This window comes from Rhipicephalus microplus, chromosome 5, assembly GCF_043290135.1.
Source record: "Rhipicephalus microplus isolate Deutch F79 chromosome 5, USDA_Rmic, whole genome shotgun sequence".
NCBI lineage: Eukaryota > Metazoa > Arthropoda > Arachnida > Ixodida > Ixodidae > Rhipicephalus > Rhipicephalus microplus.
In genome coordinates this window covers 23,101,221-23,159,539 of record NC_134704.1, presented here as the reverse complement: position 1 = coordinate 23,159,539, position 58,319 = coordinate 23,101,221, and the positions used below count along the sequence as shown (strand labels likewise).

The following is a 58,319-nucleotide window of genomic DNA, read 5'->3' as shown; positions in this document are numbered from 1 at the left end:
CAGCCACCATTCGCTCTCCGTCAATGCCACCCACCCCCGCCGACTTTACAAAGCTGTCACGCCACGCCAGGCGCCGGAGATAGTCGAGCGCTTTCGGTTAACCCGCTCTCACAATGGATAAGGGCTGCGTTCGAAGCCGTGAACTTGCCCCAGTTCGAAGCGCGACTATACGTTCGCTTTCGTTCGCTGCTCGCCCTTACAACTTCTCACCGGGACGTATAGTGAAAGGAAAAGTGATCCTAGGTTGCCCGCGCAACCACATTATTTACAGAGACGCGCGTGTATAGATAAGAGAGCGGGGTGGCTCTGCAGGTCTGGGACAATCGCCGGCATCGTTGTGCTCTTGCGAGTGCATCGTTTATATGCATGCCCTCGGCGACCCATCACTCATGAACTCGGAAAGGCACACCGGCCGTGCTATATACATTTTTCCCCGAGGGTGGCGGGGGGATGGGTGGGGGTTCAATGCGTTGTTCAATCATACTATGCGTGTGTTTATATGTAGATATGCGAAATTGAAAATTTTTCGTAGAAATCATACCCCCCCCCAACACGCCTCCCCTCCAACCTTGGCTACGCCAGTGTTCCTGTTTTCTTTCCCACCCTCTTGTTTACTATACGATGCTATGCTATGCTTTACTCTGCATCCCTACCCCTTTCATCACCCTCTGTTCCCTCTACAAATATTCTGATATTCTACAGAAGGTTATGCCATACTTTCTTTTCTCTTTTCGCTTCTTTCTATTTCTTTTCTTGTCTATTTCTCTATTTCTCTCCTTGTCTATTTATTTATTTATTTCATTGCCTCCGCGCGTTTCATTCTTTTGTTATGCTTCTTCGTCTTCTCCTTCGTCTTCTTCTTCTTCGTCTTCTTCGTATTCTTCTTTTTCGTCTTCTTCTTCTTCGTCTCCTTCTTCTCCTGCTTCTTTCTCCTCCTGCTCTTTCTTTATTCTTCTCCCTTTTTCTTTTACTACCTTCCTTTCTCCAACACGTCGCTAGGCGACGCGAGATGCTATTCAAGGTGGGCCGTAAAGGCTACTGATGATGATAGTATTCTGTCCACGACACACTTTCGTCTTCCGGCTTAAACAGCTCTGCTGTTTATGGAAAAAAGAAAATCAAGCACCTCCACGAAGTGAATGATGACGAGTGGGCGGCGAAGCTAAGTTCTAAGATCCATAATGTCTACGCCGACAAGTAAAAAGAAAGGACAGACGCACGCATGTACGGACGGACAGAAGGACGTCCCTTCGTCTTCTATTTCTCTCTTATTTACGATTCCCCTTTGCCCTAGTGCAACGGAAGAACTTGCACAACCATTGTTGTCCTCCGTGTCGTTTCCTTGCATGCCTACTTACCTGAAGTAACTCGCGCTCGAGGTTGCCATGCTTCGCAGTTATGACCGTATCAACATTCTTCATCTTCCAAATTGTTTTCATTCTCGTTTTTAGTATTTTATTTTCAAGCTAACTTATTATTGTCCTACAACAAAATCAACTATGTGTAAGTACATTAGATTGAAGCTCATCAGTTAGACCCCAATCGTCCCTAACTATAAACTAGTATAGTTCTTTTCTCACTGTCCCATGAAGTCCATATTCCCCACTGGATTCGAACGTACACCCGTTTTCGCAGTACACGCTTAGCGGCTGCAATTAAGCTACATTTGATACGCTCTTGCGTTCTGTGGGCTGGGATCTTGTATCCTCTCTCCATAAACGAAATAATATTTTTGCCGCACGCCACTGGTGAAGGCTCGCGCACTCGTAATAAACGGGGTAAGCACACTCCAGTCTCAGCCAATGGCGTGCGACTTAAACGGCTCTTCGTTTTGGTGGAACGGGTACAAGATCCCGGCACTAATCGTTTCGGGAAACTTATTTTACTAAAACGAATCGAGTCGGCCTCGGTTACGGAAAAGATGACGGACTAGAGAATTACACGGTAAGCTAGGGGAACAGGGGAGAAAGAATCAAACAAAGAAACAAAGAAAAAAAGAAAAGAAAGAAAACAAACCCGGCTAGCAAGTTTCGTCACCAAGTGGGAGACTGACACATGGAAGCGCATAGGAGAGAGATGAGGGGGAAGGGAGAGGGGGGTACGAATTGCTCGCATTTCTTTCTTTCTCCGTAATTCTCCTACGTATAGCGCATGCTGTCTTACTCGACAAGAAACAAATTGAGCGTTACGGTTTATAAACGTGCACGTATACATTCAGGGTGCGATTTACAAGAATACGCGCGTTGACAAATATAGGATTCTCTTCCCCGTAGTGCGGCGTGCGTGTATTCGCCGATGCGTTGTAATCTGCATGATGAGGAAGGCATTAAAGGCAGTCTATAAACACGCCACTGTCGTCGCACATGAGCCACGGGATTTCAGGTCGAATTAAGGGCGCGTGCTTGTTCCGTTGCCCCCTCATACACGAGAAAGGCTGTATAGCCTTTGTTTCAGCGTTTAGGCTATGCACGGATACTCTTATCTCTCAGAAATAAAAGAAAAGAAGATTCTTACTCTATTTTTTTTCTTTAGAGTTCTGGCTTGTCACGTTTTTTACGTCGTTATACTCTTTTTTAGGGAGTCGTGAGTGGCGTGACACTCCGAAAGAGAGTTTATGTGTAACTTTTATGGGAGTTATACGCAACGTAATAAGTATTAACAACAGGCAATCAGGCCCAGGAAAGTATAGGGGACGCTACTTGAAGCAATTATGATGTAAACGTGAATAAATTGAAGTGGACAGAAAGACAGCTTGTCGCCGGCGGGTACCGAAACTGCAACCTTCGAATAACGTTCCGTCCTGTGCTCTGCTACATTTCTATACCAACAGAGCTACGGCGGCGGTTGTTTTCCCGTCCACTTTATCAGGTATGAAGAGTTGCATTTAAACCCGGGAGTGTTGGCCTGCGCCGCCCGCCCGATGCCACGACGGCGTGCTGGTGTGACGTAGCACGTGGTATATTCGCGAACTGGCAGACGAACGACGAGTCCTATACCTGAATGGAGCAAGCCTGACGGAACGAGACTCACTACGAATGATCATGAAAGGGAAACCAAAGAGCGAAACAATTTTTCGTGGACAAGTATAAGCTACAGTTTCACAATCCCGAAAACGCCACTCTTACCGCGACACGACACTTCCTGAGCGAGAAAACGTGCGAGAAGAAAATGCGGGCGGAGAGGCCACCTTAAGATTCCCGCGCCAACAACACGACAGCATAGTGGGTTCTAGGTAGCTTCTAATCAATAAATATGAAGTACATTGTCATCTTTGGGTGTCATAGATGTAGCATACGAATTTTTGGAAAGTTTCATATAGTCAATATCACAAAGACACCAAACATTTTGAAATTTATGACGTCACGCCCGGAGATCTTGGTGCGAAATTTAAAAATGATACCTCAACCTTCATTTTATACACTAACAATCCAGTTGAATGAACTTATGGTAGAAAAAACACACACATGGAGTTTCGATTCTCAGAGTGCAGTTTGTCAATCTAAAGCTAATCATTGTTTCTCTTCTTTTAATGAACGAAAAAAAGAAAAAAGAGGGGGTTATATAAAGGCTCGTTTTACAAGTCCTTAAATTTCCCTTTTTTCATTCATTATTAAAAATTATAGATGTGACAAGTGACGACTCCTCAGCAAGTGTAATATGTACTATTTATTTCCTAGAGTGTATGGAAGCAAGCACGATAATTCCGTGCAAGAAATTTCTACAACCCTCGCCGTTAAAGTGCGCACATGTTTATTATATTTATGCATGCATACATGCATGCATCACACAACGGTGCAGAAATATTATCAAAAGTTGAAAATTCTTGCTGTCTACGTAAGGTTTCATAAACACACGCATTGACAGATTAATATAACACAAATATTTAAAAATGTGTGTGCTTGTCACGATATATTTTACTGGATTATTCTATGCCACCACGCTCAAGTTACAGAGCCCTATTATTGAGAAGTACTATACCATCCATATTAAATATTTTAGCACGAAATGGTTTTGATATTACGTTAACGTTGCCGGTCTTGCCTTTGTGCTGTGTTCTCGATCCTGTGGTTCATACCTGAAGCCTCAATTGTGAGAGGAAGAGAGAGAGAGAGAGAGAGAGAGAGAGAGAGAGAGAAACACGTTCTACAAATAATACACGTCGTTACGAACGGGGGTTTTTCTCGCAGTATCCTATACCGCAATGGCAACGTGGTCGTCGTTGGTCGAAATGGGACTTTTCGTCCCGGAGCAGAACAAGAGGCAAACGTTTTGTAAAACAAAACAAGTAGCAGCGTTTATAGCAGGTTGTAGCGACAGAGCCAGCCAGCACGGCCAAGTCCGGGCTGGGGCGAGTCTTCTGACAATGGACCAGCATGGTCTTAAATCAGGCATGCCGGTGAGTTGCCGTATGCAAATACGTTCAGGTGGGTAGGTGGTGTGCGCAGCCAAGAGCAGGAGAAGATTCGTTTAAAAAGGTCGTCCAGGGGACTTCCCCGGTGAGTGAAAGTATGGGAAAGAGTGCAACCGAGGAAGAGGTAGCACTTGAGAATTTCAATTGGAAGAAGGCCGGAGGAAAAATTCCTAAGCGAACTACTCCGGACTTAGGTGGGGTTCCCATCCGCCTCATTAACGAACTAGGACATAGCACTAAAGAAGCACTGCTTAAATCTATAGAAAAGTGCTTACAGAAGAAGGAAATACCAGACACTTGGCAGAAAAGTAGAATGAACTTAATCTATAAAGACAAGGGGAAAAAAAGGTTGACATTCGCTCGTATAGACCGCTAAACATTACATCTGTGCTATACAGGCTGGGGATGCAGGCAGTAAAATTAAAAATAGAAACGTGGGCAGAGCAAAATAATATTCTGGGAGAACTTCAGGGTGAATTCCCGATCGACAGGCGGTTCATAATCGACAGGAGTGAGAACCTGTTTGTTCTTACTCGGTGTATAGGAATATCTAAAATCGAAACCGACCCTTTTACGTAGCTTAACGGGACATCACTGGGGCGTATGACAACGTTAATCAAGAACTTTTGTGAGATATATTGAAGAAAGTGGGCATAGGTGACGACTGTATACAGCTTTTGAGGGAAATATACCGAGAAAACACAGTTTGCACAGAATGGGAAGGAATAAGTATATATCAATGATAGCGTTCAAACTAGCAAAGGGGCTGAAGCGGGGATGTCCTTTGTCCCCGCTGTTATTCATGCTGTACAGTGTCAGTTTTTATGAAAGAGAACATGGCAACGCTTGGCCGGTGTGCTCCGGCGGCTGCTGGCAGCGCGTTCAAGTGGATGCGAGAGCAACCACAGCCTCTTTTCGCGTCATCTCACGGCGAGCAAAATAACCATTCATTGCTGATTTGGAACCAGCGGCAAGATACCCCACTCGCTATCAAGGGGAATAACGCAAGAGTCCGGTAATCACCTTGAAGGGGGATGGAGTGCTCCCCGCTAGGCAGACAGGTCTATAGTCCGTTTGCAGGTGTTTAACCCGGAGGGTAGGGGAGCCCTGGCACAAGAACGTATGCTATTCCGAATGCGCATGATGGAAAATCAAACGATATCCGTAAAGAGGGCGAAAAACCTGGATTTACACGTTTTCTTTACGGTGAAATCGCACAAGAAAGGCATGCTTTTACGGGCTATAGTCTCGGAAAAGGTAGCTGGCAGTTAGATGTATCGCGTTTTCTGCAAAAGAACCTTGCACACCTGAACATTTTTTACCCCTTCCCCATACCGAATTCCGATTCTGTGCGCGAGTAGCTAAAAAATAAAAATAGCTCGATGAGCTTAAGTAGCGCCTTCAGCGTAGATGAAGAAAATTTATACTATAGCCTTCCGCATCGCCAGGTTATAAAATGCGTAAAAGACTGCATAGTGTTTGACAACGATGAATAGACTTTCATCGATGGTTGCGGTATTTCTTCAGAATCATTTCTTGAACTTCTGTCGCTTTACCTGGGGAGTACCTTTGTGTCATGGCAGGGAGGTCTTTATGTACAAAAGCCCGGCGTCTGCATAGGGTCGTGCGTGGCGCCTATCATAAGTGTGATTGTTTTAGGCTACTTTGAGAGGCAGCTGGAGGGTCAGCTTAATAAGTGTTGCAGTGCCATTTTTAGTTATGTCGACGATTTTGTGATTTTTCCCACAATGACATTCATCATAAGGACATTGATGACATTCTCAAGTTGTTCAGTCAGCATGGTATAGGTCTCGCCTTTACCTACGAAGTCTCTCGGAATTGCGAGCTACAGTTTCTGGACCTAAAGCTAACTTTTGGTAAAAATAATGTGTGTTGGAAATACGACCCAAGATCAGTGAAGCCGATCTGGAACTACAAGTCTGGCCACTCTAAGATTGTGAAGAGAGCGATCGCAAAGACAATCTTAAATGCATCGCTCAAGAAATCCTGAGTGCACGTGTCGAATTCTGCCTTCCATGACCAGGTCAAACGCTTAGTAGATACTGGGTATCCTGACAAAGTGACTTCTGTGTGTGAGTCGATGGTTCGGAGTGTTAAGCTCGTGAAACACGGAAGAGTTCAAACCAAATGTGACGAAAAAAAAGCAGTTTTTCCTTATGCACACAAATTGGCGCATGGGCTAAAAAACGTAGGTTCAAGGTATGGCGTTGACATTCTGTTTTCTGCCAAATATAGGTCTCATTTTACCGATGGTTGATAGTGCGCTAAAGGACAAACGAGCTAAAGGAAAATGCACTGTCAATCACAAGAACAAGTACATCGCATGCGTGAAAAAAAGCTATGTATTTTACTCCATTATCATGTGGTAGAGAATACGTAAGACAAACGAAACGATGTGTGAATGTTCGTTTAAGAGAGCATGAGTTCTCTCTTAAAGAGGTCTCGCGACTTCATCTACCGAAATATTGCAGGTCATGTGGTTGCCATCCCACTTACGAGAAAACCACCGTCATCTTCAAGCATCCTAACCAACTAACGAGAGAAATCGCCGAGGCCTATCATTTAAATATCAGGGGTAGCATGTGCAGAAGTGAACCATCCGTCACATTGCATGAAAAAGAATGTAGTTATTTAGGCCACTATTGATTATCGTTGTGAGCCAGCGCCGTCTTTTCGTTTTCTCTTTTGCTCCTTCCATGTCCGGTGTTTCAAATGTTGCGCTGTTAACAAGTTCACGATGGATTCCAACCAACTGGTCCAGCTTGCCGTCTCACTGCGATATCCTCAGGGCCACAGATACACAACGTAAGTCTCACTACAAATACACAACGAACTGACAGTCACTACATTTATACGCTGACAGTCAACGTAAATGTATAATGACCGGTTGCGATGGTGCGTCTGAATAACTCCTCTCTCTCTTTATTTTTACTCTCTTGCCCGCTAACATCCCCTTCCCTTGTACACCAGTAGATGTGATATGCGGGATTTTTTTTTTGTTCTGGTTAGCCTCTTCCCTTATCTTTTTCTTTCTTTCCGGCTACAATAAAGCGAAGCCACGCCACTGTGCTGCACCGGATCAGCCTGGGTCTTGCCCTCACTCGACACTACGCGCACGTAATCGACTGCGGACAGCTCTAACTTTGAAGGCGGTCTGTGCAACATTGGCCCACCTACATTGCAAACTGCCCACCCGACGCGTCTCAACGGAAGGCACTCGTTTCAGCGCTGGCAGCACTATGTGAAAGTTGTATTTTGCCCGCAATGTGAGATCAGACTGTCTGTCTACAAGTGCTGCGTGGAAAATATTATATTTTCTCATGAACCCTAGAATGAGCACCAGACAAGAGTGACACCGATACGTTAAGTGGTTATTGTATTTACGCACCCCTTCTACCTGTTCCCATCATCACAATCCATCACTCTTCTACTCCTTTCCCTTATCCACTTTGCAGAGTAGCAGGTCACGGTGCACTAATATAGTAACCATTGGGGTTTGACGCCCCAAAACCCCAATATAATTATGAGAGACACCGCAGCGGAAGGGTCCGGAGATTCTAATAACACGAGATTCTAGTACTTTGCCTCCACGGAAACGCGGCCGCCACGACCGGGATTCGATCCCGTGACCTGCGGGTCAGCCGTAAAGCATCGCCGGAGCAGTGGCAGGTAGAGCATACAATAGCTTAGGCGGACCTCTTCGCCTTCAAGCAATTCCTCTCTGCGCGCGTACGCTCGAAGTCGCCAACTCTGTGCGAATAATTTCCACTCGATTTACATTTAGTGGCAACACGTTTCAATATAGTGAAACGTGGCGCCACCTAATGTAAATCGAGTGAAAGTGTAAATAAAAAAAAAATGTAAATCACAAGCCAATGCGCGCCTTCCTCTCGTCACTCGAAGACGCGCTTCCGTCGACCCGCTCGTCCACAGCGCACGGACGCCTCCGCGGGACACCTACGCGGGAAACATCCTGGAACACCCGCGCTTCCACGCGAGATAACCCGCGCACGCCTCTGCTATAGTACTTCTAGTTCACTATACCTCTGCGGCAGCGGCGTGCGGTGAGCGTACGAAACGGCGGCGTGTAAACAATCCCCAGAGCGCGTGCGTAACTACGGAGCACACCACACGACAAACGGTCGTGCTCTCCGCTCGCACAAACACCGCGAAGAATAGAACGACGCTTACTGTCCTCTCCATCGCGTTTGAGGCTGCGAGAAACGTAACAACAACAACAACGAAGAAACTGCCAGAAATGAATTAAAAAGATAGTGAGAGAGAGCCGAGAAGAACGTACAAAAAAGACACGAAATAGAAAGTTGGAGCAGTAGTGTAGGTACAGTCTCAACACGCAGGCTTTCCCACTAGCTAACAAAACAAAATAGAGAAAAAAGAAAAGCGAGAACGTGCGTACGAGTGAAAAGAGAGATCCGCGGCGAAGGGACACCGTGGAAGACAGGCTTCGCGGAGGGCGAGCGAAGTTAGTACAGGTGAGGCGTGAGAGAGCTGCCGGCGCGGCGTCGTGCAATTTCCCAAAGTAGCATCTTCCTGAAGGCCCATTTCCCGGCCGAACCCGCGGAAACAGCAGCACCGTACGGAATCATGCGGTCGGGACGAGGCGGCCGCGTGCTAGCACGCTTTCTCGTCTCGCGTTGTACTACGCCACACGCCAGCGCCTCCTCTATTATTTTTTTTTTCTTTTGGCCACACGCTCGAATAGCCAGCACGGAGGTTTGTTTTTGCCCGCAAGGGGTCTCGCTGGCGGAGGCGCGGAAGGTTAATCTGCTGCACCGTTCTGCGCCGCCCCGGCTCGAATCGGAAGCTTGTTGCTTCCTGCAACGAAACGGGAGGGGGGGGGGGGGGGTCTGCACGTAAACCTTCGATGCGAGCTATAATGTATCCTATATATATGTGCAACACATAGGCTCGACACGGGGACGCCCCGTGTATCCGCCTGTTACGAGATGTGGCGTCACGCTTTCGCTCGACAGCACTATGGTGAGGTCAATGCAGTCAGGTGAAGTGATGGTGCAGTGTCGTGTTGGTTGAGCGAAGAATTGTAAAGCTAAGAAAGAAAGAAAGAAAGAAAGAAAGAAGGAAAGAAAGAAAGAAGGAAAGAAAGAAGAAAAGAAGAAATGAGCGACATTTTGAAACGAAAAAAAAAGAAAATGAAGTACGAGAGTGTTTCCGAAAAATCAGAAATGACTAAGGATGAAACATACAAAACCGAAAGAAACCAAGGTAACATAAACCTAAAACTCGACACACCTAGCTAGTTAAAACAGAACAAAGCATGACCATGGGACGTGCAATACAACACACAAATCGTGTACCACAAAGAATAAGCAAGAAGGAGTCGAGGTTTCAAACTTTGTCTTCCTAAAACCTTCCTTAGCTTTGTGGCCTGCCTTGGCTAATATAAATTCGCTGTCATAAATTTTAGATGGATAACTTTATTCCGAGTGTGAATGCGAGTTTTGTAAAGCTGCTACAATGAACTGATATAGCGTGGCTTTCATGCCACAAGTAGTAGGAGACTCGCCCAGTGCTTTGGAGATAATTATGAGCACACTCGGTCAACTTTACTTCTTCCCATGAACTGTAACTTGGTGAGGCGAGAGATTGTGGTTATAAAAGGGAAAAGAAAAGTGAGCCCCGTAACTGTCTGCATACAAGGGATCTGTCTGTCTGCATACAAGTAGCTCACAAAGAATGTGGGTAAGGAGGGATTAAAAGGATATTATTAAAGGTAGAGAGAAGAAAGAGAGAGAAAGAGAGAGATGCGCAAGGACAGCGAGCGACGACAGAAGAGAGGAAAGATGAAACACGGTCACAGGAGTCCGAGGACGGGGCACCACTCGGCGAGAGCCCTTGTCAGTGTCAGGAGATGGCGTAGGGCTAGCAATCAGTCGGCCAGAGCTGCGCTGTCGTCGTCGCAGGGGGCCGGCGGCAGGAGATTTATTTTATTTTATTTATTTATTTTATTTTCCTCAAGGGTCCCTAACAGAAGGGACATTAAATGAGGGGTGGGCATACAAGAAGAGGGGGGGGGGGCGGTAACAGGTACATTTGTTTGAGGACTCTGCATGAAAACAAAAAGGTACCACTTAAAAGGTTTCGAAACATTGCCAAGTACACAAAATATACATACATGCCATACTAGGAAGATGACACTAGAAACCATTATGCAAGAAATAGCATGGCAGGTTACAGTTCAGTTAGCTATTGCAGTTCAGTGATGGTTGTCAGGGAATTTTTAAAGGCTTCTGTATCCTGAATGCCAACAATGGTATCCGGTAGGGCGTTCCATTCCTTAGCTGTCCGAATGAAGAAAGATTCTGCAAATGTGGTAGTTTTGGGACGAGGGTAATGTACTTGCATAGTGTTGCAACAACGATCAGGTAGCGTAGGATCAGATAGCGTAGGACCAACCCAGTCGGCCAGAGCTGCGCTGTCGTCGGAGATCGCGAGGGCACAACCGGTCGGCACGGACTCCAGCGAGCGAGCTAGTGGGGCATCGCTCTTATAGGTTGTGCACACAGGAGCACAGTTCCTTCTGTCAAAGCCAGTGAACTCAGTTCGCTATGATTCGGAAAGTTCCACCTTCGCAATGTAAAGCTGTCGCACGTCTGTGGAGTGCACAAGCAAAAAAGGTTCGACTCTGTTACACTCTTTGTAACACAACTTGAAAGCGAAAGCATGCTTCACGATTAATAAAACGCATTAAGTTAGTCAACCAAAAACCAGGTTTGCTGCAATAAATAACGGGCCGCAGAGTGGGAGACACTCATTAAATGACCCCAAATTCAATAATCCGGGTTTAAATTTTCTAATATTTTCACGTTCTCAGTAGATTTGCAATGTCATGTGATGGTATCATCATATGATATCGTTACATGATGACGTCACAGCTGGGTGAACTCACATCATTACGTAAATAAAGAAGGAAGTCACGTGTGTTTTCGTATCCCTTCATTCGCCTGTCGTGTTTATTATAATACAATGGGCCGAGAAGCGTCGAAGGCTTTCGCCCTAAAGGTAAACAACCAGTCACGTGATCGTGATGGCAGACGACGGCGAGAACGTCTTCGTGAGGGTGGTCATGTTAGCAGTGCACGGGCATACGTCACAAAGTAAACAAAGGAAAACTTCATATAAAATAAGAAATAAAGAATGAGAAGTTGATAAATTCTATAGGACGCACGCTTAATCCGTGCCTCATCGAGGCTAATCCCCGCTGCTCGAAAGGCACGTACGACCTTAAGCGCACGCTCGAAGACGAACGGAGGAGGACCTGTGGGGTTCGATACATCACGTGCTGCAAGGTCGTTCCAGTCATTTTCAGTTTCTTAACAGCCGCCACCACTGGGCTTTTCCGACGCCTTGTCATCCACACGGCAGGCGGCTTCGGCATCCTCTCATATCTCTATAGGCTGTGGGGTTTTACCGTTTCACACGTGGCGCAACGTTGCACACGCTAATGAAAGCGCGCGAATGCATACCTGTCAGCGAGTCCTGAGAGACAGTTACGGCGCGGCACTTTTCTTTTACTCTTAATAACCACTTCGTCCTGCGCGTCCCCGCAGATTCACGGCGAACGGGCTCCGTTGAAGCCCTAATCTAGGCATGACGTTCTGGTACAGCGCGGGCGTGCAGTCAAGGTGATCTGCCAACTCACTGACCGGATGTGCGAACCGTACGCGTTTGGGTGCAATTACGGCGCTTTGTTCGTTCGAAGAGGGTGCACATGAACGGCGCCCGCGCGGGGAGGCACAAGTTTAGCGCTGCGCACTCAGGGTTTATGCCATCGCATGGGTGGTCGTTATATACACACGATGAGCGTTGGTGGTAGTCTCTTATTCACCGACCCGTTAGGAATGCGCATTTACATTTGGCGAATGGCTCCACGCCAGATTATCGAAAGCCTCATCGTTAACAGTCGAATCAATCCTGTTTTTCTTCCTGTCTACCTTGGTCTTTCAAGCGCAACATTGCATAGTTCTTTCCTGATCGACAAGCGACTGGCGATAACACGAAGTTCAAATGAGACATTTGCTTTGTTTAGTTAAGATTCGACAGAATTGTATGGTATCCAGCAACCCACCACGCCCTCCCCGCGTCTTTTTATTGGAAGAGTTCGTTAGGATTGACGATTGATATGTGGGGTTTAACGTCCCAAAACCACCATATGATTATGAGAGACGCCGTAGCGGAGGGCTCCGGAAATTTCGACCACCTGGGGTTCTTTAACGTGCACCCAAATCTGAGTACACGGGCCTACAACATTTCCGCCTCCATCGGAAATGCAGCCGCCGCAGCCGGGATTTGAACCCGCGACCTGCGGGTCAGCAGCCGAGTACCTTAGCCACTAGACCACCGCGGCGGGGCGGAGTTCGCTAGGAAACAAGCATCGTAATGGATGAAAAGCCTTGCGCACTCACCCAAAAACGCTGAAGGCGAAAGTCAGCTTTTTAGGGGCGAAGCTCCTTGGGGTGCAGGCTAGTCCGGCGTCGTAGTAGCTGCAGTGGCCACCGCTAGTACTCAGAGCGCTCACTAGAAGGCGATGGCGCTGTGGCGCTCGCACCGCTAGTAATCGGGTTGCTCACGAGATGGCGCTGCGTCGTTCGCTCCACTCCGATGCGTGCTCTAGTATGATAGGAGCGGACAGACAGACAGACGGACGGAAGCTTCACCCTACTCATCATCATTCACTCCGTGGATATGCTATGAAATTTTTTCCGTCTTATTCGATGCTTTGATCGACCCCCACACCACTGGTATACTACTGCACCTAAATAAAAATTGACATTTCTGCACCTAAAGGTGAGCCTCCGCAATGGCTCACCGTTGGCCAAGCGACGGCATACCATGCGATGACATCATAATGCGGCGGCACATTAACGTCATGACAACATCACAAATTTGTGTGATCTCTGACGTCACGACGATGTTGTAAGTTACGTCATCACGCGACGATTTTTCGCATTACTCGTGTTAACGTCGAGAGTAAAGATACGAGCTCGATGATGCACCTGAGGCTTGTGCTTTAACAACACTGAAGCGATGCAATGCTGCTGACAATGGCCTGCCTTTAATTCCTCCTAGCTTCCTTGGGCTAAAGGTGGGAGTGAACAGTTCTTGCAAAGTAAAAAAAAAAAAAAGCAGGAGCCCTAGGTAGCTATTATCGCTAAAGAAATCCATGGCCATAACAATGACCATCAAACGATGACGAGATAGGCCTGACTGAAGAAAGATATTACAAACACTCGGCAATCATGACGTCGAACATATCAAATATCGAAATTTACTGTTTAGAGTCTCTTCGAGATCCTTCGCACCCAAAAAATTGATGATTTACGATGAATAGTAAAACAGTAACCGATGAGAAAAGAATTTCCATTCTATAGCTGCGCGACTTCGTTTTCCAGGAATCTGGGCAGGTATTCCATGAAGGCTTCGTGCTACTTCCGGATGGGGGTTCAACTTTTACTTCAAGTAATACACTTGCAACTCGATTAATTTCAGCAGAAATCGACGCAGTTGATTGATGTACGTTCATCGGTTGTGTGTGCGCCCATGTTCTTGTGTACGTTCTCCTGTTGACCCGTATAGTTTGAGGTTGCGCTCATCTAAATGCGCATATTTATCGTCGTCGCCGCGGGGCGCGTGTATTAGTCATGTGGTTATAGTAAGCTTCTAGCCCGACGCACCACTTTATAATGTATATAATTGTCACCGGCCAACGCAATACATCAACATTTTGAAAGGCGCTGACACATATTTCGAAACATAATAACGAACGCGCTCATCTATACGAAAGCACGCTTGTGTACAAGCGCTCATACACTTACGGCGTTTCTGCTCTGACGAAGCAATATCGTCGTGCGAAAGAGGTCGTTTAAGATACGCTGTTCTGATGCGACGGAAAAAGAATGGGCATGCCGTATGCAGAAACCGCCAATGAGTCACAAATTGATTTGAATTCAATTCATACGCAATTGAAATGCGCGGATGACAATGCGACAAAAGCTGCGTTCAGCAGATTAACGTGACCCTCGTCACTTCATATACACAGGGCTGCTTCGCCGCGGCCAAACAAAAGAGGCTAACAACACATTATAGTGTGCACAAGCAGTCACGGTTCAAACGAACAGTATTAAATAAACAGTTGGTATAAGCTGAGCAAACAAAATCGATCAAACGGATATCAACATCTTAATCGAGAATTTGCGATGACATAAGTAAATGGCGTAACATTTTAAAGGAAGAACACTATGTTCAGGTTGTGTTCTTTTTGCATCTGATTCAATTATCCCAGTACATAAAACTGCACCATTTGGTCACAGTATGCAATTCTACTATAGAGTTAACGTTCCAGCTCTGGTTGAGGTACATTGTTTTTTTTTTTAAAAGGGGATACGATTCTCCCGACAACACTGCATGCTTTCGTCAACGGCTAAGCTGTTAGTGCACTCGTCTACACACGAGTTGACTGTTCAGTAATGGGCGGCACTGGTGTAACCAAGGAGGAGGCCCCCTCTCCCTTTCCCTTGATTCTCCCATTTTGTCATGTGCGCCTATGCACGGACGCATACAAATTTACGCACGAACACGCATAAACAGTAATACCCCCCCCCCCCCTACCAAAGGAATTTTTTGGTCACGCAACTGAACTGATGGGCGGCATAGTTGCTGCTGCTCAACTGTGTAACGTCACGACACTTTGACAAGAGCCATGGTTGCCGCACAGTGGACTGCTAGCCTCTTGTGCAGCGAAAGATAGATAGATATGCGGGGTTTAACGTCCGAAAACCACCATATGATTATGAGAGACGCCGTAGTGGAGGGCTCCGGAAATTTCGACCACCAGGGGTTCTTTAACGTGCACCCAAATCTGAGCACACGGGCCTACAACATTTCCGCCTCCATCGGAAATGCAGCCGCCGCAGGCGGGATTCGAACCTGCGACGTGCGGCTCTGCAGCCGAGTACCTTAGCCACTAGACCCCCGCGGCGGTGCTCTTGTGCAGCGAAAATTAATTAAATGTGTACAACTTGAATTAATATCCATGGGTCAGCAATCACGGAATCCTTCCTCGTGTTGTACGTGTGCACTCCAGAAAAAAAATGTATATATGATACATTCATACATATCGATAACTAACTACACGAACATACGGCGTCTGTAAAAGCGCACTGCCATCGTATACTTTGACATGGCCGATTTTCTGGGCTCCTCTCAATTAGCATCAGCCATGTGACTGCATCATTGTGCCAAAACGCTGACACGCAAACAAACTGACAAATAAACGAAGATTATACATAAAGAAAAGAAAAAAAATATACTGTTCATGTTATTTGAAGACTAAGGCGCATCTCGAAAACATTGTTTGTGCCCTCGGTGCACGCTAGCAAAAGTTCTCCTGCCTTCGCTTTATCGCAGTGAAACTTTATCCATTCATTGGCAATTTGCAGTGTTGGGGCACAAATCATTCAAATTCTTTTTCATAACCGTTTCCTTTTTCTTAAAACTCTATGGCAGTGCCAAGGACGACGCGCCACTTACCCCGTAGCCGCAATGTGCGAGGTCGCTATTAGACACGGTGATCAATGCTCGTCCGCACTTCCTGTCGCAATCTAACAATTAGTGACGTCACTCGGCCGATGCGTCGCCGGCCCCGCAGCTGATGAGGAATGTGACCGAGCGTCCATGGACGGTGACCCAATGTCCGGTCCCAGCCATTCGTCACGTTCGCGCGCACGTATACGAAGCTGGCGGTCATTGGAACACCTCCGTCCGCACTGGCGAGTTTGTGCAAGCGTCCATTTCGAGTCGCCCAGCAGCTTTCTCATGCTGCCGCGGTCGCAATCGCGAGTTAACCCATAAGGCACGCACGCTCTTGATACGCCGAGCAAACAAAACTGTTGCGGACATATAGCAGCTGCATACGGAAGGTCGTGAGTTCGAACTCCCCCCCTTTTTTTCCCCGCCCATATCGTCGGTGGGCGAGCAATTTCGAAGGGCGTTGGCGTCGTGTGACTGTCGTGAGTCACGGCTGCTCTACGCGTGCGCAAACTGTGCGCGTGGTATTTGCTCGTACATTACACAAACGGCTGCCGGACGGACCCGATTGCGCGATGTGTGCGATTCTCTTGATAAGACGAGTGTGTATACGGGCGCAGCCTCGATCGCTATACTCCCATGCTGCTCACTGCTTTCGCTTCGGGAAGTGAGCGAAGCGCCGGCGTGTACTGTTGTATATACGATCGTAAAACGCGATAACGAGAAAGCAAACGCGCTGGCTTTTCAATTCAATGCCAGTGACCCGCGTTGCTTCATTGTACAGCTTGAAGGAAGGTCACGAGATAACGGTTTATGCATATTTTATCGATAAGTTCAGTATTCGAATGAATTCGTGAAACCGACATGGGAACGTCATTTCTTGTTGTGTTGATACCTCTGGACCAACTCTTCATGCACAACGAAGTTAGATTGTCCAAACTACATTTTTTCATTCGTCTTTTCGCGATCCAACGGTGAACATATTCGTTTCTTAGAGACAGATAGATAGATAGAGATAGATAGAGATAGATAGAGATAGATAGATAGAGATAGATAGATAGATAGATAGATAGATAGATAGATAGATAGATAGATAGATAGATAGATAGATAGATAGATAGATAGATAGATAGATAGATAGATAGATAGATAGATAGATAGATACGGGATGTGACAATTTTTTTCTGCGAGTAACAACGCGGAACAGTAGCTAGCTAAAAGAATATCACTAGTTCGTTAGTTCGCTAATCATTTGGCTTAGGTGTAACTTAAATTGTGAGGTTTTAGACGTGCTCAAACCACTACTTAAGTAGCTAGTATATATAGTATATAGTATAGTAGTATCCGCCGAAACGTGGTCACCATTAATGGGGAAAGGGGGAGGTGTCAATAAATAAATGCTTACATTTCGCACGCGTATCACATGTAGGAGGAGGGCTCAAGCCAACAACATGGACGAGGACGGGAAGAAATGCGACACACCGCGTGACTACAGCAACTGAACAATGACGCATGCAGCTGTGTCGTATATGTGCGTCTCTCCTCGTCCAAGTAGTTGGTTGGAACCATTATTGTTGTTTCGGGGGACTGACAAACACCAGTGCTAAGCACACAGAGAATAAGTACACGAGAGTATACTTCTTGAATAAGTAAAAGCCCTATGACACTCTGTACTATTACCGCAGCCGGGCAAAGTTCCGCCTATCCCCACAGAAGACCTGCGCCTATCTCACTATAAAGGACCTTCTATTAATCCAACCTCGTTTTGTGCAACCAACGACGTCGAGTTCAGGCAAGCACAACTCTTAATCACAAAGACGCACACATGCAAACGCACACTCGAACACTGACATAGGGGTGGTAGCTTGGACACCCCCCTCCTCCTAATAATACTCTGGCTACGCTCTTGGCACACCGCGGCCGGGAATCGAACCCACGCCTCCATGCTCAACAGCCGAGCCGAGCGTCGCAGTCTCGTACCCAAGGTGGCTATACGATCCAAGTGGACGTGAAACTGTAGTCTCGCGCAACAGCGCTTGTGTCTTTCTTTTTGTGGTTTCGTTTCGCCATCGCTATTTGTGCAATTCAGCCTTTATAGCGGTCTTGGGCCATCGTCCGCAAGCCTTGGCGTCGAGAAAAGCAAACACGGAGATGTGAGATGCGGAAAGAAAGAAAACGAAAGAAGAAAAGGAAAGACAAAAAGACCTCGCACGACGCAGAAAGTGACGGGACAGACTCGTCGCCCGCGTGCACAGAATGGGTAAGTGCGAACACCAAGCAGTACAGAAGGAGAGCGAAAGGAAAAGAATAACAGTAAGCAAAAACAAAAGGAAAAATCCCGGCAGGAGGCTACCAGCGGTGCAAAGACGCGCTCGTCGCTGCTGTCTCTCGGAAGTGTTGTCCTCCAGGCTGAGCTATGCGACACGCGGATCACGAAGACGGCAACGCGCGGATGCCGCCTAGCTGCAGTCTTCAGCTACACGCCGTCGCGCTGATTCCGCTTAGAGCGTTGCGGAACCGTTCCTCAAACTTCTTCTTCCGACCTTCCTTCTCCTACTGCACGGACCGCCGGACGTCTCAACACATGACACACGCGACACGTCTCGCGCGGTACGAGTTCTATATCTTACACGTACCCGCTGTCTGCACGTGCTGTAGCAAACCCGACGGTTGGGAACAGCTATCTAGGATTGCAACAGACGTATAGTATTCATGGCCACTTCGTGACCGGTGAGAGAAAAAAAAGGCTTTACAAACGGATCCATTTGGTTCCCCTTGAAAGGATGCATAGACCGCAGATGGGAAGTATAAAGTGAACATTGTAGACATGTATCGGAGACCAAAATGGCAAGCTTGGAACTGTGCATAGGTTGGCACGCTCGAAATAGAACAACGAAAAAATGGATGAAGGATGGAGACGAAGACAACGCGGACGCTGGTGTCCAATTAAACGTCGCCTTACTTTGTCCTTGATACGAGTACAGAAACACAAGCGTGCACTAAGGGTGGAACGACGGGCAGCCGGGGGGAGAGGGGGGGTCAAGCCGCCCTCTCTATCCTTCTTCTACCCTTAGTCATTCAGATGCCACAATGTCGGCCCCACACCGCTACTCCATAGCCAAAACGTCAGCTAACATTGCCACGACTATATATGCGCAGTTCCTAAAGGGCATTTGGCGTTAGCGGATTCGACGAACACTGGGATATTGCTTAACAACTTAAACCAGGGCGCCCATTCTGCATGAAGTAGTTTTTCTTTCCCGGTCGTCTTTTTAACACAGGGTGCCCATTTGCGGGGCCTCATAAAATAATTTCTTGAAAAGAGTCACGTCTAAATATAACTCATGACTATAGTTATTAAGAAAAGAAAAATTGTATAGGAAAGTAGTGTACGGGTCACGGGCCGCTAAAGAAAAGTTCGTGGGCCACGTGCTTGTGATTCCTGCTATAGCGTCATAAGACACGCAACAAGACATGCAACAAGCTCCAGGTCCGGACGAAGCTATGCGCGAAACCACATGAGTGTTGTTATTGAAATATGACTTCAACGTCAAGGTATCCAAGAACTAGGTTACGGTCTTTCGCCAATGCACTAATAATGGGGCCCTATTCACGCCATTGATGAGGTGATCGATATGTTAACAAGGTATAACCAGATCATCCATACGTCACATTGCAGGCTGCTAGGGTGTCAAGGGTGACAGTCTGAACTCTCCCGTCACCTCCTGGAAGCCGGCCTTCGCTACAGTGACACAACCAGCTATGACCGCTGAGTACACGAAAACACACCACACAAGATACTGCTTACTTCGTACACAACACATGTCTAACGGCGACTATTTAATATACATATACGCAGGAAACAACATGCCTTAAGGGTAAGTCTATGTCGCAATAAAAAAAAAATATGACTTGTTCAGTAGATGCGCCAATGACCACGCAGGAAGGACGGATGGAATAAACTTGATTTAGAAGGGCAAGCCGACATCGGAGTCGCCTATAAGTTTCCGATGGAGGCGGAAATGTTGTAGGCCCGTGTGCTCAGATTTGGGTGCACGTTAAAGAACCCCATGGTCTAAATTTCCAGAGCCCTCCACTACGGCGTCTCTCATAATCATATAGTGGTTTTGGGACGTTAAACCCCACATATCAATCATCAATCAATCAATCGGAGTCGCCTATAAGGTGGGCAGCGTGTCTAGTCCCAGATGACAGGGGGAGGGGGGGGGGGTTATGCCGACAACTCGCCCCCTTTAACCAGGAGTAGCTAGTCTTCAAGGTTCAAGCTCGTCAGCTGGACCTCTCGCGCTGCTCTAAGTTATTGTGAAATGGATGTCTGGAGAAAGTATGCATGGATATTTTAGGAACTACCTGCGCGTATTTTACAGGTTGCCCAACCGAAAAAAAGAAAAAAAAACACGAAAACAAAAACCACGCCGATTAATACGAGTGGTACCGGGCAACACAATCTCTGTTATGATTCCTTGCATGTCTGCTATAAGCATTAAGTAGGCCAGGTTGGGAAGGATTAAGTGCAGGCGTTATGGGAGAGTAGCACACTGATATGTGGCCTGCAGGCTAAACTGCCAGTTGAAACGTTGCAGAGAGCTTGTCCTAAATAATCGAGGGTCTGAGTAAGCAAAATACAAGAGTGGCTTTGAAGTTAATATGCAGAGATCCGAAGTAACAACCAGTTAGTCTAGTGAAGAAACAAGGGTAGTGCATTGACATTCAGCCTTTTGCAGCAGTGATTGAGTACGTCCATACAGGCACAGGTAGTCACGGATTCTTCAGATAACGAAAAGAAAATCTTCAGAGGAATGAGAATAGATTAGCGTATACATTTGGACAGCATCCCCCGTGTGAACGGCAGCTTATCGATGTCGTTGAAAATAAAAGTGATTTAAGAAATGCAGCATGCCAGACCTTGAATAATGTATTGAAGATTTTCTTATCGCTCTAAACAAACAAAAAAAAAGGATCGCCTGCCATCGGCACAACAGATCCCAAAACTTCACGACATGGGAAGAGGGCAATATGGCAATAGCACGTATACGTTATATGAAAAGAAGAAAATGATGTTAAAACAAGCCATATAATGTGCAATTGTGTTTCAGTGCGACCTGACCTGAAGTGGAAGGAAAAGCCAGTGGAGGCGATTGCGGTTCTGGCGAAGTGAAGGGAATTAGAAATTCGCTGCAGGCTATGGCGGACCCCCTGGTGCATGATTGAGGAAACTGGAGCTCGCGGGCAGAGGCCTGCAGAATGCATCACGCTGCGATCATGTATGTGACAAATCGTTGGTGATGATGATAACGAAGATAAACAAACAACGGCAGCAACACAACATCATCGGCGACCAACATATACGAAAACACAACAACAAAAAGTTGAGCCTTGCATCGGCTCCTGACGTAACATTCCACCATTGTTGGCGTGTAACAGAAGGCTAAACGTTACTTCGGTGTGACTTCTCGTATAGCCGAGAGAAGCGCGTGTAAGAGCTGATTTTATCACATCACATCCGTCGGATACAGGGAAACGATCCATCTTAAGCGCTTGATAAGGTACACCGCGCGAGTTCTGAAGGTGCCAACCGGATGTATCCTGCCGCCGATCTGGCCAAGAACCCAGACGGTGACCGCGCTGGTAAAAATAATTTATGGGGGGTTTTACGTCACAAAACCACGATAACATTACGAGGCACGCCGCCGAGAAGGGCTTCGAAATTTTTTTTCGTTCGATAAGAAACTAAATAGAAAAAAATTAGTTCGCTCATCCAAGTAAATCAACCTTTCACAATACCAAAATCACCACGCTTACCGCAAGAAGACACTTGGAAAGCGACAAAACTCGTAAAAAGGAAATGTGTGTGTGTGTGGGGGGGGGGGGGCGACGCCACCTTGAGGGTGCCGCACCAATATCCATGACGTCATTGGTTTTTGACGACCTCTATCAGGCCCGACGCAGTTCTTATTCGATAAATGAGAAGTACATATTGACCTTTGAGGCAGCCGGAGACTTCACATAGTTTCAGGAAGCCTAATTGCGCCAGTGTTGCGAAAACGTGAAAAATACAATCAGAAATTCATGGCGTGTCGTGTGGAGATTTCGGCAAAAAATTTAAAAGTGAAATTTTTATTTATTTATTCATTCAGAATACATCACAGGGCTTCCGAAGAAGCATTGAGTGAGGAATTTATTGAGTGAGAAGCATTTATTGAGCAATAATTATAACAAACACTAAGCACAGAGAACGAATACAAAAGCCCTGCCGCGGTGGTTTATAGTGGCTGACGTACTCGGCTACTGACCCGTAGGTTGCGGGATTGAATCCCGGCTGCGGCGGCTGCATTTTCGGTGGAGGAGAAAATACTGTAGGCCCGTGTGCCCAGACTTGGGCGCACGTTAAAGAACCCCAGGTGATCAAAATTTCCGGAGCCCTCCACTACGGAGTTTCTCATAATCATGTGGTGGTTTCGGGACGTTCAACCCTACTTATCAATCATCGATCAAGAATGAATACAAAAATAAAATGCAGGCCAAAGCTGTAAACCTTTTAGCCTGTATTTACACAAAATTAAAATTTCTAGCACACCACTAATGTAAGTTTTAAACAAGTGTTTCAAAATGTCTGTTTAGTTGTTCACGAAAGAGTTTACGGTCGTTGATTGTGACGATGGCTTCAGGAACGCCATTACATAGTGCACTGGCGCGAGGCAGAGCAGACGATTTAAAACACTGAGTCCTTCCAAACTTTGTCCTTCATCTTTCTCAACTGTTTCTGAACGGTGTTATGAACAGTGGTTTTCATAACATAATTCACCAGTATAAACTCCTTCACTGTTTCACCTTAGTACATAACGTTAACGTGCACCTAAATCAAAGACAGTCCGCCGCGGTGGAGCAGTGCTCATGGTGTTCGGCTGCCGTCCCGAAGGTCAAGGGTGCGAGCCCGGCCTCGGCGGTCATATATCGATAATGGTGAAATGCCAGAGGTCCGTTCCCTTTGCAACGTCAGCACGTAAAGAAATACCAGGCGGTAGAAATTTCCGGAGCACTCCACTACTGCGTCTCTGGTTTCTCATAATCACATCGTGGTTTTCGGACGTAAAACAGCAGATAGTATTGCTGTGTCATTAAATCTAGGTACTCGAGCCTCGCATTTCAACTCCACCCCACGGGTTCAGGCGGTAGGGTGGAGCACGTGACCCTTCGGTGGCCGCTCCTCGGCGTGGCCGCACAATGACGCGCCGGGGAAAGTAGTATACGTGCGTGAAACGCACAAGGGAAAGGGACTCGACAGTTCCTCCGGCGCCGCAAGAAAAAGCGCGGGAAGAAGGCTCCCCCGGCTGACGGCCGGCCCACCGACCTACATAGCGCGTCTTTCGCCGGCCTGCTCGTTATAAGAAACCAGTCTGCCGGTTGCGTCGGCGTACTCGAGCGAACACCGCTGCCAACTCCTCCTCGACCATCTTCAGCGTCGTCCATCCCGGCTTAGCGTCGGCACTCGAGCCACAGGTGAGTGTCACGCACGCTAACGTGCCGCTACCTGCTGGGGGAGAACGACGACGGCGTGGTCTGCAGCAGTCGGAGGATACACGATGAGCGCGGCGACCGTAGGATAGGTATCAGCGGCTCCCCGACACTGTCCGGCGCAAGGATGCTTTGCATGGACACCCCGCTCTCATCATCCGAGGATATACCCAGACCACCCGGACGGTCGCTTCGGCATAGTGCACTTCGGTTAGCGTGAAAGCGAGTAAGCCGTAAACACTTGGCTGCAAAAGCAGCTTCAGTAAAAATCGTTTTGAAATGTAAGCGCAGGTGTTACAGTATAACTATCGTTACTCGCACCATGACAATGCGACTAAAGATAACGTGAAACGTGGCAAGATAATTCCTTCCTCATCTTCCATAAATGACAGCCCAACATGCGTTCCGATTCACGTTGCTGTGGAACCAATAACTGCGACTGCAATAACTGCGAATAACTGCGGAAGTGGCCTTCATTGAACGGCTCAGATATGCGATTAAGAGGATCAGGAGCGAGTATGAGCAACTAACGCCGCACCAAGGGTGTCGATGTCCTGATGGAACCCTCAACGCGAAGCGAAGCATCTGCTTCATTACTCGATGTTGCCGGTTGTGAACTTACATCGTCTTACGGTATAACGTTCCGCCACTCAGCGCGAGGTCGCGGGTTCGATTATCGGTCGCAGTGGACAGAATCGACTGAAGGATGAAGGACCACTGCGCGTTGGGATTTCCGGGGGCGCATTTGAGAAATCTAAATGACACAACTCGGAGCAGATGTTCCATTACGCGAGATGGGAACAGGGGATTTCTTTGAAGCCACGGTTGACGCATGACTTAGATACAAAACAGAGCAAGGATGACGCAAAGGCTTTTAGGACTTGAAGACAACATAACTGATCCCGTGTTTGTCTATTTCTTTCACTGTATTCTGTTAGTCCCGCGAACGCTATACGCAGCAGTGACCACGGAGTGACGCTTGGGAAGCCAACCAGATCGGCCCCGTCGTCATCTGTGTCTCAACTGTTGCGTTCTAACTGCTTCGTCTTCCTTGTGTCTCGTGACAAAGCGACGCCGTCGTATACCTTATACCCCAAACCAATACACCAACGTGTACTCTAAGCGAAACGAGACTCGAGGGAGAGGCGGGTTTTAAGGATTTCGTGAACACGCGGTTACTCGAGCAAGCCGCCTTGGCGTTGCGTTTTCGATGCGAAATGAGGCACCCAACTGGACCCAAAACGCGTGCACCTGGGCGGCCTTGCCTCGGTTCCTGAAGCGAAACGATATGCGAGGCCCGACGGTCATCTTCCGATCACCACCGCAGGACGACACGGTGCGAGTCGCAGGGCTTCTCATGCGTGCATGGCGAGGAACCAATTGATCGCTCCGCGCACGCAGCCGGGCCGATAACCTCCGGGGGTCACTGTGACGCAATCAGCGCGGTGATCGGCGCACTGAAAGGCGCGCGGCTCGGAAGCGCTACTGAACGCGGAACTGCATACGGTTCGCGTGATGCTAACGGTGCCAAAGTGGACGCCGCACAACCTTAAAGGCTGGTTGAATCACCGCTTATTTTCTTTTTACTTTATTTACTTCTACGATCTTCACGGGAGCCACCGGCTGAAGAATAATAAGTAAACAACTAAGCAGACTGACACGTTTCTCGTGAAGCTGTAAGGCTTGTAATACCGCCTGCGTAAACGTGCGCAAAGGTCGCTTAGTCCTGCCGCCTCTGAGCACCGGTTACGCAAGAAACCAAATGGATGATACCGTTGCGGCAGTGATCTTGGTGTTTGCGCTGCCTCCTAACTAGACTACTCAAAAACCGAAATTTCAGTTGACCCAGGAGACTGGCTGGTTAGTCCTCTCCGAAAATATCAAATTATTTTTTGACCCAGAAGACTTAGTCCTGTCCGAAAATATCAAATTATTTTTTAAAGAGCACACCGATCTTTCAAGTGCTCCGCTTCGTAAGTCACCCCGGGGTTAATGTATACACATTCACTTGAGCAATGTGCCGTTGTCCTGCCGTTTTGCTTGACAAACATGCAGCAGAGGCCCTTCCGCGGTCGAGATCGTGTTTAGGTGTTGTTTTATCTAAATTTGACATCTGATTCAAAAAAAAAAAAGAACGAGTCAGTAATGAGTGAAACATTGCATGAAACTGCATGCTGACAGTATCACGCGAAAACTGGAGGCGTGTAAATTGCACTGGTAAATTTACCAAAGTTAACATGAAGCTTGCTGAGATTAAATTAAGTTATAAAAACAGAAAAAAACAAAAACAGGACGATTAACACAACAACAAAAAGAACCCTTACGGTTTGGGAGGGGCACTTCTGCTGGCAAGTTTTACTCATGTTTCGTCAAATGTCAAATCAAATGTTAACGAAACGCAATGCGAATGACGGAAATGTTTGCAATATATAACGCAAGTAGAACGCGACTGTAAGCACTTGCCGATTTTGTTTTTTATTTAGTTCAACGCTTCTCTTTCAACGCAAGCTCTATAGTACGATTTTGTTCACTTGTTTCTTCTGAGTACATCGCTTATTTCTGACCGCTTTCCGCAATTACTCAAAGCATGTAACTGCGCGAGTGCGTACATGCGTGTGTATTAGTGCATATGAAAGAGAGAGGGGGAGAGAGGATCTCTTTATTGAAAGGCGGAATGATCAGCTAGCGTTCATTCGCCTACTCTGCAGTGATTGGCATGCAAGGCAAGGAGTGCGTAGAAGACTAACGTTCAAGTTAAAAAAATAAGGGGGGGGGGGCAAGGAAGTGCAGGATATGAGGTATAAAGGGGGTGTAAAATGTAAAATGTGTTAATGGCGTAAATATGGCGTTATGTGAAATATTTAAAGTAGAGAACCCTTATGCAAACACATACACTTTCATGATGGAAGGACTAATGTTCGCAGAGAAAACCGGTCGATTCGAGATATGCGAACAAGAAATTAAGTATTTTGCGCAGTTTGTATGGGCAATACCAGTGAACCAGCGTCCATCTTGAAGGCGACTGGTCTTGATCGAATAAGAATAGAGAGAGAATAAGAATGGGAGCTTGGTCGAGATTTGTTTGTTGTCTATATCATTGTCACTTGCCTCCATGTGCTGACCAAGCATGACTACATGTATGTGCATAGAGGCAGGAATCGTAGGTCACTCCTGGATCTCATGAAGGGAACACAGCAGCGCAATTTCGTGTGATGTGTGGTGACGCCATAGGATAACTAAGTGGTAGATAGTAACATTTAATCTGGTCCAGCAGAATCTTCAGCCCATTTTATAGGGGCAGGACTGCGGGCGGCTCCCGCGTTGGGACAGGAAGGCCAAGCCTCACCAAACAGAAGAAGAAACATAGTGGCACATATCTAACAACACGAGAAGTCAGAGGAAGAGGCGATAAAGGCTTCCCTTTAACGAAGACAAAAGAAAAACAACCTGGCAGGCATACGGAGCAGGTCCGATGTTCGAGCAAGGAGGAAAGTGCCCCGACATCAAAAACGGGTTCGCTTGACCCTCGCGGTCTGGCGAAAGCAGCCTTGCGATGCTACAACCGGTACGACTACAACAAGGGGACTCTTAATAAACAAGCAAAAAAGAGGAGCATCTCGGAGCTGCGCGAATTACCCTTCGATGAGCGAGCGCGTCTGCCGATGCACTTATGCGTATGTGTGTGCGGCAGTGCATGCGTTCGCCCTTGCTTATTTTGTGATCCTACGAGGAATAGAATGCGAGCGATCCCGAAGAGAAGCCGGAAGAAAACAGCACTCCTTATGTGCTGCAAACGTTGGCGCAAAGCATGTCGAACAGGAGGAATAAAAGAACGGTGCATAACGCCGCCCCATGCAAGTATTTGTAAATGTTAAGCGGGTTCTAAAGAAGAACATATCACAAGAAAGTGAGGAAGAAAAGAAGAGAGTTTGGCTTGAGGCGCATTGAGCCAACCACTATGCTTTCGTGTAAGGAACAATGAGAGGAAAAAAAAAGAACAATATGGGTAACTCTCTTGTGAGCCTCATAACTGACGATGGTGTTGTGGCATTAACAGAGGTTTCGTTGGCCATGAAAACAACCCGGAAAGTATACGAGGCATGATCCGGCACCACCTTGAACCAACCATTCAGGTTGTCCGAAGGTGACGTATATAAGTAGAAGTTCCTGGGTCTTGCTGAAAGCATTTCTTCTTGAACGAGGCGCTCATAATTCTGCTGGCTAAAACAACGACGGAGTTGAAGGTCGGTACGGCACGAAAGCTCGCACTCTTACTAACCTTGCGGACGTTCACTGCAGGCGCGCATTCAGCGCGTAACCGCTTGACCTGCGCGTAATTTATCCTGGGAGACAAAGATCTCGCGTTGCTTCACTGTTTTCTTTTTTTTTTTCACTTTGTCTTCCGTTCACAGCTGTTCCTCCAAGGTTTTCCGCATGCCTGCGACGCGTTCCTTATCACGCGTGTACAGCAGTTTTACCTTGTACAGTACGAGATTCGTGCTGTGCTTTTCAAACCACGAGAATTTTTGCTTGTAGATTTGCCGAAGTGCACCTAACTCGCATACGACACAGCTCGAACGTCCATTCATGCACATAGCACACATCGCGCGTGCGTGCACACGATTGTCATGCGTAACCTGCACAACGTGACCCACTCGAGATCAGATAGACGCGCAGTGCACGCGATCCTATAGCCAACCTGGGTGTTGGCCAACGGCAACAAAGCATAATGGGATGCAGCTGCCTATCTTGAAACTTGAACGCCGCCGCAGTGCTTGAACAATGCTGATTGATTGATTGATATGTGGGGTTTAACGTCCCAAAACCACTGATGATTATGAGAGACGCCGTAGTGGAGGGCTCCGGAAATTTCGACCACCTGGGGTTCTTTAACGTGCACCCAAATCTGAGCACACGGGCCTACAACATTTCCGCCTCCATCGGAAATGCAGCCGCCGCAGCCGGGATTCGAGCCCGCGACCTGCGGGTCAGCAGCAGAGTACCTTAGCCACTAGACCGCCGTGGCGGGGCCTTTAACAATGCTGCAGAACTGAAGCTGCATTGTTTTGATTGTGAAGGATTTCTCCGTAGCTTATTCGCTGTATAGTGGCTGCTTTGTTATGAAATGTACCCAATGTATATAACTGCGAGCATACACTGACAAAATTGTTGCGAACAGTGTGGGCTGCTTGCCCGTGGCATTGTTGGACAATAAATATCGCACTATATATGCATGGTTTGACAGTTAATATGCCCTAGCAATTGTCACGAGGTAGATGCATGGTTTTCACATCTAGAGCTTCGGAGGCTGCATTGCTGTTGCAACAAAACACTAAAATTTGCATTCAGAATATATGTTCATTTCTTCAAAAGTATTTCCTCAGTATATTTCATAATGCTTTTTATATTACTTAAGCTCTTGACACTGAACTGGAACTGCTGCTGATGTACTCAATATGTGGGATCTCTCGATGAGAATACAATTCAATAGCGTTAAACTGCTTCATCTGCGAGGCTCAGAGCTATTTCTCCTGTTATGACATGAGGGTGCGAGATGCAAGCAGTTCGCTACCAACACTGACAAAATTGTTTTAGAACTCATACGGGTTAGAATACAGTCCTGTCACTGCTGATACAAGCTTCTCAGTTTTGCCGCCATGCAAAATTTGTTTATTACGCACTGCCCGAGCTTTGCGTGTATACAGCAACGTCAGAACAACACACCCGAACGCAATACTTTCGATTGCTTTGTGCGTGTGTGACTGCACGTTTATAAGTGTAACTGCGATTATTGTATATACCATATACATCAAGCGACAGCTGGAGTATACACAAGCAAACGATAAGTTAGGTTAATGTCGTTGGGGCCTATTAATAAAATGTTCCATGAATGCTGCGAACCAGAATTTTGACGAATAAAAAAGAAATACATTTGTCCGATATTTAATCATCTATGCTGAAATTTGAAGAGTCCGGAAGTGGCATTAAAAACACTGCGATGGATCCTTAGTGCCCGGTGGTAAGTCTGAACAGCTTTCATACTTTCGATCCCGTGTATACGTAACGGATTGAACTCGTCTATACCAGCAAGATATAATTGGAGACATGTCACGCTTATTGCCTCCCCCTGTTTTACATCGCAGCACCTGCCAGATCGATGCAATGTAAGCAGGTCAGATATGCATTACAGCAACACAAAGATCATCGGGGGCTTCCGAACGCTGCGCGCATACCCATACCAACATTGTTTCACTCACGGAATCTCTGCAAACGCCTGCGATGATGAGCGCTATGCGGACCGGGGCTAGCACCTTCCACATCGCGAAGCTGAGATTTATGGCAACCGCTGTGCACGCTTGACCCGAGTTACCACTCAGATGTTTCAGAACCATTATATAGCACGCGTTCTTATAACGCTTGTGTGTATATGCCATGTGCACAGCGCCTGAAAGGTTAATGGGTGAACTAAGGCGAAAGCCCGCTTGTTTGTCTTCCGTCATAGCCAGTTAACTCTGCACGCCTCGGAGGTGTTTGCTAGGTGGCTTGCGTGCGACGCGTAACGGCGGGACTGCCCCACCGACTCGCATGAATTGCAAGCAGCGCGGTCAAGGAGAAAGATTCGCGCGTCTTTTATTATCGCGTTTATGTCGCCTATACTACTATACTACTAGCGGCGGAGGGTAAGAGTAAAGGCTACAGTTGATTGATTTGTGGGGTTTAACGTCCCAAAGCCACCATATGATTATGAGAGACGCCGTAGTGGAGGGCTCCCGAAATTTCGACCACCTGGGTTTCTTTAACGTGCACCCAAATCTGAGCACACGGGCCTATGCAGCATTTTTGCCTCCATCAAAAATTCAGCCGCCGCAGGCGGGATTCGATCCCGCTACCTGTGGGTCAGCAGCCGAGAACTTTAGTCACTAGACCACCGCGGCGGGGCTACAGACTACAGTTACATAAGCCTATCTTTTTGCTGCACGTAACTCCCGAAGTGCTTCTGCGATACGTCGGCTGCATTTAAACGGTAAACGGTTTTTCCGGCATGAAGTGAAAGTCGTGTCTGCTGTGTACGTGATGTACGTCGCTAAGTTAGCGAAATGCGAATGATTGGACACGAAAAAAAAAAGAAAGATCGGTTTTAGCGCTCACTTTCCATCGCACGTAGTGGCTTCGACTGTTAGATGTAGCAGTGGCTGGTGTCATTACATAGATACACAGAACTTACAGAATGTACGGGAAAGGCGTTTGTATTCTCACAACGCTTCACTGCGATGCTTTACTGGATTCGAGAAGCACTTGTTATCTCAAGAAGGGATTTCGAAGAAGAAGTGGCTGCACGAAAATGTTTTGACGCGTTTCGATTATGTGCACCCAACGGGTCAAAGAAACTATATATCGTTATAGTGAACAACACAACCTCGCCGATTCCTAGCACGTTTCTTGAGCCAAACTGAAAAGCTGGCTTTTCCTCTATGCGCCAAAGATGTAAATACGGTGGTCGACAAGTTTTTGAAGCAATCTATACCTGTAATTGCTGCGTTTTTTGTTCAACATATGGTGCTTCGACACAACCAACAAGGAAAACACGTAGCAAGAACAGTGCAGACTTTGTGCAGCAGTGAATACTAAACGAAGAAAGGCAATCTTGTCTTACAGACGAGTGAACTTTACAGGCTTCATAGTAACGAACTTCACGTCCCAAAATATGACTATGAGGGATAGTGGAGGGATCCAGAAATTTCGATCATCTGGGGCGCTTTAGCGAGCACATAGCCCTTAGTACACGGGCCTTTAGCACTTGGCCTCTATCGAAGAGCGGCCACCGGCCGGGATTCGATCCCGCGACCTTCGGGACAGCAGTCGAACACAGTAACTACTAGGCTACCTGCGCGGATTACACAGGCTTAAAGATGACGTATTCTGGTCAATCGTGGTTCCTAATGGTCAATTGTGGGGTTTTTCAGTGTCACGTGTTCATTCGCAGCCAGTGCTGGCCCCCTGGGAGACAGGAGGTGTACATGTATCCTCTCGTGTTGCGGGAAGAGCAGTGACAAGCTTCATCTCGTTCACAGGGGCAGAATTTAGGAACCAATTAAAGCAATCGGAATAGCCGAGTACAGGCAACGTTTCACAAAACGAGCAAGCAGGAAACGTATAAGCCAATGGCTTGATCCGTTCGTGGAAATCGTGACAGACGCTGTCCTTGTCGCTTTCTCGCCCAGAAGGAGCCGTCCTCGCTGGAAGGAAGCAACCCGCGCCCCGCACGCAGTACATCTTCGTTCGTGCTCACCGAGTTGCGATTCTCGGCGGCAAGTTAGGTATGTACCAGCGGGCGTACGGGACGGGTCGTTATATATATACTTAATGAAGCGTGCACGCGCTCCGCGTCGAAATAGCCGCAGCAGCGTGAGAGAACGAGTGGCCGCGCGAATCTTGAAGGGAAAAGCTAAGTTAACTAATGAGCGGACAATGGCGCGGCCGACCATTAAGCGGCACGCGGGAAGAGAAGCTCTCGAAGACGAGATGAAGAGGACAGGTCCTGGACCGCCGCCGGCATCGGACCTTGTCCCAGATCGCTGTCCCAACGAGTGCAGCAGCAGATACTAGCCAGCGACGCGTGTGCCCGATCCCAAGACGAGTAGACGCGATGCTCTGCGATGGGTGAGACGGCGGCGTCGGGGAGGTCATGTCCGCGACGGCGACCTCAGGATTGGCGCGCACGGCCGGAGCCCATCCTTGACAGCAACACTCCCCGAGGGCCGTTCAGATCACGTGAACGCGCGTGAATACATACCGGAATGTATAGGTGCTGTACGTGTGGTACGTGTTGCCATACGAGGCATGTGCGACTGACCGCATAGATATACGCGTATTGTTTACGACTGCGTATATACTCGAAGGACGTCAAGCCACGAGGACGAGCTGTGCACAAGGTCTATTAATACTGCCCGCCGCTTGACTTTCTGGTTCCGTGCGATGAGAGGCTATTGTTGGGCTGCATATATAGACGAGGACGCACGGGCGACTTGCCTTGAAGTTGTAGCCGAATTTAACGTACCTAACGATAGTAGCCTATACATAAAATGAGTTGCAACAACCCTTACAATGGCTACGTTACCATATGAAACCACCCCTGGCGTCGATGTGCTCCTCCGGACGAAGCGATAACCTCAATATTTTCTCTTCCTCTTCTTGTATCTTACACCTCTTACCGCATTCTTGCGTACACGAGTACGAAGCCAGACGTGCAGCTAGTCGACCTTCCTGTATTTCTCTCTCTCTCTCTAATACGCGCAAAGCAGCCGGGAAGGTCGAGAGTAACGCCAAACAGGATAGTGCACAGCCAGAATGCAAGTATGTTGGAGCACAAACGTCGATTTGTCTATAGCTGCCTTTACATGGTACCTCTTCCAAGAAGTACCTCTTCCAGCGCCTCTTCCAAGGCGCTGGTCAGCGCGGAGCTTGCGGACCTCTGGTCGGCCGAACGATTCAGTCACGAGTGTCTTAAAGGAAGACCAGTTGGCGATGGCGGTTCGTAAACCAAAGTTTAGCTACGTCTGCCAAGTAAAAGATAACGTAGGCGAGCTTAGAGTCGTTGTCCCACTTGTTGCTGGCGCTTACGCCTTCGTACAAGGAGAGCCAGTCTTCGACGTCTTGCTCACCACTGCCGCTGAAAATTGGTGGGTCCCGTTGGCGAGTAGCGCCGGGGCAGGTAGACGGGACAGCCGGTGGTGCTGGCTGGGCTGGGATGGGCTGGTTGGCGACTGCGTCAGTCATGTTTTGCAGTGGTCTCTCGGGAAACTTGCGAGAGCGGAGCTCCAGGTCTGCTTGGGTCTGCTTGGGGATCTCAGCAGCCTCCACCAAATGTGATTATGTTTATTCGAGCAGAGAAGTCACAACGATGTTGCAACAAAAATGGCCGTACGACAAGTCTGGCAAAAGGCGGCCCAGGTTCTCGTGCAATCAGAGCACGGGGTTTTTCATTCTCTTTTGAAGGCGCATACACGTTAGTGCGTATGCTCCGCTACAATACCAATTATCGGCAATATTCAAACACGACGTGATGATAGCTGCTGCACCAAAGTGTCCTTTTATCTATAACCTTTTCTGACAGCGATTGGCACGTTTATTTCCTAAACGCTTAAGATAATGTGCTTGGCTAGTTGATTCTTAACAGCAGAGTGTAAATTAGGTACGGGGCGTCGAAGATCCCACGTAAATTCTGAGCTGTGTGTGACCATATGTCACGCCCCAAGTTTGCGCTCCCCCGGTTTACTAATCATCAAATCCTCAAGGGCAAATTGTCACATCACCTTTCTTGTGTTCAACCTGTTAACGACACGGTTAGCAAAAACCCCACATACAGGTGCGGATAGCCACCTTGTATACGTTTACTTACGAAATTGCTGACTAAATTAAAAGTTCACGCTTGAAATGATCATTCATACAAAACGAAATAAAACTACTTTTGCTTCTCATAAACTCGAGTCACGCCTTAAATACAAAGTGTAAAAAAAAAGAATCGGTAAGGATTTCGCGACAACTTGCACGCGCTTTTTTTTTTTGCCCCACAAAGTTTTGACATACTGGTCCTCGACCTTGTTTCGAGTTCTGGATCGTACTCGCCCATGTTTCGCCAGTAACCTTCTTGCTAATCCCGTCGCGTAACTTCAACAGTTTGTAAAATCGTGTCTTCCCAGTCGATCCACGCGCCTGAGTAATGTGACCTCGGTGTAACATTATAAAATTCGCGGCACGTGCGTGGAAATTTAAAGCTTCAAACCTCGATCCGTTCACGCATCCTTACACTGCAGCAGCCGCACCGATAACATTGCATTCCACTTCAAACGTGTTATGGCATTGCGGATCTGATCGGAGCAATGATCTGAGCATACAGAATGTTTTGAGCCTATACATCTGACTAAAAAGCCAACACACGATCGAACGAAAGATATATATACATATCAGGGCCCTTGAACTATTTTGAAGGAGGAAGCAAGCGAAGCTGTACCTATGCATTGCATCTGGTTTAGTGAATATGGCGTAGTGAATTCATGGACTACATTAAGCGAACAGAGACATACATCTCAAAGATCCCGTTGTTTCCCTTGCGTACACCGCATATTATTTCATCAAAAACGGCCAACGATGATTTCACAATCAAATCTTGTAATAAGAAACTTCGCTGTTCCGAAAGTACCAAAATGGCATGACGTATGTCTCTTACGCAAGTAGTCTTGTCTTTGAGGCAAAGCTATTCACGTACTTCTGCCATGTTGGTGAACTCATCATTGGGTGAGTTGGTATTGCATTGTGAATGGGATTTCGCAAAAAAAAAAAAAAAAACACGCGCAAGGAGGAGCGTACGGACAGAGCTGAAGTTTATTTTCAGAAAAATACACATATAAAGAACAAACAAGGACTCGTGGTTACGATAACAGGTTGTTGGTGACATATAATCAATATCGGGTTTATGCAGGTTCCCCGAAGGCCTCGCCGCACATACATCAACGGGCTTATGTATGAAAAAAAGCCTCAACAATCTCTCGCGCGGTCCTATCATTGAGCCTCCATAACACATCTGTTTGATTTAGTGAAGGATGACGTGAGCATCCATAACACATCTGTTTGATTTAGTGAAGGATGACGTTTACATTCCTTGCAAACCAGGCAGAGATTAGGAGAAGGCTGCCCTTTCAGAGAATTTGTTTTACACCTGCGCCTGTTCGTGCTCTCCTCCTTGTTCGTGTTCTTTTGCGCTGAATCCCGTTCATCATACACCTTCATGTTTGCTTTTATGTCATGTCGACTTTTTCGAGAACAAAAATGTTGGGTCAGGCGAAAGTTATTCTCCTACGAAACTTTCATCCAGGGACGCCATCAACCAGAACGTAGCCACATACAGCTCCAATATAAAAAGAAAAAAAAAACTTTGCGAATTCGACCTCGGCGTACTCTTCACGGACGCTGCTTTTGGTTTCGATTTCAGCTGCGCGCGTAATATTTGTCCCCTCCTTGTAAGACGGAAGCTTTTCGCTCAATTGCGCCACTGTATAGAAGAAGGCTTGAAATCTGGGCCAGTTGGTGACAGTTTTTGAGTATGTTGAAACACGTCGCAACCACGACGGAAAGAAAAAAAAATTATTAAGGGACAAACCGAAGCACTGCGGTTTTGTCCCTTCCTTAGTGCGCGTCGTGATTGCGTTGCGTTTCAATCTGTTGAAGAACGATTGTTCCACGCTTTACCATATTTACCACGACCCAAAATCAATTGGCTCGGTCAAGAAATGTGGCCATCGTCTCAGAATAGAAACTACACGAAGATTATCGACCCTTGCGCGCGCCTCGGAACCTGCGCATAACTCGAAGGCGTGAAGCGTATAGCTATAAAGGCGTGAAGTCGATATCTGTACGTCGTCACTCTTTGTTTTCTCTCGGCTTACAGCTTCCGCACGGCCAAAGGTGTTCGTTTTCGAGCGTCACATCGACAAGGGCGCATCGAGACGCTCCGGCCAAGTGAAAGCGACACGTTTTCCTCATTCCGAGGTCACGCGCCAACGTTTTTCCGGAATCGAAGACGCCTTTATTTGCGATGCCGCGAACAAGGCACGACTTCTCCATGTATAGTGTCCTATCTGGAGCATCGCGCGAGTGAACACGAGCAGTCGCTGCAATTCCGTCCTCCCTTGCACGGCAATCTTAGCGCTAATTAGACGAAAAGCTGTCGATCGATGTGCAGATAGGTCCTTTGTTAAAGGGAACACAGGCGCGCAGGAAATGTTCGGATATCGCTCCCTTGTGAAAGCGGCTTAGATTGGCATGAAACTGGTTGCTGATTGCTCTTGACTCTTCTTGAGAGACTATATAGTGTCGAGGACGAAGAATGTTTATACATTCACTTGCTGTTAGGGGGTATCAATCAATAATGAAAGAATAACTGTTCTTTTAACATTGAAAAAGTGAGAATACTTGACAGGGGTCCCGCCCCCTTTTACAAATGACAGCAGCACATTAACATAAATATAAATAATCAGCTCGACGCTTAATATAATACGTGAGGCAAAACAATCATATGAAACCGTATGAAAGGTGCTTATTTGAGTGCTCCCTTTAACAGTGGGCTGTATTGTATGAGAAGCTTCTTTTAATACTCGCTCAACAGTAGAATGAAAAATAAAGAATAAAAGTGCGAAGAGATACAGAAGTAACACCTTCCCGTGATCCAGAACATGAAATAGTTGCTTCAAAAATAACAGTTACGCTACAAGAATGAAACATGAATCAGTTATTAAAAAGAATCAATTTTTCTTTGACTGGCCACGAAACGTCATATCGATGAGCGGCTTTCGCTCGGTAACAGTTACTAAACGTATGCAATGCGCATCGGAAAAACAAAGAATACAGGCATGGGCCATGCTTTCAGTTATGGTTAGGTTAATTCTTTTTGAGAGAATTAATCAGATCCGGCTGGCTACCGACAGATACGCCGAACCACCATGGCTATCGAAGGCGAAGCGTGCCCGTTTCATTAATTTTTGCTGAGAGCGATCACGAGATTGAACTGCCGGGCCCCGACGTGCATAGAACTCGTATACTGACTACGAACGATACCTCTAGCGTGCGATCACGCATGTCTTGTGCTTTGAAATTTGGAATCTATACACGCAAAGTCCCAGCGAATCTTCCTAACCTGAATGTATGTATCCCACACAATTTATAGCACGGGAACGTCAATGATATATGCCAGCCCTATCAGGCGTGCCTCCGCAATTACTTGGACTACCGTGTATTGATTGCCTCACACAGATGGTGTGAAACAAAGGTTGCTGACAGATGCTGTCAAGTCATAGTGAAGACGTTGAGCCTGTAGACCAGCGAGTCGTTCGTTTTTCGACTTCACGGACGCTCGCAGGGGGCCTTCAGACACGGACATTACCAATTAAGGACATCAGGGCGGATCCTACACATCTGCGTATGTAAGCATCACCTTGTCGAGTGCACATCTTGTTTCCGCAGAAGTCATTCTTTGAGTATACGTGACGGGTCTTGACGTTTCCAACAAAGACTACATAAACGTCCGCGTTGGCTTCATATCCTCCGCGTTGTACCGTCTGGCTCGTGTCTTAACAGACGCCCACGAAGCTGTCATCATCTCGTTCGTTCGCGTCTCGACACACACGATACGCCCATGTCCACCACCCCTTCATTACGAGGCAACCGCATTGCTGAATCGCAGTGACGTCTGCCGTAGTGTTTCGGCTGCAGCAACGATAACTCGGGCTGGTCGCCCGTAGCGTAACGTCTGCCTTCGCTTTTTTTTTTCTTCCAATGCGTAAAGCAGATGTTCCTTCATGACAAGTCTACGGCAACGGCAGACGCAACAACAAAGGAGCCAGCGGCGTGTTCTCTATATATACGCCCCCCGTCACACCTACGGGCCTCACTTTCGCTATACCGAAACCCCGAAGAGCACGCCAGACAAAGGCTTCCATTTATAACCACGCGCGCGCCGACCTCAAAATCGCGCCGCCATCCCACAGAGAAGATCCTTGCCCTCAGCATGGCAGCGGCGAAAGAACGCTTATTGCCTTTCGAAGAGTTCGGCGGTCTCCTAAAGGCCGCAATCCATTTGCATATGCATGAATCTGATCCGGACAGGCAAAAGACCCCGTCCTTTGGCGCTTGTGCTTCCAAAGACGACATGCCGCTACACGTCACACGACCATTAAGCGGTCAGGGTTGTCTGCAGTCAAAATATATGCACTGGTCTCCATGTACACGCTTACACTAACCTAATGTTGACCTCGTTTGCAGTATACAGCTACGAACTTGACGTAAAGTAATTTTCCTCCTCTTTGGTTCAGTTTCGCATAACACAGCGAAAGTAGAAACACGGTCAAGAATGAAAGAAGCGGCTAAGCGAAACGTTGTCAATACAATTATTTGAGGTGTGCTATTTAAAGGCACCACTCTGCCAGAACATTTGCTATTGAGTGAAATCCGAAACTATGGATCGGCAGACGGCTACGTGTATGTGTCGTCGGCAGTCATTCTATGCAACTGAAGGCGCAATGCATATGGACTTGTAGCTAATGGCGAGAAAATAATTTAAAGTGTCGTCGGTAATTCAGCAATACAATGAATTAAAAAAAAGCTTTTCTTTTTTCTCGTTGTTTGAACGAAGGCGAGTTCTCCATAGAATTGTAGGAAGCCAAAACATTTCGGCGTTACCGTGTCATTGTTTGAAGATTCCGACAACTGTACTGTGTGTAACAGCTCAATGTTACTCGCAACGGTGTTTTTACCAACGTTAATAAATTTTAAACGTGTGTAAACTTGTGAACTCAGCCTCGGCTAAAACGCATCTCGAAAATGGCTCTTTTGTATCTTGTTATGCGATCACACCTACATATTTCGCAAGCACTGTTTATAGCGGCACGTAACAAAATAAAGTTAGACGACAGGAAACAAACTCCTATTTTCTGTGGCCTTAACTTTCCTAACTTTCTTACTTGGCTGCACTGCCACTCTTGTTCAACCACAGTGTTGATGTTCGTGCTTAGAAATATACTGAATCAAGTTTCACCAGAGACAGACCAAGGTATTGCAATACTTTCGTGGCCAGAAAAGTATAGATGGGCTCTAGACAAACTTATTCGACATTGCTGCTGCATTCCAAGCTTCTAAATAAAAAAAATACCATGAATGGGTGCGAAACAAACAGTCTACGTGGGGGCCCATGTTTGTGTTTCTTCCCGACCTCAAGACTCGCGCTGCTAGAAGAAAGAGAGAGAGGAGGGGGAGAAAAAGAAACGTGAGCGCTTCAGGTACACGGCGAATATCCTACGCCTTTTTAAATCGGACCCAAGAAACGAAGAAAACTGCTCGCACAGTAGGCGAACTCTTATGCACGCAGTCATATACCCACACGCTACGCATCCATATGCAACAAGGACGACACCAACGCGGCTCGGCGGCCTTTAGAAGCACACTTTCCGAGAGGCTTCGCCGGAGAAACCCGAGCAGCTCTGGGCGCCCGCGGCGAAGCGGAGAACACTTTGGACTGCCGAAACGTCGGGTCGTCATGGGGAAAGGCGGAGAATGTTGGCGGTTGCAAATACTCACTGGAAAGTGGAGCCGAGGGCAGCAGTCACCGTCACAGGGACTGGAGAGTGGTAACAGCGGTGGGCTATGCGAAGAGGAAAGCGACGAAGCGTGTGTATCGACCTATGAATGGTGTTGAATGCATATTCTTGTATACGTGCACGGCTTCTAATGCAGTTACACGCAGGCAGCACTTACACGTTCGACGGTAGTTTGCACTGCGTTTCACACAAGTTGCAGTTGATTCCACATCCGTGAGTTAAAAACGTGCGAGAACAGCTGTCTCGAATAGCAAGATTTTTATGCAATCAGATGCGTACATGCAGGAACGCAGCGTACAATGGACAGCCGTATTTGTACCGCGATCTTAGAAAGACGGAAAGCGATATTACGGATGCATTTTGTATCAGCCGGGAAGGTTCTATGTTAATCAGACACCCTTACATTATTTCAAAAAAGAATCGAGATGACGTTTCTTGAACGACACGTGTTGGTTTGGTGATACGCAGTTTTAGGGGATAAGGTATCTTTAGCGTCATTGCGAGGTTTATCAGGGATAGGCATTTAATGTATGTAGGTCCTCTGAATAAAAATGTCATTTATTAGTAGCGCGTTGTCTAGTTTTCCATCCTTATCTCGTGGTAGCCTTCTCGCACCTATTCGAACGGGAGTCCGAACGACCTCGTCCAAACTTTCAGTCGTGTTGAATAGACAACCAAACACACAACGGTACATTAGAGCTGAATTGACGTTCCGATATTTAAGGTAAACCGTATAACCCTATACGCGGATAATGTTTGCTCATAACCGAGTGAACTAGCTCAACGATATTCGCAGTGGGAGGACGCCAACGCAGATGAGTCGGTTCACTCTGTCTCAGATGTCGCAGATGTCTCAGTTGGACTCACCGTGCAGTTTTGACACCCGTACAAGTGAACGAATCTTTATCATATCCTCCAGCAATACAAGTATAAGATGAGTTATATGCTTCGCGATACTGCTTAGTGATTACTCGAAAAAACATAAAAGCGTCTTCACTGCACGCCATAACGTGCGCAGGGGTAGCGGCGCGGCGCCACTCATCAAGCAGGGCCAAAAATCGCTTCTACATAAGTGAGATATGAAGTTTAAAGTTTGACAGGAGCCTGTCTGGTCGGGATGATACATGGTTGAAGGTAAAAAAAAAAAAAAAAACCTGGAGGCACTGCGCCCACCAAAGTAAAAGTAAAAATAAAACACACGCACGGAAAAAAAGACGTTTTGGCTCCCATGCAGAAGCTTTATTCACAGTGAAATGAAAACATGACTTTGTACATGTTTTCATTTCACTGTGAACAAGGCTTCCGTGCGGGAGCCGAAACGTCATTTTTCTGTTTTTTTTTTCTTTTTAAACTTTTACTTTGATCGGCGCTGTGCCTCCACGTTTTTTTACCTTCAACCATAAATTAGATACACTTAAGGTTTCGCCAGGAGATTTTAGCGGTGTCATGTAGGCACACACACAAACACGCACACAAGCACACACACACAAGCAAAGGTAAGTCATGGTGGTATTAGTGTTTTGTGGGTAAGCAGTGACTGCCCTGAAGATCAGACCTCTTGGTAAGACGTTTATTCCAGCAACAAGCCCCGTTCGATTATTGTTCATCTGGAGTGGTTAACGGAAAGAAGGTCTATGATTTACAGCTTATCAGTTTTGCGCTTTGGGCAGGTTGGTGTAACATTCTGCGGGATAAAGGGGAAGCGACAGGAGACGAGAACACAACGAAACAAGCGTCAACTTTCACGCAAGACTGTTTTACAATGTGGAGAAGCCACCCTAGCAATGCACGTAATGTGTTTGGCGTTCGATCAAGAACAGAAACGTGCGAACGATTAAAACGTGGTAACAATTCCGGACTTGATCAAAACATTATAGAGGTAAGGACTATTCGAGCCATAGCTTTCTGCCAGTTTCTGTTTTGTTGTTGTTGTTCCAGATTTGCGTCCACCCAGTGTTCAAGGTCAGTAGGTTTTTACCAAGAGAGACAGAGAGACTGAAGTGCTAATCTGTCCTCTTGCATGGGCACACGCTCGCAGTCAATTTTTCAAAAATTTCGAACACTCTTTAACTATGAAAGTTCTGCGTGTCATGCATGTTAGCGCATTGTGGTGTCCTAACTTATTTGTCAGGCACACGTGACTCAGTCGTTGTGGAAAGAAAAACATCGCTGATCGATTCCCGTTCTCGTTATCCTGGACTCTACAGCTTGATTAGTTATATTTGTTACTAGTAATTACTGGTGTACACAAGCAGCAGGGCCGTAGCAATGTAACGATTTCATTCAATCGCTTTTTCATTTTCGACGTTCATCACCTGTTCACCCGAGTGGCGCCCCGCGGAAGTGATCAACGGGATTTTTTATTCGTGAACAGTAGATGATAAAACAAAAAACCCGTTTACTATGTAGAATACGTTGGGTACAAGGACACGACCATCTTGGGCTGCTAAAATAATCTTTTGTTATCTTTGTACGTTGACGACATGAACGAACGTCAAAAGCACCGACCCCACCGTTTCCATGCGAATGTATATACCGCAGTGTTCGTCGAATAGTTAAAAATACAAAACTTCGAAGTCAATGATAAAGTTGCACTGGATCCCACGCGTAAAATAATCTCTAGGTTCACCAAACGATGCGATAACGCGAGCAGTTCTTTGGCTTGATGCTATTTCGTCATTATCACCTACCGTCGACGGCACGTCGATTTTCGTGATAACGTGGGCGGATCGCCGTGTCGTCCGAAGTGCAACGTGCTTCGCTGTCCACAAGGGCGCGTGTGTGCACAGACGTAGGGAGCTTTCAAAACCAACCCGACACCTTCCCTGCAGGCCTCTGCTTCCTCGAGTCGCTGAAAAGCGGAGCGAGTCGTCCGCATTTGCGATCGCAACAATGCGGACACGCGCGCAAAGAGTAGGCGCACCGACCTAGAGGGATGTGAAACGTCAGCGAAAACACAGGGGGGGAAAAAAATCAAAGACGAAATGTCAGAGTGAGCTGCGCCTCCGCTGCAGCAATGCACTGCCGTCACGCTCCGTCAAAAAGCTCGGCTCTCCGCCGAGTAGCAAGAAAGCAGCGTCGGTGGCAGAGGCACTTTTCTTCAGCACTGCCCCGTTCCGTTCTCGTTTGACCCCGAAAACTCCCGCGCCGCAGATACACGAGTTCGCGCCGTTGCGCGCCCACGTGCATCACACGGCTCCAGCAGGCGTGGCCCCGCCTATCTGTGCAACGACGAGCCCCGCTGACATCGAGCGAACAAAACTCGGCGCTCGGAATCCCCGACGCCGTCACACGGCACGCCTTCTTCGTTATTTCGCGGCGACATCCTTTTTTTTTTTGTTTTATTATTATTGTTTTTTTTTTCTGGGAGGGCGGGGAGTGGGGAAGACTACCAGTATCTGTGGGCTGCTTGCGTTCATATTTTAACATTTTTTATGCGGGAAGGAAAAGCAAGAGAGAGAGAGAAAAGGAATATAAGAAAGACAGGGCGGTTAACTAGACTACGCTCAGTTTGCTACCCTACACATGAAGAGGATAAAAAAGCGAGTAAAAGAGAGAGAGAAAAGTAAAACCATCGGTGCACACATTTCACAACGCATACAGTGCAGCGCATCACATGCGGTCCGTTAAATCATCGTCGCCTTCAAGAACGTACAGGAGTGCCCATGTGGCTTTCTGAGCTGATGTGCTGTGAAGCCAGCTTCCTCAGATCTCTCCTTCAGTAGAAATCAAATGATCAAATCTCCTCTATGCGAAACAAACAAAGCAGATGGAAGAAGACGTGCCATACAGTGGCGGGTATAAATCTCGCTGGCCGTTGACGGTTCTTTCGGCGAGTGTGTGCGACTTACCCACGCGGGAGTGCTGTTCGGCAATGGCTCTGGCACGGCTTCGGATGGCCGCCGGCCTAGTCTCAGCGGGTCATATTGCTCCAGTTACCACGCTTTCACGTGCCTCCCGAACGTTCTCGGACGTTTCCGGGTTTCTGTGTCGAGGGCCGGCCGACGAGTTCGTGATGGAGATTAATCTTCCCACAGTTCATGTCTTCGAGAGTAAGTCCATCGGGACGACAGGCGCGGCACGCCCCTATAAACTCTGACGAAAAAGATGCGTCACAGGGTAGTCGTGCATCGCCTCGTCGAACAGAGAATGTAATATCAGACGCGCTTGCCCCACGCCCCTATCTGCCCACGAAAGCCGTATACAACTATGTTGCCCGTGGATAAATGAACACGCAATCTTGTTGGACCAAGACATTGCTTACAAGTGAAAGCACCGAACGATGCAGCATTATTTCATCGAACATTATCAGTACATTTACATTTTGATCACTCGTTAGGTGTTTGCTGCGTTCTATATTCACACACACACACACACACACACACACACACACACACACACACACACACACACACACACACACACACACACACACACACACACACATAGATATATATATATATATATATATATATATATATATATATATATATATATATATATATATATATATATATTGGTAATCACAATTTTATTTGTCCTACCCTCTCAAGTCTTTTTTTTCTTTTTTTCATTCATTGGTCCGCATCGGTGAATGTTACACACAAACGTAGACGGCACAACACTGTATCTTCCTCTCGGGAGAGATACAGTATGTTGGCAGTCGTAGAGATGGGTCAAGAGAATGCAATCGATGATGCGTGAACTATTATGCTTGCGACTTCTCATGTTCTGCGTCAGCTTACTTAAGTATCGACCCACGTCAATATTTAAAAAAAAGGTATAGAAACAATGTTTGCTTGCATAGCTTCATCGGCAAGGTCATTGCCGGATTTACCGCAATGGCTTGGCATCCACTGAAGCAAAACTTTGTGTCTTTTTCCAATGGCATATTGCAGCATTTCTCGTATCTCCAGCCCAAGTTGTTGGTACGATCCGCGACGAAGTGCCGGCAAAAGATATTGTAGAACTTACCCATTTAGGACTGAAATGGCTGACAGCGCTGAGTGCGACGTCAATGGAACAAATGGACATCCTTTGTGTTTACTGCCCGACTTACTGGTCCACATCGTGCTGTCATTGTTCCTTCATGAAGCACAGGGCGTTTAAACGCTTCTCTATCTTAGTTTAAGGAAGTGCACTCAAGTCAAATTAGATCACGTATCACGACTAGCTCCCATCAATAGCACAGCTACCAGAGTCGGATGCCGTCAGAGCTGTACCTATTCTCCAGCATCGCACTGCAGAGTACGGAGAAGCGTGGTCCTTACAACGCGCGATGCAGGTACAAGACGTTAGCTAACCATCACTCGTCGCTCGTGAAAGAACGCGAGGCGCCGTCTCACGACCGCGTGCCAGAAAATCGCGCTCGCGTGTGGTGTATACCGCTGCCGCTTCCTTGAAAGCCGGCCTCAGCCGTCGCGGACCGAGAGGTCGTTACATGTCGTCGCCCGCGCCATCCCGATGACACAACGGCACGCCACTGTCCTCGCAGGTGCCGCAATCCGGTCAGGCGGGAGGCGAGCTTCCTCGGACACCGCCGTCCCGAAGCAAGAGAGGTGAACGGAGAGGAGCAGGAAAGAAGAGCGTCGGACCGGCTTTGCCAAGGCGACCGCCATGGGCCATCATGCCGCGGGGGTCACAGGTGAGTGAGACAGTTTTGTCTCTGCGTGCTTACCCTTTCTTGCACGTCACGCAAGGAAGCCGCCGACCTTGTATAGGAAGGAAGGAGCGTCCGCTTCCTGGATCGCCGCAGCAAACAGAGGAAGTGTAGTGGTTCACCGCTGTGCCACTTAGGCCTCGCGCACGGCTTTCTCCTTTAGTCCTTTGGAGATGGTTGGAACAAAAGGGTACCCACCCTGAGGCGAGTCGGTTTCGCACGATCTTCAGAGCAGGAACTGCGCTTCAGGCCCGACCACCTCGCAGTTCGTGCCCGCCGATAGACGTTAATGCAACAGGAGACGTGGGACGTGATGGCAAAGGCGGCCAGGCAGTGTATAGACCTTGTCCACAAACTCTGCATCAGTGTATAGATACGGGTGTGGGTTATAAGAGCTGGCGCCCATGTGTTTTGTAGCAGATGAAATAAATATAGCTCATCCTCGTTATATATATATAAGCCTCCGCAATGACAACGGTGTTTATTAGGGTACCACCCTTTTGTGGACGCTTACAGGTGACTTGTTGGGTTGGGACAAATGGTTAGTTTGGTCTTCAATACAAACCTGGTTCACCCTAGGTGCAGAGTTTGAGTATACTTTGCTGCATCCTTTCTGTTCTTTGTTCGTATAGACAGACGGCTCTGTAGCTCGCCTTTGGCAAAAAAATCTTCAGCTTCCAAATGAAAATTAGGATCATTAAGTGATTACGCACACAATGTGGCCACGTCCCCGGAGACGCTTAATCCTCCAACAAAGAGGGCCCCACCTACTTTAGTTACTGACAGTACTAATAAACGTTTATTCTCTCTCTGTATAACGATTACATAAGTGTTCTGGACTGCCAACATAAAATTTTTGAGGGCTCGCTTTTTTGTTTGACCCTCTGCTGGTGTTTATTAACATATATTCTGCAGAGTAGCACGCTGAATATGCACCTAATATGAAATAAAGGGCTAAAGTGACTTCGTATGCATGCTAGACACTACTCGGCTTAACGCTTTGTCTTGCGCATGCTATCTCACACTGCATGGTCTTCCATATACAAGTTTGGTATCCTGAGTGGTCGTCGTAGCACTGTGTAATCCAGCGGCTGCAGTGCAAGGAAACGGCGCGGCAAGTGCCAAGCGTTCTTTTGAAGGCTGTACGCTAGATGCGCGGCTTATACACACGAAGTAACAACCAGGAAGGCACGCCGCCCCCGATGTGCTGCCGACGCAAAGGCGTCGCGTATAGTCGAGCCCGAATACCGCGGAACAGTGGCAGCAACGTCCCCTGTCGACCCAGTCCTCCGAGACGGTGACAGGTGTCAGCCATCGAAAGCGTACAAAGAGAAAGCGGACGGCCCCGTTAGAGATCAGGTTCGACAGTTCCACAGAGAGGAAGCTACGGTCTGGTCTCGACACGTCTCGATACACAGTACCATCGCTCGCCCCACGGTGGATAGTACGTCTTCATCGGCACCCGTTCTAACAAACAAACAATGGCGCGTACGTCCCTAAGCTGCCGGTCTCCTCCCCCTTCGTGTCGCGCCAGACTCATCTGCCGCCAAAAACAGCAGCCGCGAGAGCGCTAACGAATCGCGAAGACGCGTTTGTTTCAGGCACCGTTCAGCGACGGCGAGTTGACGACCTCCTTCGCCGTAGTCGGTATACTAGTCCCTTATCGCTGTCACGGACCTCCGTTGACGAGTGCTTCGTCCGACACGGTTTAGATTGAACGTTTTCGTATTCCGTATAACAATTTCGGCAAAAGGTCGTACTAATGAAGTTAAGGATCCCTGGATATTGGTTGTTTGGTGGAGTCAGAATAATAATAAGTCATAGCGCGAAAGAAAGCAGGGGAGACAAGTCTGCTCTATGCAACATTATTTAGTCGGATCTATCCCGTCGTACCAGTTAAGGCCACGCAGTTTTTGACGATAATGGTGGTGCGTATATGGAGGACCCCTTACGTTGCGTTCCAAGAATAATTTAGTTCCCACGTTTACCCCTGAAAGCCGGCGACTTCTAGAACGGCACCACTTCATTTTTCATTTGTCTCTTTCTTTCGGACTCGACAAATCTAAAGGCAAAGGAAGTAAAAACTTAGGTCTTACTAATGACCCCTGCGCAAGAGTATATGCAGCTCACATAAGTATTTCGCCTCAGATTCCTCATAGAGGGCCTCTCTAAACACCGCATTCAAAGTCGAAGGAGTGGTTTCTTCCTTGTATTCGCTACCCTTCCTATATCTCCTCCTCGCCACTTATTAAGCACGGGTAAAGTTGTGCCTATCAAGATTTCGCGCCTGTCTACGCTGTTATCTCCTCTGACCTGATGGCCCAAACGGGCCTTGGTTGAGCGTGCCCGGGCCAGGACCAACGCCAATGGGCTCCCGTAGAGGGGTGCCCACCTAGTGTTTGTACGGGGCGGCCCCTTAAGAACAGCTCCCAACCCTCCCTGTACATTACTTACAGAATTAAATGTTTTTAATCATCATCATATCCGCTCACGCAGTCGGAAACATGCAAAATGAGGTGAAATCAGTTGATCGCTCACGAAGCCACGCTCACGGACAAGGAATAACAGATGGGCGGCTGCAACTGTGGCTAACCAGCCCAGTGTGCAATTCGCTTCTGACATTTCGAGTACATGAACCAGTCGAGAGTACGCATACATTATAGCAGTCAGCGGGAACCACTGTTTATTCGTCACGAAGTGCGCCAGAAAGACGAGAGGGTGAAATACGCAGCGGCTGATGAGAACCTTAACGTGCACGCCGTATAAACGTGACGACAGCGGCGATGACAACGCGTGCAGCCTATGCGACACGGATGACGACCGCCTCGCATAACGCGCGGACAATGTTGCTTTAGTTTGTTTTCATCGATTCATCCATACATCACTGGCGTGGCCTGCGATGCATGCATGTACGTGTCATGCACTGGCGACCTATAGCACAGCGTCCAGCTCCGAGCGAGTTCGGGCCGTCGTCACTTAGCTGCTTCGGACGGGTCTTTGAGACAGGTTGCGTTAATGAAGTCGGCGAGGACGTATAACGACGTTATGGGACGAATTGTCCAGGAGAACGACCGAGGCGTATACGGCGTACGCGATCACTCATGTCCCGCGCATGATGTCGGTCGTCGCTCCAGGACGCAACAGTGTGTTCGCCTCGTTCTGCGTTATAACGGCAGGTGACTTTAACGTGCTCAGACGCTTCGGCGATGCATAACAATGAGAGCAAATCGGCCGAAATACGATGATGAGATGTGGCGAATCCTGTCGGCGTGTTGTTAGGAAACGAGATAGAGGCCAGATTCGATTAGGTCGAACTGAGATTCATCGGCAGTTAGCTTCTTTAAATGTAGTGCTAATAATAATAATAATAATAATAATAATAATAATAATAATAATAATAATAATAATAATAATAATAATAATAATAATAATAATAATAATAATAATAATAATAATAATAATAATAATAATAATATTATTATTATTATTATTATTATTATTATTATTATTATTATTATTATTATTATTATTATTATTATTATTATTATTATTATTATTATTATTATTATTATTATTTATTGCTGACGACGATGACTTCAGTCATGACGCACATTCAAAAGGGGACGGATATAGACAGGATACGCAAACTAAAATATTAAGCACCTTGATAAGAAAGAAAAAAGAAAGAAAGAAACGAGGAAATAAATAAATAAATAAATAAATAGAAAGAGAAAACATTAGAGGACAACGCGAAGCAGTTTGTGAGGACGCTATAAAGTCACCATGGTTTAGGTGGTACTCACACCCACAAGCGGGTTCTGCATTAGAGAGTGTCAAATATAAACCCACCCTCTTAGCCAAGTCCAAAGGAAGACAAGCTTAAAAGAAAATCACCGCGGCTTTCACTAAGTCGTGCAATGCTAGGTCACAGCAGAGCTGGTGGGCACAGCTGGTCCTGACTTGGCTCGGCTTTCGCCCTGTCGCTTTCCCGCTCTTTACTATTACTATGCATGGCTATCCTTGCTCTATTTTTTTTACTTTTTTAGTCTGTGTCTTTCTATCTCTTTCTCTCGATTTGTTTCCGTCTTTTTCTTTCTCTCTTTATGTACTCTTTCTCCCTTCCTCCTCACTCTCACATATTTCCTGCGTATAACACTAACTGTCCCTTGCGCAAAGCTTCTATATTTATTGGGTGCTTCTATATCCAATGAAATGCGCAAATAGGTAAAAATGACGTTTCGTCCTATACTGCCTAAATAAGTTCACCATTCTGACAAGGCTCTCGTATGTATTTTTTTTTTCATCTTAGGCTTCGTGATTCTCTTCTTGGTGTTAACCAAGTGTCCTGCTGCTCATGGGGAGGTATGTGATTCTACTACATCATTTTTTCTTCTGGCTATTATGTGTACTTGAAAATTCCACACATAGAAATGTGTAAAGTTTTCGCGTTGTTGTACCGCTAACAATTGCAGATAATGTTTCATTGATGCAAAGATTCTTAGACGTCCTACTCAGAAATGATGAAAACGAAAACAAATCTAGTGCATTATTCGAGCACACAAGGTTTCTGCGACATTTATTTCATGTTTCGAGCAGCAAGTAAACAGGATGCGCAGTGGTATACGTTTCGTTATTTAGTGTTAAACATCGCAGTGTATGTCCAACATTATGTTAAACATGCCGTGGAAAGTAAGCAGTGGTTTCATGAACAGGCTTTAGATCGGTATAAAAACTATTTTCGGTGCTAAAATTGGCAAAAGCTCTAGCGCTCTATTGCAGTATATACAAACTATTACACAGAATCTAATCAGACAAAAACATGTATCAGTAAAGTATTAAATTTGGCTATATGTGCAAAGTTTGTATAAATTAAGCCTGCCATATTTAGTCACATAATAGAAGCAATGACCGTCATTGGCTGTCCCTTCCCTTGACAACGCAATACGCTAATACATGTGTGCTACTATATCGTCTTTGCCTTAATACAATGTATTTTTCTCACACAGAGTTACCCTTAGGAAAACACACCGCAAAAAATTTTAAAACGCAAATGATTACTCTGTTATGAGCTACTGTTACGTAATCAATATCCCATAATAGTATATATTAAAAGATGATTCCTAACCGTCTTGAACGCCCTTTTTTTTCTCCCTCTTAGCCGAAGACAGGTGCACTTCCCGATGACCGCGCCACGACTAGTCAGGATGCCACGGATGAGAACGCCACGCAGTCGCCTCTGGTGCCCCCAAGACCGGGCAGGCGCGTGATCGTGTACATGGGAAACCGTCCGTGGTTCTCCAGCATGTACGGAGTAGCCGATGCCAGCCGGACCGAGTACCACGTGCCTTCTGCCGAGACAAAGACGTCGACGACGGCGGTAGTCAGAAGGAGCGACGCTCCGTCACTTTCGCCCCAGGAAAGTGGTCACACCGGCGTCGCGTCCGGCCCCGTCATCGACAAGGTGAACAAGCTGAGCAGCGCCACTCTCCTGGCCTCAGAGACCACGAGCAATGAGGCCAGCACCGAGGCCGAGAACGACAGGTCCGACCTCATCGGCGAGCTTGACGTCAACAAGCATCCTCCCCCACCCCTGCCGCCGTTCAACGGCCCAAATATCGAGTACCGCACGACGACCGTGCACCACACGTCGGAGCCCAGAAACGACGACAGCGCCGACTTCCAGCAGGATCGTAGAAGCAGCGATTCTAAAGAGGTCTCCCCGGCGGCGGTGGTCGGTGCCAACCGACGTGCAGCCCTGCAGGAATCCACTGCCGGCAGGTCTTCTTCCGCGGAGCTGAGCGCTGCCAGACAGGAAGCACTCGCGGACCGAAACCTTAACTCGAGGTATTTCACGTTTGGTCCCGGAAGCGCTACGACTGGCGGTGGAGGAGGCTCAAAAAGTAACAGTGCCTTCGCGACGACCTCCGGTAGAGACGACAGCGAGACGTCGCGCGACTACGATCCAGCACCGTTCAACGACGGAGACGACCGCTTCAACCAGCAACGCCAGACGTTCGGTGCAGCTCAGGACAACCGGAGACCCCAACTGCCGTCGCTTCCACCTCCTCCTCCGCCACCACCGCCGCCTGCGCCAACAGCGTCTCCTCCTACGGCGTCGACTTTCGGCACCACCCGCGTCCACTTCTCCTTCCCATCCGAACCCGCCATCTTCGGCAACAACAGCCTTGTAAATAGGGGCGACTTCCAGTTCGAGACGTCTCACGATCAGGACTCCTCGTCTGCCCAGAGAGACGGTGACGGCAGATCTTCTTTCACGAGCGCCGAGCAGAGAACGACACCTGCGGTGAGGAGTCAAGATCTGCGCCAATTCCCGACGTTTTCTACATCGCGTGCTCCTGCCTCCGCAACCCCACCTCCACCACGGCAAACTGCGAGCGCTGAAAGAAGTTTCCAGGCATTCGCGAACCAAAGACAGGCGCCCGTCCCCAACGCGCCTTCTTCGGCGGGTCAAACGCTGCGCTTCAACTTCAGACAATCCAGTGGTCAAGAGAGAACGAACCCGCCGCCACCACCACCATCCAGATCATTTCAGACGCCAATCACAAGCTCTTTCGTCACTTACTTCACTAATTCAGATTCGAGGGATTCACAGAAATCTGCACCACTGACGGAGACTCGGGACAGGCAACAAACTGAACCACGTCTGAACTTCCGCAGCGGCAGCTTCCGAACGACACCGCCACGCCCACCTCCCCAAAGGCCAACATCGACATCCACCTTCCAGGGACCGCCATCTTCGCAGACGCCGCGTGCAGCCTCGAGGAACAACTTCGAAGACAATAACGACAGGTCACGCGAGTTCTCGTCACCGAACTCTAGAGGTCAAGTGACTTTCCGCCCGAGCGTTTTTCCGGTTGACCCTCCATCGAACACATTCGCTTCAAACCAGAGGACGCAGGACGGATTCAGTTCAAATGCAAGATCGCAGGAAGACTTTACCTCTAATCCGAGAAGCCAGAGCTCGTTTTCACCCGCCAACACAGCACCACGGGTCCCTTCTGCTCCAAGGAGCCAAAACTCGTTTTCTCCTGCCAACACTCTACCACGGGGCACATCGGCACCGAGAAATCAGAACTCGTTTTCACCCGCAAACACACTGCCGCGAGCAAACTTCCAAACTAGTCAGTCTCCCAGAAGCAATTTTCAAACATCCAGGCCCTTGAACAATTTCCAGGCAAACCAAAGGTCTCAAAACGACTTTTCCTCAAACTCCAGGCCGTCAAACAGTTTTGATAGCAATGTCAAGGACCAGAACAGAGCTCAAGGAAACTCAAGAGTTCAGGATGTCAGGTTTCAGAGCTTCGGCAACAGCCAGAACAACTTCCAGTCAAACGACAGACCACTTTACACAAACAACCAGCCGAGCACACAGGCACCGGCACAGCGCTCCCAGATTGGTTTCCCCGTAACCCAGAGGCCTCCTGTCTCGTTTCAAGGAAATCAGAGAGACAATAACGCCTTCACAAACAGCCCCCAGCAGAGAACACAGAACAACTTCGCAGGAGCAGACCAGTCGCCACGTGACAGAGTTCAGACAAGTCAGCGCCTCCAGGAGGCTCCCCGTGGAAGACCGCAGAACAGCTTTCAGAACGTGCCTCCGCCACGTCCGCAGTCACCATCGATCTCCCCGCCGGCTGTTAGGAACCCGGCACAGCAGAACAACGGCAACGCGAATCCGCAGGACAACCTAGAACCGTTCCGCAATGACTTTCAGATAGCGCTTAGGCAGCGAGCGTTCTCAGCAACGACAGCTTCGCCTGTAGACAACAACGACGCCGGAGGGAGGACAACGACCAGGCAGAGCTTCCAGTCGCCATCGCAGGCTGACAATGGGGCAACGAAGAGAAAGATCAACAGGGTCGTCTTCATCCCCGGAAACTTCGGTGTGACCCCCACGCGGAGGCCAGACCCGTACCGATCCAAGCTTCCAGGACTAGCCGGCTCTGACTATCCCACGTACAGTGAGGTTCCATTCACGAACTTCAAGTGCTCCGAGCAAAACACTGCAGGGATGTTCGCTGACGTTGAAGCTGGCTGCCAGGTATGAGTGCACAATGTGTTGGTCCTATATTACGACAATACGGAAGTTCGTGCGTAATACATTTTTGTGCTCTGACCAAACTACGCGGTCTTATCCATCTAGCTACCAACCCCGTATGAATTAAACTCAATTGAATAACGTAAATTAAGTATGCATGCACACCTCGCTCGACAAGCTTCTTTAATTATTCTATTGAATGCAATACGTCCCCAGTTTACAAGAATGAATATATGCTACTCCGACATCATAAATCACTTCTCTGAAGATTCTCGCATGTAATAACTGTATTAGTTACCTATAGCTGCTGCAGTTAACAATAAAAATATGAAGTCAACAGTTGCTCTTTTTAGTAGAAAACATTTTTCCTGCAAAGGCTGAGGAAATAACTGCGTAGCAATGATTTTAAAAAGAAGAACCTAACTCGACGTCTTCATTTCACAGCGGCAAAACGCACACATGGTCACAGTTCTTGTGAATGCATTCACAAGCAGTAGTTTGGCTCAGGGCTTGTTTCGGACAAAAACACGTCACACCGTGTGCGACACTATTGCGTGTATCAAGACGTCCCGAGGAGCTAGTAGGTTCATTCTATGCAGGAAGTTAATTGCACGAGACTTCAAAGAGACACCAGATCGAGCGCATTCGCGAGTGCACGATCTCTTTATGTGTCTTTTTTGCAGGGCCCCTTTCAAGTTTCACGCTATCATTTTCCTTCACAGTTACAGACATTCGGCGACACAGCTACATTATCAACAGTTCTTACTTATGTGCGAGTGGTAGCAATGACGCATGCTCAGCAGCCATATGCTATTGAACTCACCGATAATGATCACCGAAGCTAAGCAATGCTTAAGCTGTACTCACTGACCCCTTGTATGAATGTATCTCTTGAACAAACTGAAATGTGACGTTTGAAACCAAACAACATGTAAAAACTGTTACAGAACCCTCCATTCAGTACTTCGAGACTGATTGTTGGACTAGATGGTACTTGCCTAATGACATACTTTGGCCACAAATACCACAAACACAGAGCAAAGAACACATAACGACAAGCACACGTGGTCTTTGTGTGTTCTTTGCTCTGTGTTTGTGATATTTGCGGCCAAAGTATATCATTAAGCAGCACTTAGAGCGCGATGAGACAGAGCCAATCAGAATAGATGGAAACTATAACTCTGTGCACTGTGCTTAAACTACGTAGAGGTTGTCCTGAGTGATCATCGCTCGTGGAAGTGACGAAAGCAGCCCTCGACTTCTTGACACCGGCGGTTGCAGACTAATGGTGTGATGATGGCTGTGAAGTGTGACATTGTGTGAACCATGCTCTCTTCTATGTATCGCTCTCTCCATCTTTAAAGCTCTCCCAACCCTTCCCCCATGTAGGGTGGCATACCGGTCCTTCTAGACTGATTAACAACCCTGCCTATCCTTTCTTCCTTGTTCCTTCCTTCCCTGGTATCCTTGGACTGAAACACTGCGTGTCGCAGCCTACAGAGCTTGCAACTGTCTTTGCTGTTTCGCGCTTCATGTTCCGCAAAAGTGTGCGCACTGCTATACATTCACTGACTTGTTTTGCGAGTCGTGCACGCTTTCTAAAGCATTTTTTAACTTATTCGCACACTTGCAGGTCTTCCACTCGTGCGACAACAACAACCGCCAGAAGAGCTTCCTTTGTCCCAACGGAACCATCTTCAAACAGGAGCTCTTCACGTGCGACTGGTGGTACAACGTGGACTGCGACTCGTCGCCCAATTTCTTCCACCTGAACGCGGACATGTACACCACTCGGAGGCCCAAGCCACAAGACAGTCAGGACGACGTGAACGGCCGATCCGACTCCGGTCGGAGCCGGTCCTTCTAGCTTTAGGCATTGCCATTGTCATTGTGTATTCACCTCCATTTGCAAAACACACAGAGGGAACAACGGCAAGAAAACGTAGGTCGGGAACACTTGATGAGCACACGAATGTCTTCCCGAAGCTACGAAATATAGCCAAGGCACGCGCAATCAAGCACACATGGTAGAGCGCGTGTGTAAAAGGTCAAATCACTTCATCACTTCATGGACAGGGAATCATCACGCAGTTATCGGAGCAGACTCGGCGAAGACACTGCGCGGCCCAGTTATCAAAACTTCGGTGTCCGACGACTAAGAGTTTGCTATCAGTAGTTGTGCAATACTCATTACAGTACATTGTCCAATAAGGCATCTTAAGCCACCTTTCTGTTGTATATACAAGTTACGCGAATTAGGAAGGCGAATAAAGAGATCCCGTTGGAAATAACGTAGATCATGCCAGCGCATCCACGGTATAGTCTCTACGGAACACACATGGTATCCAAGTACGATTGCCAGTGGTTGATTGTGCATACACTGAGGCAAGACAAAGAGTAAAGAGATCACGATACTTTTGACAGTTTGTATGCCGCAAAATAAGCGGAAATCTGAAACAATGATAGAGGGCTTGCAAATTATTAGCACAATGATGCGCTCCGTTTACTAGCTGAGGCAGTTGGGCATCAACCATGAACACATGTCTGCAGTCCAAGGCACAAATATATACGAGCCACAGAAGGCGCAAAGACGGGAGAGCCTCAGTTTCTTCTTTGCTAAGCAGTGCAGTTGTAAATGAACAAGGTAGTATAGTTGGCGCTTTCTATGTGCGACGGCTGACCACAATATAAATGCAACACCATTTCATTTTGAGGGTTAGGGCATAAAAAAAATCGAGATTTCTTTATTTTGCAGATTCTGTGCTCGTAAACTGTAACTCTACGATGTCACCTTTATTAAGGCGGCGCAAAGTTTACATGCATTAACATGACTATACACATACACTGTATATAACGATATAGTGATAAGGGGAAATAGAATATTACAAACACAATATTGTTGCATGGGTGTGGCGGCACCACAATGTAGTGATCCTACGTCTAAAGGATGTGCGCGAACAAGTGATTTTGTTTTCCTACTTCGGCATCATCGTAGTGGTTCAACGTTTGTTCGCGCTGGTGCGAGATATCACACGTACAACGGAACACAGAGTCACACAGTTTATACAGACAAACGGGGAAAATCATGTCCACAGGTCGTGCGCTTCGAAACGAAGCTCTATATCTGTAAAGCAAGCAGCACGCTTGGAACTTCAATAAACATCTGTCATTTTGGTTGTTCGTTGAAATCTGGAGTGTCTCATGGATTGAGCGCGAAGAAGGCTTCACGTTTCTTACGAAGAAAAGCGAATCGCAACAAAACAGCCTGGGTCGGCTGCTCTTGCAGCATTCTTATTTTTTGCAGAGAACGGAATAAGAAGAGAATAAAGCTAAGCTCGAGTTCTCACGTGTTCCCTCTTTCAAACGGTTTCGGTGTAGGTGGCGTTTTACTGACATGACAGTATAAACCCCATTTGGCGCGTTTCCGGAACATTATCGGGACGGCATGCGACAATAACGGTAAGTGGTACCAGTAAAACTTGTTGCATCCTTCACAGACTAAGAGGTTACAATACATCAAGGAAAACAAGCTAAAATGATGAGCGTTTTCCTTCGCCTGTATTTTCATTGATGTATTATTTCTTCCTATTCCACGAAGGGGTATCAGCCGGCACAATAGACCGGCAGGTGACGTCATGGTACCAGCATGTGCGTCGCACGACGGGCAGAGGGCGCCACTCGTCTCAGCTACCCCCCCCCCCCCCCCGACGCAGCGCCCTCCCACCACCCTATTATGTCAACCCGTAAGGCTGACGTTACCCCCACCCCCTCCTCCCTATGATGACAGTCACGTGTTGACCGAGCCGCTAGCGAGGCAGGCGGGCCTCGCATTTGAGACCCGCAGTATAACCCCTCCCGTTCTTAATGCAAAAGCACTGGCCAGCTCCAACCATGATGGTCAGTGCCTAATGGTGATCTTAGCCGTAGAAACAAAAGGAGCTCGAAGCACCTGGAACGGAACTCTGCAATACGTTTCGTCCATAAAGATGCCAATTCTATTTTTTCCTGATGGATTTCAATGTAAGAAACTACCTCAGATTGTTAATGTAAACGCGCAAAGCTCATCGACACGGCGTACATGCTTGAGAATGAGGCTGTGGAACTAAATATGTGTCCCCTGCTCTTATGTTATCAAGCCGCACGTTTACCGATTCTGTACTGGACATGCACCAGGTTTTCCTTGGTCTTTCATTAAGCGCAATGTCTCTGGAAGGGAAACTGTGTGTTTCTATCTGCCATGCAACAAAAAACATGATGTGTGATTTATCGTTTCTGTGCATGGTATACACAGACTATACTATACCCGCGCATATCTATAGTTGCAATCGACAAAAATTTCCCCTTAAAACCAATTCTGTTTCTATATCATTCAGCAATAATAAAAAAATGATCTGTTTGTGGAGTTTAACGTCCGAAAACCACCAATAATAAAAAAAAATCAGGAGCCCTTCCCCTATAGGAGAAATGGGGACGAGTAAAACTTTGCCAGTGGGCGTGCGCCTGATCTGATGTTTTCTTTCTTTCTTTCTTTCTTTCTTTCTTTCTTTCTTTCTTTCTTTCTTTCTTTCTTTCTTTCTTTCTTTCTTTCTTTCTTTCTTTCTTTCTTTCTTTCTTTCTTTCTTTCTTTCTTTCTTTCTTTCTTTTTCATCACTCAGTGCTCCCTCTTAACGTAAGTGTTCAGCGGCCATAACTGGAACGCTATTTTTGGGTTGAATCCAGGTATGGTGGGCGTAGACCAACTACTGTTCCCCATACAAGTACTCTACCCATTACGCCACGACGAAACATATGAGGCATAGGCAAAACTTTTTTTTTGGGGGGGGGAGAGGGTAGAGGAGAGGTGGGGAAATCACCTTTTTGATTTGAAGTAGGGGCTGGGCAGGCAAATGTGGTCGAGTGTTATTTTTCACTCTGTAGGCCATG

General features: G+C 47.2%; 1 protein-coding gene across 1 annotated transcript; it reads left to right on the top strand.

Annotated features, from left to right (window-relative positions):
* The first annotated feature begins 23,355 nt into the window (after positions 1-23,355).
* LOC119174893 (uncharacterized) lies at positions 23,356-56,584 on the top strand. The gene is made up of 5 exons (XM_037426018.2): positions 23,356-23,518; positions 45,173-45,322; positions 49,647-49,699; positions 50,496-53,399; positions 55,030-56,584. The coding sequence occupies exons 2-5, from the start codon at positions 45,295-45,297 to the stop codon at positions 55,261-55,263; spliced, it is 3,219 nt and encodes a 1,072-aa protein (XP_037281915.2). The 5' UTR covers positions 23,356-23,518; positions 45,173-45,294; the 3' UTR covers positions 55,264-56,584.
* Positions 56,585-58,319: the final 1,735 nt, after the last annotated feature.

Coding starts and splice junctions, on each gene's coding strand:
- LOC119174893 (XM_037426018.2), top strand. CDS start 45,295: ATGGGCCATCATGCCGCGGGGGTCACAG. Junction 45,323..49,646: donor TCATGCCGCGGGGGTCACAG/GTGAGTGAGACA, acceptor TTTTCATCTTAG/GCTTCGTGATTCTCTTCTTG. Junction 53,400..55,029: donor ACGTTGAAGCTGGCTGCCAG/GTATGAGTGCAC, acceptor GCACACTTGCAG/GTCTTCCACTCGTGCGACAA.